The following is a 72089-nucleotide window of genomic DNA, read 5'->3' as shown; positions in this document are numbered from 1 at the left end:
CAAATGAAAATGATGTCATCTATGTAGCGAAACCAGTTTGTGATGTGGCTCAAGAATGGATTATGGTGTGAAAGTACATACTTTTCTTCAAAATCAGCCATAAAGATGACTACAAGGCTTGGGGCAAAGGCAGCCCCCATAGCCGTACCATGTATCTGTATGAAGAAATCCTCATCAAATGAAAAATAGTTTATGGTAAGGGCTAGTTCAACCAATTCAATACTGAAGTTCTCTGGGACTCGCTTGTCTGTCAGGTGGTGAGTTGGATGACTCCTTATGCATTCCAAAGCTGCTTCCTGGGGGATGTTGTAGTAGAGGGCGGTGATGTCCATAGTAACCAGCAGGTTTTTGGCTGTATCAAAGGTTCTCAAATCTGGAGATGGTGGACATAGTATCTTTAAGATAGGTTCTAGTTTCTTGGCTTAATGGCTTAAGGAAGAAGTCTATAAACTTACAAATGGGTAAAAAAGTTGGTCATCTCTCCCACCTCCTCACTGAGCATTACCCCTATCTACAGGCCACCTGGCTCTACCACCCTGTTCCTCTCTGAATGGGCTGATTTCTCCTCCTCTCTCCTCAATACCACCACTAAGCTCCTTTTCATGGGCTATTCTAACATCCACCTTTACTCCTCAATCATGGCTTCCACTCTGTTCCATGACCTCTGCATACACTTCATTTCCACTTTCTCCCCAAATGTCCAGTGTTATGCAGATGACACACAACTCTACTTCAAACCTCCTTCTGATCCTTATCTTACCTCCTCCTGACTGCCTATCTGCATCCAATCCTGGTTTACTTCAAATGATCTGTGCCTCAATTCCAGCAAGACTGACTGGGACTCCTGCTCCCTCTTTCCATCCCTCACTCTGGCCATCTTCTATGGGCCCCACCTTCTTCCTCATCTGGAGCCAGAAACCTTGGAGTCCTATTTGACTCCTCTCTTTCCTTCATCTCTCACAGTCAGGGCCCTGCCAAGAAGTCCCACTTTCAGCTACACCTCCACAAAGGAATGTTTCCTTTCCACACGTTCCCCCAGAAGCTCAATGTCTTTAGAGCGCTGGTTCTCTCTAGACTAGATTCTAACATCTAACTATTGCAATAGCCTTTTCCTTAATCCATCCTCTTCTTCTCTATAACTCCTTCAGCTAATCCAGAATAGGGCTGCAAGACTTATCCTTGGCTTGAGGCCCAGGGACCACATCTCTCCAGCCCTAAAAACTCTCCACCGGTTCCCGGTTGCTGCAAGGATCAAATTCAAATCCCTCTGCATCATCCACAAGGATGTCTGGGGTCAGGGGCCATGCTATCTACAACTCGCTCTGACTAAATATTCTCCGTCCAGATCTTTACGTTCCTCTGGCACCAACGCTGTGTGTGTTAAGCATTTCTCTAAACAGCTAGCTGGTTGCTGATCCCTCTCTGCAGCAGGCTCCCTTCTATGGTATAGCCTCCCCCTTCCTCTCTGTCTTGAGCCAGATCTCATCAAATTCTGGAAGCTCCTCAGGACTCTTCTTTCCAACTCCTCCTCCCCTCCCTGTCTCCTCTGTTAAATCCTACAGTTGCTGAGATTGGTGACCAGGCCCTTATGTGTCCTCCTGGGTCCTGGCCTCCCACACCTTATCACCTACATCCTCCCCTCTAGCATTTTGCCCTGGCACCTACTGTTGTTTGTCACCACAGGTCTGCATTTATTTTATTGGTGGCTGACCACTTCACCTAGGCATTTAGAGCTGCTCACTCCCTAAGTCTTGATACACCTAGCACTTACCCCCCACTCCCTCATCCCTTCTCTCTACTCGCTGCACTTCCATGTTCTGAATGGTCACAAAGCCTAGTAGGTCAGCCTCTATATTTCATTGTTGTATTTGGTCTTCATCCCCATGTCCCCTCCCTGTTGCCTTGTGGGCGGTTGGAAACACAATTTACTTAATGTATAAGCACCTTACAAATTCACAATAAAATAAAAATAAAATAAACCCTGACTGATAGTCATTTAGATGGTGAAGTTGTTTAATTCTGGCGTGGAGTTTTGCAGCAACTACTTTTTCCAAGATTTTGCCAATCAATGGGAGGTCTGTAATGGACCAGTACCTGGCCAGGTCATCTGGATCTATCGTTGTTTTTTTTAAAAGAGGTCATGTGAGGTCTTGAAGGTGTATGGGATTTACCCTTCTGTGAGGGAGGCATTAATGATGCTGTGGAGTGTGTTGAGCGCTGGGCTCATCAAGTATTTAATGATGGAGGCCAGGATGATTGTGTCAGAGTAAGAAGAAGGTTTAAGGGAGACGATCATTTTTAGAAGATCTGGGGGGAAAGAGAAGAGAGAATTCGGTCCAGCAGGGAAGTGTGCATGCTGTTTGCAGATAGTGCAAATGCTGTAGGAAATTGATTTGATGGTCTCTCTGATTATGTCTATTGTTTTCGAAAATAAAAATGTGTTGATTTCATCACTTTTTCCTGAGTTACTGGTACCTAGGGGCTGGGTGAGGGTTGGGTAAAATACTTTAAGGGCCTGATTCACAGAAGCATTTTATAATAGCGCAATCCCTTTGGAAAACGCTCTGTGAATCAGGACCTAATACTTTAATGTATACTTTAATTACTTGGGGACCTAATGGGGATTTCATTTTTAAGTGCTTCCCAGATTCACAGGTTAAGTCAGTATGTCTTTCTCTGCCTTTACAAAAACAAGCTATCAATATTTCCACCCAACTATCTATGTGAAGACGTAGGATGGGGGCTTCTTTGCAGTGACTGAAAGTGTGCAGGTTAGCTGGAAACCATATAGTTTAGATTGTTGTGTCCAGATGTAACAAAGTGCATTTTCTGATATTATCCAACTTTTTTTTTGTATGTGCAAGAAACAATTATATATTTTTAATTTAGCCCAAACAATAAAAAGTACCTCATCAGAATTTTTTTTTGCTAGCATCAGATATTGAATGTATGCACTTTGTCTATTAAAGGCTTGTCGAGTGATGACTTGTAAAACTTACAAAAGTACACAAATAGGAGTGTACGCCAGTGCAAGAAATAACACAGTTTTATTCAGGACCCGGACACAGCTGGGACAGCAAATTCAAATAGTTCACTGAACAGAACTGCATGAAAAGTCGCTGTCAAAGAAACACCCCATAGTCAAAAATGTTATACAATGCAAAGCAAATTGTTATTCAAACTCGTGCGACATGAAAAAATCTCCTCACACAAAGCTGATTGGTCTTTGCACTTTGAACCCTTATAGAAAAACATACATTGCAATCAGTAATTGGGTCCATGAACCTTCTCACGCTGCCCTCAATTGCAGCTTGTGACATCACAATCCACCCCCAATTCCAACAGCACAAAGTTAAGTCATTGAAACATTTGAGGCGACCAGCAGAACTTTAATAAACTGCCTTGGTCACCTCATCCTGATTCTCATGAGAATCGCTCTCCACCATGACACCATCAGAGCCTTGAAGCACGGGCATACTGCTGTACAAATGTTGCATATTGGGGACACTCTAACTCTTTCCCATGTAAATTGTTCTATGGGCGATTTGAAACCACTGTGGTTCTTTTTGGCTCCATTAGAAAATCACATTTAATAAATGTTTTGATTTATCAAATGGTCATGTTATACTTATTCGTTGGTGGAACCTGTAAACTCTAATCTGTGACCTCGAAAAGTAACAACCACTGTGTACTTCTCTCAGCGCTGGCCAGGGATCTCAGACTCTGCACTAAATCACCAGCCAAAGTGGCCTTTGCAGCACATAAAATGTTAACGCATCTTGTCTGAAAAAGCAAGCTTTTAAGGCCTATTTACCATTTTTTTGCGCTGCCGCTAAGTTTGATTATACTTACCTGTGCCCCAATATTTTTTGACTAGTTTTAGAAAGCCTTTAATTTTGCAGACCACAGAAAGAGCCCCCTCCGGTTTTACAGTGCTACTCTCGCAGCTGATAAGTGTGTTCCTTCATATCGCGCTGAACTTGCAACTTGCATTACAAAGGGATGAGCCTTTGGCATGTTCCTTTCAGTAGAAACCCCAATGTGCAATATTGTATGGTCACTGAATACATTTAATATTTTTTCATTTTACTTTGTAACATACAGTTTTGTATTCTGAATTACAATTTGTGAATAATCTTATAAATATAAAATAAGTCTGATTATCTGATCATAAGTCAGAATAAGTGTTACAGTTCTGACTTAAAACTACTTTGGCCAGATTCACATAAAGCGAAGCAATAAAGCCGTTTATTTTATTTGCACCACTTTTAGAAATGCACAGGTCACCTGTGCATTTATTATGGGCTGTATAGCAGCATAACAATGCACTGGGTGGCACCGTGCATCGCAAATACTCACCTGACTAATGTATGCCTGGTTCATAGCACCCAGAAGGACGCTGGCAGCACAGTGGTGGGGTCTTAGGCACTTAAATTGCCATTTACTGTGAAATTTCAAAACGAAAAAGCATTTCTTTCTTGTGTGTCAAATGGTGCTTCACCCAGAGCCTTGCCCTGGGTTACCCGAACCCACCCATAGTGACCTATAGCCAAATAGCTTGGGGCATGGTATTAGCCATGTCCCTGGCCCCGCCAAGCACATGCTCCAGGCCCTCGTGCCCATCAGGCACTTCGCCATGACCACCTCTCCTCTAAAGCCAATGGTCTAAAGGAATGGTCACTGGACACGGCCTGTTGAGATGGCCATTGCCCAGATTGCTGTTTATGCCACCATGGCTTCCTTACTAGCCACAGCAATGGCTTCCTGCCATGTCAATGCGACCCACATTCAGACTGTAGTGGCCACTGGGCATTACCAGTGACTGTAGCCACTGGTCCATTTGTCCAGGGTCCCTCTGAAGCTGCCCTAAGAAGCCACTTGTGTTCCTACGGCCATGCCCTGAGTCCCCACTAGCCACCGAAAAATGCATTTAAATAGCCGATTTTGCACTTGCTGAACACATTTACAGTGCTTGAGGAATGCAACACTCAGACCTGCAGCATTGTATGGTTCAAGTGGATTGTTTCAGCAGTAATGTCCCTAGCCTGTGCCTTGGCCCCGAGCTTATTACTGTCTCAATATACCCCTGCTCCAGTAAGACACAATACAAGATATGTATTGGAAAAACCATCAAGTCTGCCAGCTGAGGGGAACGAATTGGTGTTGGCAGGCAATTGGTGTGGGCACTGGGCATCTGTGAGAGCAGACTACGTTATAAAGCTTACCCACGCTCACTTCTGCGTTAAGAGGCACATCTTGTGTTGGCACTGCTTCTTAATTGTGCACACACAATATGTGCCCTTACATCTCTGTTGTTTACTCTTTCGTCAGATATATTTTGTAATTTGTCCTTTCTAATGAAAAAAAAAACATCATACATTAACATCAACACCCAAAATAAGACCAGAGATGATGTCCACAAAGTCCGAGACCATCTTGTTATTTTTTGTGAAACTTGAAGCGTAGGGTTCTTATCAATGTGCTGCCTGCACTTTGCCACAGACTTCCACCCCTCTGTATTTCATCAAGGAGGAAGTTGCAACAGTGTTTTATCTGCGCTGCGAACGTAAATTGACAACAGATTTGTAAGGCGCAACTGTGAAACGAAATCCGATCAACATGTTAGCTCAATACAACTACCCCAGCGTTTCAATGAAAATTAAATGGAGCCTATTTCACCCTGTGCCCTCTCTCCCTCTTGACAAATAGGTTGGATGAGCTTAAGCGGCCGCTGGTTTCATTGCTGTCTGCTTACTGTTCTTAAAGAGAAATGCCTTGCTGGGATAAATGATTGCTGTCTCCTTCAAAAAGGCAGTAAACAGAAGAAAAATACGCCGAGTTAGATTTTAACTGCTGATGGGGAAGGAGTATTATATGGAAATATTGTTAACTACCTCTGAGATTGGCAACACACGCAGAGATTGCACGGTGGTCTGGAAGTGAGATAAGTGACTATTTAGATTGCAGGCACAGCTGAAAGTAAGGTTTCAAGGAGTTTGTGGTGACAAGAATGCTGATTCCAAAACAAAGATGTGTAGAGCAAATCTGCTTAACACGGTGGAACAGAGCCCTGGTTGGTAATAGTTGCCTGTGGAGTGGATATTTGTATGTCTGCAGGGATCACCTACACAGCATAACTCATCTCGCTTCATGAGAATTACTAGGCTTTCAGCAAATTAAATCGGGAAATAAATCAATGTCTTTTCTTTCTTTCCATGGTCACCCATCTATGCAAATTGTAGTACAAGCACATTTTCTGTCACAATGGCCCACATTACTAGTCTGCCGGTCCGGAAATAAGGGTGCCGGTAGCAACGTACCTGCCAAGCGTATCTGCCCCGGTAGGCAGGGATTCTGGTACCACTGACAGCAGTGCCGGTGCTTCCATTACACCTATTCCGGTGCCAATGCTTCCATGCACCCATTCTCGTGGAGTCCTATCGGAATCCATGGGAATGGGGCACAACATTTTCCAGCACCTGATATCCCGGGCCGCCGAAAGTTGTAATGTTCGGTGGCTCCAGGAAGTCAGGTGCCGGTAAAATGTTACAAGTTTGGCGGCAACCCACTGGAAGCACCGGCAGGATTACTGCCAGACTCGTAATGATTTGGCAATGAGTGTCGTGCAATGAGAACCTTTTTTGTTTAATTTAATATTGAAAGCAATACAATCAAATAAAATGCATCTTGAGAATGTCAATCGTCATATAAGATTCTCGTTTCAAGTAAATGCAATACAATGAATATGAACTCGTGCTTTTCAGTTATATCGCAATTTGGTAATACAGGAGTGCAAAATGTAATGATGGTCCTCTGACATTGTTATTACCTAGAGACACATTAAGGCTTGATGTCTGTGTGACAGGGTCAGTTTGCTGACCCTGTCACAAGAGGTTAGGACACTCTCTCAGACTTGGGAGACCTACCAGGGTGGAAGCCAGAGCCAGTCTTTCCCCACAGGGGCACCACAGCAGAGGAGAGAGTTCCATTACCTGCCTCCTCCTCAAGTGCCCCTCTTTACATATGCCGTGCCAACCTGCACCACTCCGGGCCTCCTAAAGAAAGCACTGGCCATATTGTCTCTCATTTGTCTCTCTTAGTTCCAGAATCACCAAAAAAGTTACAATAATTCAGGAAGACCACCCACAGTGCCACAGCCCATCGGTGCCCAACGCTATTTTTACGGAGGTTGAGCAACAGAGTCAAAGTGGATAGAGAGTACCAGCGAGGGAGGAACCATAGAGTTTATATGGCTTCTCTAGAGGCTGTGCAATATTTCCCAGCTCCCGCACGCACAGCTTATGAGTAGAAAGAGAACCAGTGAAGGAGCAACAGGAGTGCCTACGCAGGATTCACAGATGTCGCACAATGCTCCCCAGCCTCAGCATGCCGAGCCACCAAACAACTGTAACCGACGTTGACCACCAGAGACTCATAAGGGAGCAGGAAGCACTCTGCATGATTGCAGTTATCATAGGGGTGACCGCACTGCAGCGGCTAACAATAACCTTGGCACATTGCAGCACAGGCCATAATTCTTGCAGCATAGCGGTCCTGTGCTGGGAAAAGGGGCAGACTTAACCTGCTCTTTGTATTTTCCCATGATTGCAAAACCTCCTGGGCATGAAAAGTCACAAGGAAGTTGATATAGAAAAGTAAATCAACTTTAGGTTATCCACACTAGCATGATAGAGAATAGAAAGAAGGGGTCAATACTCCCTATATACAAATGTAAGGACCTGGGTAGTCTGGGTTAGGGTGGAAAATGCACATTTTTCGATGAGAGCATGAGGGACAGCCCTAGCACCCTACCGAAGAAATCAATAAAACAACTTTAACCGTCTCTGAGAGATGTAGTATTCTTTGAGCCACCTGTAACACCTCGGAGGTACTGAGGGTTCCAACCCCACCTCGGCAACAAACCATGAGTCAAGTCACGCTCAGAGCCAGTCTAGATTGCGCGCTTGTGCAAAATACACAATCATGCTGCTGCAAGGGCAAGCTGCACACTACACTAGGAGAAAGATTTGAATATGTGCTTTAATGCATTATACAGCATACTTTCTGAGAAAAGGTGGCTAAAAAGCCAGAATGTATGCTATTGTTTTGTAGGGTAACACCAATCCAAATATACAATACGTGCAAGTCACCTACAGTGCACAGGAACATTAATGCTTTCATTAATTTAATGCTTTGCTATTAAATATGCCATGACACGCTGAAAACATGCCCAACTGGTTGCACAATGTAGACCAGACTAGATACGCAATAAATATATTACAGTAAAACATGCCATGCCACATTAAGACATACCTAGACTAGCAGCACCCAAATGCCAGAATAGCCAGCTAATTACACTTACAGGACTACTTTATCATGGATTTTTTTTTAAAAAGAAGTCAAGCTAAAGTAGGAAATGACTAGAGTGGCTGCACCAAAATGCCTGTCAAGCCTTTAATAACACATATCATGCCTACTTAGCCTGGCCATGGAAGACCATTACTATTTAGTGCACAAACCCAGCCCCAACCCCCTACACATCCCCTCCCCTTCCCACCCCCTGCCCCAACCTCTAATATAAGCCCCTCTGCTCAGAACTACCTCCACATACCCCATCCCGGTGCTTACGTATGACACACCTTGCATCATAAGTAAGCACTGGGACGAGGAAGAGTGGTTCTAGGAGTAATGAAGATTGCACTTAACTAAGCCAGGCATTACCTCCATGTCACTCTAGCTCATTGCAGTACTTGTGTATGAGGCAACGTGCCTCATGCACAAGTACTGGGACGAGGAAAAGTAGGGATATGAGTAATGAAGAATACTAATAAGTAATCAACCTTGAAAAATAATCAAGAGAGGCGAATTTGCAATAAATATGCTGCAAATTATAAAAGGTGCCCACCTTTTGAACACAATAAATCATTTTGAAATATTCCAAGGAAAATAAACTCCAAATAGGAGACGTGTGCTTTAATGACACTTTAATGTGGTCTTGTGGGTACGCGTCTGCATTGCAAGCATGGCAATCTGGGGTGAAATCTTAATAGCTGAAACTTAAGCAAGCAAACGTTTTTTTTTTAATGCTGGCCTCAAAAACACCTAATGGGTGCTGTGCCCGGCCTCTGAAAAAGGTGGGCGGACGCTATCCACACACATGTATCCTCCATTTGTGTTCTGAAAATCAGCAAAGGGACAGAACCAAATAAAAGAACCCCTCCAGTCTATCAACAATATTTTGTTTTATAAAGATAACTTTAAAAGTACACATACCATAGTAAAGTGCTCACAGAAATATTTTTATTTATTTTTATTTTATTTATTTGAATTCATATAGCGCGCGGCGGCCCTGGGGCATTGTGGCGCTGTTACAGAATACTTGTTTGGTACAGGCATGTAGTGGCCCTGTAGTCATGGTTAAGTTGCTCAACTCATAGGAAGTGCACTTTTTTGGTGGCTTATAAGGTGTCCCCCCCTCGGATGAATCCACACAAAACTGAAAAACATTATATGGCCCATCAGATTGATTCTGCAAAGTTTGGTGTTGTTTCGTGCAGGGGGTGCAAAGTTATAGGCGGTCCCAAAATATTTTTTTTTTCCATAGACGCAATGGTAAAACAGTTTTGCTCATGCCTACAGCCCAAACCGCTGGACGGATTTTCACCAAAAATGCAACAGAAGCAGCGGCTTTGTCCCGAAAGCGTGCTTTTGTAAATTTGGCGTTAATCCATCCAGTATTTTATTTTAAAACGGGCAAAAAATAGGTCAAAATTATTGTGATATCTGGGTTTCGTCCACAGACCCATTTCCCTGTTAACTCCGAGGACAGAGTTCCAATTGGTCCAGGGTGTAACATGCTGTCCGCAGACACCAGATCTGCTCGCTGATTGAACGTTGAAGAGTGTGAGGTGCATCATATTTTCCGAAACGGCCACCATTTTGAATTTGCGGACAGCCCTGTGTCTGAGGACAGCGCGGCAAGGGAAAAGGCCTGGTAAACAAATTTAGGGTTATTTGGTGGTGGAAAGAGGGCCTTGGGAGGGTGGGGGAGGAAAAAAGATAAAATGGGGCTCTTTGTATAGGTGGAAAAAGAGCATACGGGTGGTGTGGTAGTCTGCAGACACTGCAGTAGTCCGCAGATAGCGTCCTCGACAGACAGCTTGAGAAACACATATGGGGTTATTTGGTGACTGAGAGAGGGCTTGGTCAGGGTAGGGGAGTGGTATATAAATGATATGGGTATGTTTTGATATGTTAAAAATAGGGTTGACAGTCCATTTTGATGTCTGCAGACGTTATTTTAATTGGGAGGGGGAGTTCAGGGCGAGTTGTGTTATTCCAATATGTATTCTCTGTTCTTACTTATATATGGGTTAATTATGATGTGGTGGTTGTGGCAAGGGGCCAGATTTGTGGGTGCTTGGCCATAGGTCACTGACCATAACTATTATAACATGTGTATAGTAAATAAATCTGGCCACTGGCTAGAATCATTATATATAATAATATACGTATAGTAAGCGAATCTAGGCACTGGCTACAACCATTATAATATATGAATAGTAATTCTAGGTAGTGTAGGGCAGTATACAGTATTTGTAACATGGTACCATAATACAATTGAAGTGCAAGTACTTATGATTGCTGTACAATTTCAGTATAGGTTGAGTCTGTTGTACGTAGTAATGAAGGAGACATCTTTGCTTCTTTCTCTGTGAAACAAAAACACAGTTTAATATGTTAGGCATGATAGTTTAAAATGTTCCATTGCATACAACCTTCACTCATTCATGTACTTTTTAGACACAACATTAACATTTTCTCTAATCCAGCTATGTTGGAGATAGATTTTTCTAAGTTATTTAGTCGTGCTGTTGACACATAGGGTGTGTCATCCCATGCACTTCCAGTGTGTAAGTGGTGTTAATATGCAGTATGAGTTGCTTTTCTTTTTTTTTAACATTGTCTCTTTGAATTGACTACAGTTTGCTAGGGTTAGCATTAAAGACATGCATTCGATATTTTGTTGAGTTAATTGTTCCATGACATCAGGAGCAGATAGATGTCTTATGCCCATATATCCCATGGATTAGTCTACTATTTAAGATGGATTTTGCATCTTTAGAAGGCAGACCCGTTCTAATGCTTTTTAAAATCTGTGATGTCTGCACACTGATGCATGTTTTGAGTTAGTTCACTGTACTGAAAATGTTGGCAGAGATTTACATTTCCTATGCAAAACATTAGGACACAAACAATGCCGCAACACACTATTTGTGTCCTAATGTTTTGAAAATAGGTTCACCTTTTCCTGGTGTTCACTGTAGGAGGTCTCTGAAACAATAACGTGTTTTCCTCCAAACAGTTCTTCATAGTCTGTTTTTAGGACTTCTTGTATTCTGAGGTGAATTAAAACCAACATGAGGTTGGAAACCGTATGCACCTCATCTATGAGTAGGACTTTCATTTGTTTCAGAATTCTGCATACTTCAGTAGCAGCTTCTGCTGGTAATTTGTAGTATTCTATTTTATTTTGGTGTTCTACTGGAAGGAGCAGTAGTAAGTGCAAAGTTACACCTCATATGTTGTAAGCAGCTGAACCTGTGCTTTGTAGAAATTTGCTGATGATTTTAATGCTTTTCCAGAACCAGCTTCACGACTTACATAGAGGAGCAGAGGTTTATTATTTATACAGCTACACGTTTTAGTTTCATGTTTAAAACTATGTTCAATTTCTTCAGTGACTTGTAGATAAATGGTGAGTTGCTCATCATTAAGCTGTGATTTCAGCACTGACAAGTCGTCTTCTGATTGTTTATATTGAAACATAGTATTTTCTACTTCAATCATAGCTGTTTCTGCTGCATTTAGAATGAGTGGTTCTCCAAGTGGTACTTGGCTTCCTGCAAGGGAAGGTTGACTGCCTTCAGGAGTGTCTTTATCTAGTTGGACTTCAATGTCTCCCTCTTATTGGCATTCATTGTCCAACATTTCTTTGTATTGTTTGAAATTGATTGACATTTGTTATACTGCTTTAATTTATCTAATAATTCTTCTTCTTTTCTCCATGGTTTAAAATGCTGTAGTAGGGAAATGTAATAAAGTACCGTATGTTGTAGAGTTTTAAATGGTAATTTTATGTGATTAATTAGGCTGAGTTTGGTAAGTTTGACGAGGCTTCATTCACAAGTTGAGACTACATATTTTCCAGTTGTCTCATCTGGTTTGACATTATTTTCGTAGGAGTTGTTTTGGGCTATGCGGTACAGGCACATGTTTTCCAAAGTAGTACTTCTGTTTGGATAGTATGTGTCGAGTAAATTATTTTTTTTAATGTTGTGGCTGTTGGGATCATTTGTGGCTATTGTTTCTATCTCTTGGTAGGATTTGAGTACTCTTTTTCTGGATGAAGCTGGACCAAGTTTTAGCCAGACAGGGAGCCTCATTACAAATCAGGCGGTCCGGAAATAACAGCGGCGGTAAACCCGCCGCCACCGTTGTTTCCTGACCGCCTGATCCCGACTCCTGCAGGCGGGAGGTGATGTTCCCGCCAGTTCTGACCTGGCGGGTTTAACACCGCTCGCCTGCAGGCGGACGAGGAAACACCGGCAGCATCACAAGATACTGCCGGTGTTTCCATGATCCCCATTCCCATTGAGTCCGATAGGACTCAATGGGAATGGGGATTAACACCATTCCGCCTCCGTGATTCCCGGGAAACCGGGGTTGTAATGCCCTGGTAATTCCAGGAATCACAGAGGCAGAATGGTAATACGAGTCCGGCTGTAACCAGGCAGTTTTACCACCTCGGTTACCGCCGGACTCGTAATGAGGCCCAATGTGTTCATATTAGCCATATAAGGCTGTACCTGTAAACGGTCTGCAGCTTTGTAGCACCCACATTCTCAATGGGAGAGCATTTTTATATTGAAGCTGTGATAGTGTTTTATCACTTGATATGTCATCCTCTGTTTTATCAGCTTTGGTAAGATATGATATAACGTGCTTAATACCCAGAGGTTTCTAAGCGTGGACCCGGGGATCGAACCTGCATTGCTCTGTGTCATCTTGCTTCCAAGGCAAGCACGTTGCCCCTGAGCTATCCTCCCGAGACTGTGACATATCTTGCAACAGCAGTGGATTTGTCTGCAATGTATTGTATGTATATATTTGTATTCCACAATAGGGCACTAATAGCATTATAATCATTGATTTAGCTGGATGCTTTGTCCCTTTTAATGTTGTACAGGTTTTTAATGTGATTGGCCTTTTACACTGTGCCTAACAGAGGACATGAAGCTATTTGCTTGTCCTTTTGTGCAAACTGCTCAAGGGAAGTTAATGCGACAATTGGTTTAGCATTTCCCTTTGTTTTATATTTCTGTCGGCAGTATTTGCTACACTTATGTTTTTGGAAGCGTAAGATTTGTGTACGTATATCACTATGTGTGGTTTCTGACGGGATATTGCAGGTTATGTATTTTTCTATAACCTGTAAAATGGTGGCATCACTGTCATGGCCAAATTTCGGAGCATCTTTTATCCACAAAAGCATGCGGATGTGTGGTGCTCCTCTAGATTGATATTCTTTTCTCCAAAAGTAGTGTTCTACCTCTCCGAGCGGGGGGGCACTTTTTTTGCAGATGATGTGCAGCATGGCAATAAAGCGATGGTGAAAGTAACTTGACACATTGACAGGGTGAACAGAACAGAGTTCTCCTGGAGTTTTTATATCTATTCATTCTTTATTTTGGTTTACTATGCGTAAGAAGTCGTGCAAGTCATCCCAAGCATATTCTGCACAACTTAATGTAACAAACCACGGGGGCGGGACTAGGTTCCTTAGCATACAACATACATCATACATCAGCGTGACATCGGAACCAGTATTCTTTTGTACCACACATGTATGCCAAGAGATTTGTGATACTTGACTGCAAAACGTCATCTCTGTCTTTTATATTTTGAAGCATAGAGTTGCTAGTTAACTTTCAAACAGGAGGTTTAAAATGTATCCTCTGATTTGTCTGAATCTGGCGTGTCAGAATAAATTTGAAAAGAGCGATATTCTGATGCACAAATTTGTATGGGCCTTTCATCATATCTTCCTCCTTTTCCTGTAGGAAAGAGTAGAGGAAAAGAATGTGCTTCAACCCTTTCCCCCATATACTCATTGGAGATCCTTTGGTTTAACACATTTGATTTGTTTCTTATACATCGTCTATGGTGTATTTGGAGTGCAATGGGTAAATTGCATACTGGTCCAGAATGGTGGCTGCAGTAATATGATATAAGTTGTTGGAGAGCCTTCGGAAGTGGGAATATTTCTAAGTTGTTGGTGACATCACGTGATGGCATTTGGTTATTGTCAAGTGTTGTATTGCAGTATGTACAAACTATTGAGGGGTCAGTTATTTTGTATTTATTTTCTGTTGTTAAATATAAAGCTAATTGGAACCATTTGGATTCCTCAGTGTCCTCTATCTTGTATGCCACATCTACTATTTCTGTGCTCTTTTTATAAAAGTTCTGCGACAACCAACACATACTTGGTCTGGTATTTCTGCAGATGTACTTTGAAAAATGTCTTTTTCTTTTTTGTATGTGTGTGTTAGATGGTTGGTGTTCATAAGTTTTTCACTCATGTTTCCTAAAGTTACCAATTTTCAAAGTGATCTTCAGTTCCAAAATATGTACTATGGATGTGCTGTATTTGTTGAAGGAGTTCTTTGGCTATTCCATGTAGTAGTATGTTATTTAACTGTTGCAGTTGTAAAGCAGGACTTTTAGCATAGTAAAGTCTCTGCATAAGATTCTGTATAGTGGAATGGTGTGTTGCTAACATTTTGATGTGGTGGAATGTGCTTTTGCAAACAGTTCCTGAAATGCAGGCTAATAGATATTCTAGCAGTCCAGTGTAGATGAGCACTGGACAGGAGTTCAGTGCGCATAAAGTTTGTATTCTACTTTTGTCTTTTAGTTGTATGTACTGATTGAGGAATTGTCGTAAAGATTTGAATGATTGTTGGCATACATTACACATTGAGCTGCATGTCCATTTGTACACTGGATGGATTGTTTGGGCAAAAGGAAGATTTGTTTCAAATTGTGTTGGGGAGGTCTTTTCTATAAGGGTTTCTTGTGCCATAATGGTATCTCCTAAAATTTCATACACGCCCATTACTGTGAATGACAATTGTTTTGTTTTTTCTGTTTATAAGCCTCTTCATTGAAATTTGGTTCTTGTGTGAATCCGTTCACCTGCACAGAAATTTGAAAAGGTATCTATATTGACCTTGCACATGTTTAGAAGTACTTCTTTGTAATTTAGTGATTCATTTAGTTAGTGGTTTCATGTTTAAAATTAATATTAACAACTTTCTTTTTAGCAGAAATGCACTGTCAATTAGAGCTTGGAGGATTATTCTTTTGTGGTAATTGTAAAGGTTAGCGTGTGACTTTTCAGGTGTTTTAATACGATTGTGAACTACTCTACAGTAGAATTTTCTTTTTGTACAATTTATTTTTTGAATGTTTTACTGTGGCTATGTTACCATTGTTAAATATAGTGCTAGGTTTATTCGTAGGTGTGCTTTTGCTATTGAGTGATGTTATTAGCAGTTTTGTTTGAATATTTTCTATAAATTGTTTTAGAAGTGGATGACTATATGGCTTGCTTTTATTCTTATCTGCTTTTTCTTTGTTTTCTATGGAGTTGATTTTAGTAGGTATTCTGATCTGTCTGCTGGAAAAAAAGAAAGTGTGGGTTTGATAGTTGTTAAATATGTATTGTGAATGGGTTTGTGAATGTGATAGTAGAGGTGAATACAGGGCTGTATGATTGTGTAGTAGGATGATAGTTGTGGGTGGGAAGGTTGTAAGAGTAACTGTGTGTGTAGAGGTGTGAAGGACTTGGGTAGTGAGTAAGAGCATAGTGGGGTAAATGACTACCTAGGGACAATATGATGTTTTGATGAGAGTAGTGGGTGTTATAATGATGTTCTTTAGATGAGAATAGAAAGAGTGTACATAGTGAAATGTAATGAGTAAGAGTGAAATAAATGTTGATGCTTTAAAGATGAATACTGTAGGCTAAAATGTAGCAAAAGTACACTGGTGCCATAATAAATAGATTAATAGTATAGTAATGTACTTACTTTGTAGGATGTGAAGAGTAGTCTTCTTCTCGTTGATGTCTTAGGTAATATGCTTTTTTCCTGTAATTATAAAAGAAAGTTAGTCAATATATATGGTATCAATATGGTATTGGGGAAGTACTTTTAGTAAGAGAGGTTGTTATTTATGAATGTAGGAGGAGTTGTTGGGAAATAGAGTTAATAAAGTTGTGTTTTGGATAGTCTAGTGAAGTATGTTCACTATGTTGTTAGAACAATTGAAGTATAAGTAGTGCTGTTTGGGAGATTATATGGAAAGGGGAACAACAGGTGTAAGGAAAAGGTGTATGTGTAGGTTACTTTAATGCTGCTGAGTTTAATGAAAGAAGTGCTGTGTTTGTGGTGTAATGTATTTGTAATGTGTTCCAGTATAATTAACGAATAGGGAAATTGTGGCCTAGTGGTAATGTAATGGTGGATTGTTGTCGCAGCAGCGTTTGGTGGCTGATAGCAGAGGTTGGAAAAGAAGAGTACTTTATATGTAAGGTGAAGTGTTGTATATACTTTGGCATTATGTACATAAGCAGGTTTATAATGGGGGCAGTGTAAGGGTTGTAATGAGTGAGGTTGGAAAGTGTGACATTAATATGGAATGAAACATGGAAAATGACGTCAGTGTAAAAAGGTTTGTTTTTAGGAGCATTGTTTTGAAAGATAAAAAATGCATATGAGCATTTATAGCAGCACTGTGTGTAACTGTTTTGTAAAATAAAACAAAAGTGGAGATTAAAGATTTGTAGAACATGTTTAAGGGGCACTTGGTGTGTGGAGGTTTAAAATGTTGGCAGTGGATGCATTCTTGAAAACATGGTCTGGTGCTTATCAAGTCTTGTTTTCTGCTTTGCATCTTGGGAGTTGTAGTTGCAGTTTCTTCATTACAAAAGGTGGACTACAATGCCCAGAATGTAGAGAAAGAAATAAGACTGGGTAAGCACCTGTAGATTGGAGTGGGTCATGTCAGCAAGTGTGTATGTACTGTCAAGATATCAAGTTGCTGTTTCCCAATGCTGTAAGTATGCTCTGACGGTATATTATTCCAATCTTTTTACACATTGGACGTTTTCTTCTGCTGAAATGTTGTGCTGCGAATATGTGAGTATGGCATTAACGTGGGGCTGCTAATTTGAAGGTAATCAAATTTATCAACCTGTGACAACATACTGGGCATTTGTTCTCACACGGATGATGCACATTTAAATGATGGAACCATTTACCATGGCGAGGCCTAATATACACTAATTTGGCTGTTATTGAACTCTTTTCGTTGTATGCTAGGTTTGCTAGTCTTTTTGCTGCCTGTTTGGTGCCTCTATCTTTCTTTCCGGAGTACAAGAGGTAAGGGGGTGGCTGAGAATCTCCAGCCTGTTTCTTGCATGAAAGTGTTGCATTTTGCAGCCTGTTCAGTAGTAAACATCTGCTTGTCGTGTGGTTGCTCTCACATTGGTCTCGTCCACGGCTGTGCACAGAAGTTCCAGAGCCTAGACTGTCTTCATGGAGATGTCAGCGAGCGGGATTTATGGAACCACACAGTGATGTAGGAACGGTGGGTTTGATGTCTGGCAGGTGAGTGGGTTTCACTTTACCCGTGAACTGCAGTGAATTCCTGCCTTCTAGCACCCCCTCTCCTTTTGTTTGGTTGCGATCTTATTGACACCTCTGGGAAACGCAATGCAGAGGTGCGTTGTGCTACAGCCATAGTTTAAAAAAAAAGAACATTGCACAGCTCTTTGTGCCAACATATTCCAGACTTCACGAATTAGTTACCTGTACCCACTTGCTGGCAGGCGCCATAGACCGTAATATCGAGCCTTCTGCTGCGAGCACAAACCTTAGTGAGTCGCATTTAAATGTGTCCACTTATAGGGAAAGCAAGCTCATTTACTCACTCTCCTTATTGGCCATACGCCCTCTGCCTTTCATAATGTATACAGACTGTAAAAACTACATCTCTAAGCCCCACTATCAGACCCCCAGCTACAGCCCCATTATGTGTGCAGACGTCTGCCAACAACGAATAGACATATGGTTGTCAGGTTTCAGCCTTCTCATTGCAGGGCCCAATTTCATTTTGCAACTATGATCTCATGCCCAAAGGCGTCTCGCAAAGCAGCACGAGATACCATCATTGTGTTGGTCCGGGGGGAAGGTGGTGGAGGCTCAGCAGGCAATGCATAATGCACTAGAAGTACAGGGCTGGAATTCCCAACATGCCTTCCCCCAATGTGTAGCTACATTGTGCGAACATACTTTTGCTTTACTTAAAATGGACGTTGAATACACAAGGTTGATCCCCTCACAATTTACACTTTCCGCACATCTATCACTAGTGGATTGGTCCCATTTTGTAGCAGCAAATACGTGCATTGTACTCGCTGTACTTCTAGTTCTTGAGATTTTGAGAAATGGCACAAGCAGAACAAAGGGGACACAATCTGCATGTTTGCATGAAATGATGAAATATACATGCAATCGACAAGAACTATTGACATGGTTTGAATAACTGTGCTGCTCACAGGCCAGGCTGCCAGGCTGCCAGGAAATTCGAAAGTTAAGGTGCGAGTTCTGCAGGCCTTGTTAAAAATGGGTGGGGGCCTGCTGAGGTTGAGAAATGAGTACCGACACAGGTTGGGTGATACTGTATGTATATGTGTATAATAACACATCATCATCGTTTAGCCTTGGTCGTCTGCTTGTATTCACAGTAATTTGGTAATAAGGGCCTATACATACTGATTTTAACGATACATACGGTGATCCATTCTTGTATGAAATGTATTTCACTTTACAGTGATATCGTTACCATATTTTTCGTAGTGTACTTAGAAACAATGCTGTGTGATGCCACTTCCTGTTTTGTCAAGGGGTGACATTTTTAGGCAACTAAAATTGTAATGAGGGTTTAGTACTTGCATGTAATGAGAATCATTGGAAGGGTAGGGGAAGAGGAGACAGCTCATACTCACAGCAGGTAATAAGTGTGTGGTTTCAGACATGAAGGAGAGAATTAACTGCTTGTAACATGAAAGCTTCACCAGAAGAGTTTCATTAGAATGCTATAAAAGTTAGACGCCCCCACACAGGTATGTTTGCCCCTTTAGATATGTTCCAAGAAATCACTGTACAGCTTCTGCAGGGAGCTGAATCACTGAATGCCCACTGAATATCCAGGAATCATTCTTTGTTGGCAAGTGGCTGGCCTGGATGAACCAGTGTTGAATGGCAGTGCGGTGATAACACTTATTTTTTCCCCAGTGGAAGTGACAGCCAGACGGGCTGCAGCAAACGCAGCTTGTGAGGCGAGTGATGCAAAGCACACACTGTAAGCGCCAGAACGTAAGTAATATATAAAGCATTGTTTTTCCATGTTATTAGACTGCTTACTGGCGATATGGGGGCAGTTTCTGCGGGCTTGAGGCACCTGTAATTTGAAAGGGTTCAAAGGCCTGCAGGACATCTTTCCAGTTTTGTCCCTCTCCACAGCAGCAGCTGTGTGGTGGGGGAATGTGCCAAGCAAGCTGGTGCATGCATTTGTAGGGTGGGGCACTGTGCTTTTGGATGTTATTCCCTGATCCACCTTCACCGAGGTGTGCCCTTGAGCATGTGACGTGTTTGTGCATGTGCTTCACCCATGTCTTTAAGCCGCTGACCTTTGTCCTGTCCCTGCCTCTGCAGTGAATGAGGTTTCCCCTGATCACAGTCCAAAGCTTCAGGAGTAACTTCCAGCATCTCCTCGTCGGCCTTGATAAGTCCCCTCTGGACCAGGAGTCCAAGTACAACCAGGTAAGAGAGCAACCTTGCGGGCATGACATCGAGTGTGGGGTGGAAGGTGCAAGAGAATGCAGTGTGAGAAAGTGGCAGCAGAGGTCTGCAGTGGGTGGGTGGTATGCGACAGATATGCTGGTGTGTGCATTCGGAGGATTGGGAGTGGGGGCACTGTGCTTTTGGATGTCATTCCCCAATCCACCTTCACCCAAGTGTGTCTTTCAACAAGTGACTTGTGTTTGTGCATTTTAACCCTACTTTTTTTTGTGCTGGTTGTGTCATGGAGACAGTGACCCTGGTGTAGGAGGCACGTGTGAGGTTATGCTGGTATTTGTGCCCACTCACAAGACTTTGACCTCAGCAGTAATGATACTTTGAATGGTAGCACCCACCTATGTTTTCACTTGAGGAGTGGGTGCGCTTAAGATTTGTTTGGGTTCTTTATTTTAACAGTCACGTGACAATGGCCTATGTGGAGTGGTTAATTTCCAAGAACGGGGCCTTGTCTGGGTCGGTTGTGAATCCAGCATTGAGGGTTTGTTTAATCATGTTTTTTGGATGCGCTGAGTCACCAGCGGGTGCAGTGCTGTGGGCACGCTTTGTGGAGGTTGTAAGAATTACTTCACCTTCAACCTTGCTGGTTTGAAACCTGAGGTTGAGGGTTTTGGTTCCTCATGTTTTTAAACTTTAGTGTCACAAACCGTATTAGTCGGTGCCGTATCTTGCTTGCCTGTGGTGCAGCGAGCAGTCGACTCATGTTTGGGTACATTATTCCTTTTAGGAAGGCAAATTAAAAACATAAAGTGAAGGATTGCTTCTTTAATGGCCTGCACAACCTCTCCCAGCATTGGACGCTGTCAACCACTCAACTTTTCTGTTACTACATGTTTGGGGTTTACAGACTTTCCTCACAGGGTTTCCGTCCTTCCCGTTGGGCAGTCACCAACTCTTCCAGATAAGGAACATCGGTACACTGCGCAACGCAGTCACATGTGTAGTTCCTCAAAGCTCTTTAGTGTTTGTTTAAAACACTGTGGTCCTGTACTAATCATCTGATTAAATTTTATTTGAATTATGAAAGTTAAACATTCAGAAATAATTAATGTTGTGCTGGATCAAAGCACCTTCCTGGTAAATCTTTAACCCTCGATCACTGTCTACCGATTTTATCCCTAACACTGTGCATCATGCGTGTGCATACACCATAGAGGCATCTCCAGGTTAGGTTCTGCCAAGTTTAATCAGGTACTGTAAGGTATAAAATTACCATGTGAGTGGTGGCCTTTAGCTGTGTGTAGTGTAAGGTAATTGGAGATTTGAATGTGGGTCAATTGGTTGGGGAGATGTGAGGGTTTGGGAATAGTGAGGACTCCTTGTTGGTGTATGGTGTATATGTAATTGGTTGAACTGTTAGCCTGCTAAGACATGGAGACTGGAGAACTGAAATCAGTTGAAGTGGGTGGGTGGAGGGATTGTGCCTCTTTTGAAAGACCTACTTCTTTTCTCTGGCTGTGGATGTCAAGTCACACTACCAGATCCATTTGCAGGCAAAAGTTGAAGATCATTGAAATCAACTCCCAGGTAAATCGCTGACTAGTTGGGTATACCGACGTTGGGGGCACAATGTGGTGACCTTTGATGCAGCATGTTATACTTACTGGGAATCCGGGTTTATAACCTGCACTCTTCTTGCTCTATGAATGTGATTAATTTTCTCTGGTTTGTCTGCTCCTTGTAAAATGATCATTTATATGAGTGCTTGCCATTAGAATAGCACCATGCAGTTTGAATCTATCCATCCAGCCCATCGGAGCACCTTATGGGCAATGAGTTCTCCCACCTTGCGCTCCCCTGGGCAGCTGGTTGAGGGAAAAATCTCAGCATCTGTCTTTTTTTTTGCAGGTGTCCTCGGCATTGCCTTCTCTACACTCAACACAGTAGACCAAGGATTGCCACTAGATTGGGCTCATGTAGTTTGTGTTTATCCAACCTGCCCATCGGAGCACCTGATGGGCAGAGAGTTCTCCCACCTTGCGCTCCCCTGGCCAATTGGTTGATGGCAAAATCTCTGCATCCGTCTTTCTTTTGCTGGTGAACTTGGGCATCGTCTTGTCTACACTCAACACAGTAGACCAGGGATTGCCACTAGATTAGGACTATGCAGTTTGCGTTCTTCCAGTTTGCCCATTGGAGCACCTGATGGGGCAGTAAGCTTGCCTCTGGCCAGCTGGTTGATAGCAAATTATTTGCAGCTGTTTTTCCCTTGCAGTTGGAACCTGGCATCGTCTCCTCTACATCCACCACCACAGACCAGGGTTCCCCACTAGACTAGGCCTCAGCAGTATTTTAATTAATGCATTTCTAAATATGTCAGTAAACTACTGGTTACTTGCAGTAATCTTAGTTTGATTTTCAGCATCTATGTTTCGATTTTTAATTTCTTAAAATAGTTTGGTGTTGGGGTTTGAGGGAGGTTGGAGGGCGTGGGTGAGGTGGGATGGCATGGGTGTGGGGAGTTGTGGGAGGGAATGGGTGCGTGGGATTGATGGGTGTGTGAGGGCTAATTAATCTGTTTCTCACTTGTTTTACCATACACAGTTACCTAAAGTGTGCATACTCCTCTAGAAACGCGAACAATATATGCAGTCACCCACTGGTCTTCCAATGTGCTATGGTTATGGTTCGCAAAAGGATTTTGCCCTACTTTCACCCCCATTTGGAGATTGTGATGGAAAGGTGGGGTGGTCCGCTGTAGAGAGTGTGTGATGTTATTTCATATACGCTGGGGTTATAGGGTATGGTGTGCACAACATGTTCGTAGTCACCAAGCACTCAATAGAGCACTTTGAATTTGTGTGCAACACTTTGTGCACCTTAGAAGGTTGTTTATATGTGACGTAAAAATGATGCCTCTTTTCAAGGCTGGATGCATCACCTTGTCTGTGCTGACCCTCCTTTACATTGGTAATGTTACGGGTCAGTAGAAGGAAAGAGACTGAGATCTTCCATTATCAAGTATTTTATTGACCAAATTAAAAGGTGTAAACACTTAACTCCCAAATCTATGGGCCTCATTACAACTCAGGCGTTAAGGGTTAACGCCATTGTTAACCCTTACCGCCTGATTCTGATTTTAACGCCTGCTTTTAGCAGGCGTTAAAATCCATGGCGCTAACCTGCCATGGTGCTAATTACGCCGCCGTAATTTACGGCGGCGTAAATAGCGCCTTCCCCACTCCCATTATGCCCTATGGGGCAAAAATGGGAATGGGGAAGGGAAAATGGGAAATGGTGATTTACCGCCCCACTCACCTTGGAATGGGGCAGTAAATCCGCCATCCACCATGGTGGTAAAGTTGGTGCACTTAGCACCAAGGTTGTAATGAGGCCCTATGGGTTTTCCATGCCTTGAACAAAACGATCTAAGGTGCTTCGCCAGTTGTCTGTCATTCCATAAGGAAGATCTGTCCTCCATCCAAAACAAATCTATTCCCTCCCTACCACTATCACTGAGCTTGCATTCAGGGCTGAAAGCTTTCATTGTGTCGTCAGTTTGGTTTTGGGCTTCTCTGATTCTCTTTCTCTCAATCCGTGTCCACTCAATAATGCGAGCGGGTTTAAGGTCTCTGCATCATTGCTGAACTTAACGGTCTTCATTGGAGATCCCCTCCCCCAGCTTCTCCTGCTTCCAGCTTCACTTGTGTGACATTCACACGCCAGCTTTCTTCAAGGTTTTAATGCTGAACAACCGGTCTCTCTCGGCTCTCGCTGCACAGCTGACTCCAAAACACCCAGGCCTCTCTCTCTCTCCAATGGGACTCCTTCTTCTGTTTTTATGACTGTTTGGTGGGTCTTCCCCAGCACAGACTCATAGTCCTTTGTCTCTGTTTCCTGAGTGTTTTCAATTACTCTGGCACTCTACTTCTTTTCGGTATTACAATAATACGTCTCCTTATGGTGAAACAATGGTTTTATACCACAGTAACAAACAGCAGCTTGTTCTTCTTGTATTCTTTGGATTGCAGCTGTTAATGGTGGGTTATATGGGGGAATCTCTCCCGGTGAGGTCCCGCTTGCCTCTACCCCTGGAGAAAAGCTATTGTAAGGGGTGTGGCAAAGACCGCACAATTTCAGGTAATGGCGTATAGATGCCTTCTAGTTTCAATCTCCAGTTTTTTCGAATAGACCAAATTCCTTGTGTTTTCCTACATGTTTTAATTAGGAGGTGAATGTTAAATGGTTAGTCATGAATTTTTATGGCTCTCCCATTTTCATGAAATAGCCACTGGCAAATACAAGAGGTTTAGGTGAATGTATAAAGAACAAAGCATTCTCCCTGCCGGAAGGCCGCTTTACCGCCCCACCTTCTTACTCCCATTATCCCAATTCCTAAGGTCATTGTTTCCTCCCCTACTCAACCTCTAACCCACTCAGATTATTCCTTTAGCTGCAGCACAAAATACAAAGCCACTCCAGCCTCCATTCTGGGCCGCCGTGGGCATGGAAGAGGTACTGGGCATGGAGCACAACCTTCATCTCCACGGCCACCATCTCAAGTCAGTATTTTGTTTGAATGAACGGGTGGGTGCGAGGCGTCCCATTTATTCCCACAAATAGCACCTTGGGTTTCCTGATTGGAAATCTGAGATGTTACTAGCAATAACACCAGATCCTGCAGGCCGAATCCTGTGGTAATGTCGCCTTGGACAATCGTTGAGGCCCTCACTGCGTTTTGGTCTATAACTTGGGCTCAGGGCCATTGCAAAGCAATCCTGCCTGCCGGATCTGGTGTTTTTGCCATTTTAGAGTGACATCTCTGTAATGTATCTCTGGTCTGTTGTTTTTAAACCAAAAAAAACACTTTCGGGTAAGTGATTATGAGGTAAAATACGTAACATAGCTGTGCCCTTAATAGAAAAGTATGTACCATGGCCATGAGCTGACACCACACGTCTGTATCGATTCTACAGTTTCAAAACCATTGCCGAAAACCCATTAAGAATGATTGTTCTAAGGTGAAAGGTGAACAATAATGACCACTTGACTAGGTCAAATTATGTCACCGCTCTGACTATCCAGAACATTGATGAGCAAGCAAATACCATAATGAGCAAGTTCACGGATAAGTTCTGCTTTGCCGCTCGTGAAGACTACTCGTCTGCTTTTTTGCTACTGTGTTTCCTTGTGGACTCAGAGGACTTTGTTATATCTAACCAGCACTGCATGCTCAAGCGGATTGCTTTCACTGTGACACCATCATTTTGATTGACACTTTCAACCAATGCTCGCCCAGTGGCCGTGGCTTGTCCCTTGTGAGTTTTGTACTCGGATAACTTGCTCTTTCAAATAACCTTTACTAGGCGGCTATTTTGATTTATGGCTTTTGTGCCTTATTCTTTAAAAACAAATATGCCAGATAACGCCATAAAACTTAAAGACACATGTACGATTCCTAAGATATTTCAATCACAATTACCATCTTTTATCCTGTCACATAGGCTTCCTGATAGCCAGGTCGTGGTATCCCACAACGTGTTGTTGCCCCAAAAAATGATGCCTGACTTGCATCTGTTGAATACGCAATCAGAGGTGACTGGTGTCAGTGAAGATATCGCGTTCAATTACGCACCTCAAACGGTGCCTCGAATTCCGGCCCCTATACTGGTGAGTGCACGGCCAGATCATCCCATTTCTGAGAAAACTATTCTTGCCTCCTTGAAATCGAGAAATGTAAAGAGGAAATTTAGCACAAACTCTGTAACTAGCTTGTCACCAATTAGGCCGATTGCACTAGATAGCTCAAGCATATCAATACATGCTAGTCAGTGTGAATCTCCGACTTCTTTGAAATCCAATCACAGAGCTGTTCTAATTGCGGATATTTCGCACAAGTCCCACTCCACTCCTGCAAATTCAGCCATTGCTTCCTTTGCTCTCCCTACACAGAGATCGGTCAAACCATCTGCTTGTGTAGTACCCTCCTCAATGCCAAAAATGTTAGAACTGGCTTTGCATGCGATCAACACCTCAGTTCTTGGCCTACATAACATTTTTGACATATTAAATGACAAAATGAATAAACAGGGAGTTCAACTGGATGAGATCACACGATGGATTCAGCGCCACAATCCCACTTTTGGGATGGTTCCCTCTCCTCGAGAAGGGGCGTTGCCCGCCATGGAAGCCTCCATCATAACCTGTGGTAGTTTTACTGATTTAGCACACTCTCAAACAGCAGCTCCAGTCCTTTCGGCTGTGGTTGAACATTGTGATCATGCGGGGTTGGTCACCTCCCTTCCGCAATTTACTAATGTAATTTGTGCCATTGAAGATGTTTCAACTCCCGCACTGCCCACTACTAGCCCTGTAAATGACATTGTTGATCTCTCGCCCGTTGATGAGGATGAGTCCCCATCTACCGCGCCCCAGCCTGAACATATTCTAGGCTCGCGTGGCAAGAGACCAGTGAAACAAATAACAAAAAAAACATATGCAATCCTGAAAAAAACAAAGAATCAGCTGCCTCGAAGAGGTCATAAAAACACCTTCAATGCTTTTTTTAAAGCGATTGGAGGTTTGCTTCCAAAGGGGGTGTCTGATAGTACTCTGAGCACAACTATTACTAATCCTTCTCCTACAGGGTGCACTGCGCCCATAAAATCTATCCCTTGTTTACCAGTTGCCGCTAAAGAGGTTGCCCCCATAAGGTTTCTTCCAGCTCAGTTGCCTTTATCCTTATATGCTCCCTTGGATGCGTTGGTTGAATCTCTAATGTCTTTGGAGCAAGGAACAGCTCGAACATTTGGTAAGGATTCGATTAAAAAAGTGTTTTGTTTGGTTCTGCTGATCAACTAACCGCCTCATCCACTGTAGTGCAGAATCAGGGGGTGACAAATCAATTAAAACAAGCAGTTGATAAATATCTGCAGGAAAAGTTTTCTGATGCACCCATCTGTAATGGACTCCCTGTTCCTCCCTTGCCAGGGAATCTTAACTCTAAAGGCCTCATTACACGGATGGCGGTAATGGTTAACGGTCACCGTTAATGGTAACGGTGACCGTTAACCATTACCGCCTTACTACGAGGTCCCTTAGCGGGTTGGTGCTTTAACGCCGGCTTTTTGCAGGTGTTAAAAACCAACCCGCTATGGGACCTTTGTGCTAATTACAGCACCGCAAAATTGTGGTGCCGTAATTAGCACCTTCCCCATTCCCATTATGCCCCATGGGGCAAAAATGGGAATGGGGAAGGGCAGTGGTGGAAGGGGGAATTACCGCCCGCCAACCTTGGAATGGGGTGGTAATTCCCCCTTCCACCAAGGCGGTGCCGGTATTTTACCGGCATGGACCAAGGTGATAATAGCACCTTGGTCCATGTGCTAATACCACCATCCGTGTAATGAGGCCCTAAATCTACTGAGGTCCGTAGTTTTACCAGTAACGATCAGTATATTTTTGAGTTTCAAAGGCCAATTGTTAAAGAAGCGCATTCCCAACACATGAACTTGGAGCCACATAGAATGACCAGTCTTTCCACTCCTCAACTTAGTCGAACTCCACACTATTCATCACAGGTTACAAAATAATCTTCCCTTTTTCCTTTTATTTTAAAGTGTCGAGAAGGGCCCTATCCTACGTATGTCCTCAATAGAAGGAGTGTTTTGAACATCTTCAGAGATGTTGTGGAGTTACAAGATGTAAGTTCGAATGACATAGAACAAATTGAATTTATTTCTGCAACTTCCACTTCTATCATTCGGTTATGGATTCCATCAGGCATTGTTGCTAATACCATATGGCAAGCTAAAATGTCCCTTTTTGAGATGGGGTTCCTATTGGCTCAGGATCCGAATTTTATACCTAATCAATCAAAGGAACCCGTCGCAAAATCGAACATTTATGAAAGTTTTCAGTCTGTTAGATCTAACAATGACAAAACACAAGGAGCTTCATTTGGTACACAGAATTAACTATTAACGACTAAAAATGGAAACATCCTAAGAATTGCCAGTTGGAATACAAGGGGGCACAGTCACTTGCAGGCCTCTTTTAAGAATATGCCAGTTGTTTATCATATTCTGACCTTATAGGAAACTTGGCTCTTGGTTCCTCCTGTGTGGGATGGATATGATATTACTCTTTTTCCTGCATTACACACTAGAGGTAGACCCTCCTCAGGACTACTCGTTGCTGTTAATCAAAATGCAGGCTTTCGTGTTACACCATGGGCTACTTTTAGGAGTCATTTGCAATTAGTCAAGGTTGATACTAAGACATTGGGCCTCATTACGACCCTGGCGGTAATCCGCCGTCATTACCGCCATGGCGTAATGAACGTTAACGCCGTGGGACGATGGCGTAAAGTGCGCCATATTAGGACCCATCGCGCACGAGCATTACGCCATGGCGGTAATGTAAACAGCGCCATGGCGGTAATGCCCCCAAAACGGCACCTACCGGCATCGTATGCGGCGCAAGGTGCACCACCGCCACCGCCGTACATAGCGGTGACCGTAGTTAGCGGTCACCGCAATTAGCGGTGACCGTAGATAAGCGGAACCGGAAGTAGCGTCACCGCGGCGGAACGGGAAAGAGCACGGCGGCCATCTTTAAAAACACAATCCATTGCCATCCTCCGAAACCACTGGACATCCGAGCCTGAGACCCCGCCAATACCGGCTTCAACCTTCTACCTGCAGGAAGATGCCTAAAGTTTTGAAAAAAGCCTGTGACCGCCAGCGGCAAGACCGCTTCTCCAGAGAGGAGCTTACCATTCTAGCGGAGACCCTCCAGGAGAACGCTGCAGTGGTATTCTCCAACCAACTGACAAGACCGGCCATATCCAAGAAGAAGGCCATATGGGCACTGGTAGCTCAGCGGGTCAGTGCCGTGGGAACAACACCCCGCAATGTCAAACAGTGCCGCAAGCGGTGGGACGATCTCCGGCTCAGAGTCAGGAGCATACTATCAGCCAACATGAACCTGGCAATGGCAACTGGGGGAGGATCGGAGTCCCCTATAAAATTGCAGCCATGGGAGGAAATCTGTGCCTCCACAATCGGAATGCAGAGCATTGAAGGAGTAGGAGGAATGGAGAGAGGAGCCCCGACATCGGGCGATGCAGGTAGGTGGCTCAAATCAAGGCATGCAAATCTCACCTAAGTCCATTCATGTGAAGTACAATGTTGGCCCATAGTGTGAATGCAACACATCAGCAGGAGACTGCCCACAGATACATCCGATCTGCACCCTGTACACATGCAGCACGCACACCCTAACTGCAGGCACCCACATACCTCCATGCTACTTCCACACAAAAGGGAGACAACTTTTTTCCCCTGCATGAAATGTGCCACATGTACTAACTGATGAGATGCCAGTCGCCACAATGCCCGGCCAATGTCCGCAGACCCATCAATAACACTCTCCCTCCTCTGTCCCACCACAGGCTCAAATTCCGACCTTGAGGAAGAGGACACCACAGCCTCCACACCCACCAAGAGGGCCAGGCCAACTGTGCCAACGCCACAACCCTCCACCTCTGTCGTCCCGAGGAAAACACCACAGCAGGCAAAATCCATGCAAGGGAAACAGGACAGGGCACAGACAGCCACCCCAGCAGGCAGTACAGCAGCAGCAGCAGACATCACACCAATCATGCCCACAGAAGCCACAGCCTCTGCTGCAAGCAGCACAATTGGGGAGACTGCTGCCATTGCTGCCTCCTCCGATAGCGAAGCAGGGATCTTTGAGGAGAGTGATGTCAGAAGCCCCACAGGCCACCCTCATTCCCCCTACCTGTCCCTAAGCAGCCCGCATGCGGATGCCACACAGGGTCAGCCAGAGGATGACGATTGGCCAGCCACTCCATCCCCGCTGCAGGGGCAGATCAGCCCAATGGGAATACCACTGCCATTAGCCATGGGCCAGAATTCCAACCATTCTCTGGAGGCGATTGCCACCCGGCAGCAGCAACTTTCCTCGCTGCTCGAAGAACATGTTGCTGAATGTGGGGGGTCAAGTGCAGCAATGGAGAAATGTGCTGAGACTGTGAAGGCAGCTATAGAGTCGTCCACAAAGGACATCTGCGCGGAACTAGCTGCTGTGCGGCACGCCATCACTGACCTTGTGCAGACAATACGGGCCATGCGTCCAAATGAGCAGGCAGGATCCTCCTCGGTTGCCAGCTCGACACCGAGCAGCCCCATCCGCCGATCGGGGAGGAACCTCCGCAGCACAGGCAGGGGTGCCCCGGGGGCCAGTGGAGGGGGCTGCCAATAGTGGCCGGACAGTGTAGGAATCCTACTACTGACACTGCTGCACAGACCAACTCACACCTTTGTTGGGATTCCAGGGGGGGGGGGAGGGTGGAGGGGGGAGTGGGTGTGTTGGGGTGTGCAGGGGGGTGGCGGGGTGGTGTGTTGGGGAGTTAAGGGGGGAGTTTGGGGGGGTGTGTGTGCAGGGGGGAGGTGGGAGGTGGGAGGGGGTGTGTTGGGGTGTGCAGGGGGGAGGTGGGAGGTGGGAGGGGGTGTGACACGACAGTTCATAGTTCAAATACACTTTTTTCGTTTCAAAAAAGGAAATGTGTGGACATTTTCATTGCGTATGTGTGCTTTATTGGTGTCCAGTCCTCAGTGTGCATGCCCCAGAGTCACACAGTGCCCCAAGTGCAGTCTCCATGCGATGAACACCAGCCGTGTGTGCTAGAAGCAGTGGTTGATGATACTTTGGCGCATGGCACGCCCCTCCTGTGCATCGCCTCCTCCATGTGGTGGCGCCCCTTCTGCACCCTCCTCATCCTCATCCTCATCGTCAGGTGGTTGCAGTTCTGCGTCAGGGGGCAGGGGCACATTCCGTCTGACGCACATATTGTGCAGCATGACACATGCCATGACGATCTTTGCCACCTTCTCATGGCCATACAGGAGTGCCCCACCAGACCTGCTGAGGCTTCGAAACCGTGCCTTCAGGAGGCCGAATGTCTGCTCTATGACCACACGAGTACGTGTATGTGCACGGTTGTAGTCCTCCTCGTGCTGGTTCTGCGGGTTCCGGACTGGCGTGAGGAGCCACCTCTTCAGGGGGTAGGCTGCATCACCTGTATGTAGGCGAGAATGTATGTGTCAGTCATGTTGTCTGATCAGGAACATGATGTCCCACCATGGCTGGCATGGAACTGTTACCTTGGCTCACTTCTACATGCACTAATTGATTCACACTATGCAACCAGTATATGCTCATTGCTGCCATGGCCTGTTTTGCATGCCATCACCCTATGTATGCAGAGGGGTTTTGTGCATTGTGAGTGGCCTTCCTCTGTATCCGTTCTCTGTGTTACTCACAGCCAGGTGGAGTATGCATCATCCCCCCCCCCTTTCAGCCAGGTGGAGTATGCATCATCCCCCCCCCCCTTTCAGCCAGGTGGAGTATGCACTGGTACGTCATTCCCATGCCCACTTCCATGACATCGCACTCACCGAGTAGCCAGGATCTTGGGCCTGCATGTCGCTCCATGTAGCGTGGTATTGTGGAGTTCCTCAGGACCATGGAATCATGGGTTGATCCGGGGAATCGGGCACAACAATGTGTGATGATCTTGTTGGAGTCACAGACCATTTGCACGTTGACAGAGTGGAACTGTTTCCGGTTGCGGTACGGTACCTCCATGGCACGTGGAACCACCAATTCCACATGGGTGCAGTCGATGGCACCAATGCAACCGGGTATGCTGGCTAGTGCATGGAAACCCACTTTGGTGTTTGCAATCTCCTGGGCAGTCCGTGGTAATGAGATGTGGTCGTCTGTGTGCTTGAGGAGGGCATCGAGCACTTGGATGAGTGTTCGTGAGAATAATGGTTGTGAAATGCCATGCAGGTGCCCCACTGTGTGCTGGTAGGTGCCTGTGGCCAGGAAGTGGAGTACAGCCACTACCTTCAGTAGGGGGGGGATGGCGGTTGGACTTTCTATCATGCTGACGATGTCGTTGTGTGTCATGTCTACGATGGCGGTGATGGTGTCCCTGTCCAAACGGTACAGGGTGTGGATCTGCTCAGCAGTGAGGTTGTTTGGATTGGCTCTGATGCGTGGGATTGGGGGCTGCCTGCGTGGTGGCACTGGCTGTGCTGGTGGGGCTTGCTGGGCCTGCCTTGCCCTCCTTCTCCTCCTGCGTCTCCTCTGTGCTGCCTGTTGTTGTTGTTGTTGCTGTTGCTGTTGTAGTAGCACATGCATTGCTATCAGGTCCTCCAGCCCCAACATTGCTAGTCGTATTGGCATCATTGTGGAGTGTGACTGGGTGTGGGTAGGGGTGGGGTGTGCTCTTTTTATACTCCCCTGAGTCTGTATTGCCTTCACCTGTGCTGTTTCTGTGCACCTGTGGCAGCTGCATTCACTTGAATTGGCCCTTTACGGTTGGTTCGCGATGGCGTTATTTGCACCATGGCGGTAAGGTACTTAGCGGCCTCATTGATGGCGTTAGGTGCATGTCCGCTTGGGTCGGCATTTGCGTGCCTTTCCGCCATGGCGCTAAGTACGGTGTGGGCGGTCGCGTGCGCGCACCCTTAGCGCAGTTTGCGGCAGCGTTAACTACGATGCCGCTATTGGCATCGTAGTTAACGGTCACGGGTCATGATCGGACCTGGCGGAAAACGATGGCGGTAAGCATTTACCGCCATCGTTTTTCGCTTAGCGCCAGGGTCGTAATGAGGCCCATTATCTCTTGCTGTCTTGAATGTGTATAGAAATCCTGTCGCCTGTTTAGATAAGGATTTCAATATTTGTCTTACATCGATGTTGGATGTTGTAAATATTGCGGCATCCACCAGTTATACCATCATTCTGGGGGATTTAAATTTGGATTGTTCGACCTCTAGTCCATATTCGAAGGAGGGTCTCTGTTGGTTACACCTTATGAAGGAACAAATTTTGTTATGGTCAATGGAGCCATTAGGGGTGATATTCCTGCCCAAACAACTTGGTATCGTAATAATAGTACAAGTACCATTGATTATATTTTTGTTGACCAGAACTTATTTAGAATGACCTAGGAGCTCCTAATCATTGTGTACCCTGGCAGTGACCATAAATTGTTATCTCTTTCCATCTCTTGGCAATTACCAAAAACAAAAGCTCCCTTATCAATCCAGGGGGTTGGGATTAATACTGCTAGAACAAGATTGAAATGGACAGATGCTAGAGTCTGTGAGTTTGAGAAGTTGATAAAGTCTGACTTACCTAATTTGGGCGTTCAATACACTGACATTCTCGCTCCCTTTGCTCTTACGATCACTATTCCAAGAGATAAAGCATTGTCATACCTATGACCAATTGGTCAAAGATCGAAAGACAGAGTTTAGACTAATCAAACGACACATTCAAGCATCGGATACCAATGATCGCTGGCAATTATTAAAAAATGCAAAAACTTGCTATAAGAACTGGTTAAAGGGTCACCAATCGTTGATGTTCCAGAAAGACAGTGAAGCAATGACCAAAGCATTATCAAATTAGAATTCTGCACAAATGTGCTATCTGCTTGGAAATTATCCATATAATAGGGACGCAGATGCCTAATTAAATTCAGTTAATGAACAGCAGTGGGTTGAGTACTATCAAGAACTTTATGCTGACCCTAAATTTGACCACGAATCATTTCTTATTACTCGGACAACTCAATGGCAGTTGGAGTTTTCCATCAAGGACATAGAAGAAATTATCAAAAAGGCAAGCACTTCAAGGGCCGCTGGTCCGGATGGTATTTCCAATGCCATGCTTAAAGCGAATTGGGTGGAATGGGCTTGCATCCTATATTGTATATTCCAAGCAGTTGTCCATTCCCGCTCTATCCCATCATTATCCCATCATCCTGGAAATCGTCAATTATCATCCCGATTTTCAAAAAGGGCGACAGATGCAAGCCACATAATTATCGCCCGATTGCACTTTTAGATTCCCCTAGAAAGATTTTTTCTAAACTCATCTTAAATTAATTCAATAAATGGACCCTATTGAATTCTTTTAGAGATCCTTTTCAGACTGGGTTTATTGCAGGTATGGGCACACAGATTAACCTGCTGACATTGAATTCCATCAAAACTTTGTGCCAACACTCGAATCAAGCTCTATTTCTGGTGTTCATTGACTTACATTCTCCATTTGACTCTATTTCTCGAGTTCTGTTATTTGACAAGTTGAAACAAGATCACTGTCCACAAACACTTTTTGAAATCATCCTTGCCTTCCACTCTGAGACCTCCATTTATATTCGTCTCTCGGTGGATGGGGTCTTGTCAGTAGCCATACCGACTGCTCGTGGGTTAAAGCAAGGTTGCCTACTGGCTTCCTCGACATTTAACTATTGCTCTCATGACACGGCCCTAATTTTTCAAAATGTGAGCTCTGATTCTCCAAAAATAAATAATCAACAAGTCAAAAGTCTAATGTGTGCAGATGATATGGTTTTAATGTCTAAAACCCAAATTGGCCTATAAAAACTCTTATTAGCATTTAACTCTTATATTGTGCACAATGACCTGAAGATTAACACCAATAAAACCCAAATACTGGTGTACTCTCCTAAAAGGAAAGCTAAGTCTTTTTTGTGGAACATTAGCCAAACTAATCTTATGGTTGTTCCTCAATATATATATTTAGGGATGGCCTTTTAATTGACGAAGCAATCAAAGCCACATTTGGAAAGAGTTGATAAGAAAGTTGAAACAGACATCTCACAAACCAGATTAATTATGGCCAAATATGGGAAATGTTCAGTTAAACCAGCCCTTACCTACTGGAACCAAAAGGCTATCCCGGGTTTGCTATATGGTCTGGAAACATTACCAATTAACATCAGATTCAGATTCAACAAATGGGAAAGTAAATTTTGGAAAAACATCTTACGATTACCAGCCTCTATACTGTAAGGATATTTGGCGTGTTACAGCACAGAGTACAGCACTACTGCACAGGTAGCAAACAGCACAGAGTACAGCACTAATGCACAGGTAGCAAACAGCACAGAGTACAGCACTACTGCACAAGTAGCACATTTTTTTTTGCAGCACCACCACAAGGGTGCGGTGCATTGCTATATGGGTTACCAGATTAACAAGGAAAGACAGACTATTCAGTCAAAAACGATTTTAACATATAAGATGCAAATCTATTTTTACAGTTAAAAGCACACGTGCTCATTTAAAAATGCACACTATTTTCACCTGAAATGCCTATGGTGCGAGAGACACATTTGAAAATTAACAGCTAACCTATTAACCATTAACCTGACTAATAAAACCTTATTTAACATAACCCACTAATAAAATGTGTTCTCCACTGCAGAATTAGGCATACTCTGAAAGCCCTTTAAATGTGTGTGCAGATTTTTTTTTTCTTCTCTTCTCTGCCTGTTTCTCCGTGTTTTTGTGCACAGTAACTGCAGGAAGAAGGAAGTCAGATTTGCAACAATTGCAAATGTATAAACGAAGCTATTGTTGAGAGTAGGAGGATGAGAGATGATGGATTTCATTGGGACACGTCATACAGAGGGCTGAGATGAAAGTTTTAGTGGGCAGTATCGGGGAAAAAGACAGGCAGACATTTTTCTGCACTACTGGGGAGAAGACCTGGCTGTGGGACTCCTGACTGAATGCAGATTCCTGCGTCCTGCTACAGTCCAGATTTGGCAGAGCTGGGAGGAAGACCTTTTCCTGGTTGGAGGCATTCCTATCTGCAAAAGCTAGGAATTCCAGGCAATGACCCCGGTTTGAAAAGGAAAGGCGATCCTTTTACTGGGGTTAATCTTCAAGGGAACCACATTCCGAAGGAGAACAGCTGAAGAAAACTTTGAACAGATAAGGTAATTACATAAGCGTGGGAGCCGTGTGTGCACGAAAATATGCAGTCAGTGTAGGAAAGGGGATTCCTGTGCGTGTCTTAATCAAATACCAATGTTGCAATTTGAGTTCTGTTCTCCGCCACTCTCTTTGCAGTGTGTCATAGACAATGCTTTTACTGTACCATTTTATTTATTTCTGTAAAGAATGAGATCGTGTTTAAATGCAACTTTTATAATACAGAAAAATATTTGAAAACAGACGGGTGGTGTATTTACTATTTACCATTACAATGCCGATGATGTGGGGAGATTTTTAAACAGTGCAATGGTCATTTTAAGACAGATGTGTGCATGTCAGAATCAGTATGAATAATTGTGAGTGACTGTAGCATAGCTTGTTGGAGGTACATGAGCCAACGGGAAGAGAGACTCTCTGAACATAGCTCCCTACCGTATATAAGGTAGTGGAAATTACCACAAGACTAGCATATATAGCTCTCTGTCGTAAATAAGTCAGTGAGTTCGCCCATGGTGGCACACCAACACTATCACTGGAAAATGTGGTATTCCTAAAATGTAGGTCTGAGGTCTCTCTATTGATCACACGAAAAATCTAAGCAAAGATAAGGGATTCTGGACATTGGGGCCACAAATAAAACAAGGGAATTATGCTCACCAAAATACCACCAACCGCGCCTACCAACCACGTATACCAAATATGCAGGTCTGGGTGCTGAAATAATGCATGTCCATTGTATTATTGTTGCACATGGCCAAATCTGAATACAAAGAGTGATTATTGCTAAGTTATATTTCGGCGGTAATAAAATACCGTCAGGCCCCAAATCTCCAGAAAATACCCTACATATTTATGGTGCGTTGCAGGCCGGGAAAGTGATCATAGAGTACCTACTGGGCGTGGCAAGCGTGTCTCACACTGCCATTTGCACATTAAAGGGAACCCATTTTATAATAGCAGTGTGCCACTAAAAACGAATTTCAGAATGTCACAAAGGGAAACCACATTCTCAGATCTAGTGCAATATTTAGAGGCACAGTTATTTGCACATGGGAATTGGTCTTCGAATAGCACGTTAGAATGGAGTAACCGCATTCAGGGTGAGGTTCAGAAAGAAAAACTAGACAATATTTTTGCAGAAGGCAGCATAATTCAGGTCTGCCTTACAAGATTATTGAATGCAGCCGATAAAAGTGCAGAGAAAGACTGTTTAATACGGCTATGCGGCAAAATATGGTTTATTTTAAACAAATCCCTGCGAATGCAAGAGAATGATACTCAGCTAATTAACAGGTTAAAGACTGAATTAGAGGGGGCAAGTAAAAATCAGGAAATGTTGAGAGCAGAATTGGATGTATGCCAAAAAGACATGCAATTAAAATGCAGAGACTTTGATACTCAGTTATCCAAAAGCAAGAAACAATTTGAAGATAGTGAGCAAGAATTGGCACACTTAAAAGCCTTAGTGGATCACATTAGGCAGGATAAAGATGAGGTTGTTTCAGAAATGCAGATTTTACAAAAAGAACACTGCGAAAAAGAAGGTGATCTCCAGAGTGCAGAACAAGAAATGATTAAAATGATCCAAGAAAGAGACAAGAGAAATAAAGAGTTCAATGAATGCCAAATGCAAATGTGCGATATGCAGGAGGTGATTAATAAAATGAATGATGAAAATAATTATTTGCAAAATGAAGCAACCAGACTCCTTAAAAAGTGTAAGGACTTAGAACAGCAAATGTGCATGCCCAGGTCCCAGGAGAGGCGGCAGGGTACCACATTCAATGGAGTGGAGGTGAATTCTAGCTATGCCCAAAGAGCTAGTGCTACAGTGGCTGGGCCGGTGACTGAACTTGGTTGCAGCGCCCTTGGGGGATTTGATACTCCCATTGGAGGCAGCCACCAATCTCATACACCTGAAAACAGGATTGAATCACAAAATAGTGCAATTCCATGCATTGCAACAAGTAGCCCCATAAAAATAATGAAATCCATTAAAGCCCTGATCAAACCATTTAAAAAGGGAGGTGAATGCTGCATTGAGGATCACTTAGAAGCGGTACATGACATTTTTAAAGCACTCCAGATACCTAGGGAACAGTACAGACAATATTTTCATTTAACTTTAGATGCCCCGACGGCCAGCATCATAAGGGGATTAAATGAACAGCAGAATATGACATGGCTGGAGTTTGAAAAAGAAATTAGGCGTCATTTTTCTCCTTTTCAGTCATTGCAGGAGGCAAAGAAAGTCGCGTACACAATTACTGCTGGACCTAATACATCCCCTCGCCAATTTTTACAAGACTTAAAAAGAGCATTCTCTCGCTTTGATGTATCTTTTGACTCAGATTCCAATGAGTTTAAAACCGCATACTTCTATGGGCTACAGAAAGACATCATATCCCAATTGGTCCGTGAATTTGACCGTGACAAGTCCCTTGAATGGATTGTACATCAAAGCACAAAGCTATATGAGGTACTCTATTGTCAGGGTAGAGAAAGTGATAAAATGAAAGATACCAGGCCTAAATCTAAAGAACCCTCAGCCACAGTAATGGAAATCAGGTCAGCCAAAATGTCCCTTGAGTCTGCTCAATGCCAAGGTAAAAATAATGTGACACCTGAACAAAGGGGTAATCAACAAAGATCGCCATTTCCTGTACCAATGTTCCAAACACATGATCCTAGTAATAGAGAGAGCTACATCAGCCCTAGATATTTAGGGGATAGACCCTGGGTAGGATATCGGCCTGATATGGCAGGTATGAACAATAACCAGAGACAAAATCAAGATCAAAGAAATGATGGTCCCTACCAGTCATTGGGGACACAGAGTAGGTTTGATCCCAACACCATGATATATGGTAATCAGGATAGGCCCCGATATGTGGATCGATTTACTGATAATGGAAATCAACATAGGGGCCAGTACCCACAATCTGAGAGACAGGACATGAGGCAAAACGTGAACTACAGTCCACGCCAGTACAATGATTCCCCACCAGGGGACTATAATCAAAGGATGGGTGCAACCCGCTCCCCTCCACAAATGAATCAAGAGTTCAGAAACCATCCCAACCGACATCAATCACCTGAGAGGTATCAGAATAGATCCAATCAGGGGGAAAACAACCAATATCGACCTAGGCCACAGAAAGAGGATCCTAGAGAGATGGAAAGGTTCCAGTGCCTTGAGGCCCAAGTGAAAATGTTAGCTGAGCAAATAGGAAAGCTCTATACAGCGCAAAAACAACCTTCCAAAGAGGGGGCTGATGGCCATAGCAATGACCGGGGGGCTTCCGAAAAGTGACTAAGTACTCATGATAATCGCAGTGCCAAAATGACAGATTGCTCTGATATAATTTTGCATAACAACTCTGAGATGCCTAATGGACTAAAAATGAAAGTACCAGTAAATGAAATTGTGATAGAAAGTGCAAATACTTCTAAAAAAGAGGTACGGTTTAACTTAGAGCTAAATAAAACAGTAAAGATTTGCACAAATGAAAAAGAAACATTAGGAATTCCAAAAGAACAAAGGGACAGATTTAAGAAAAATGACTCATGCATGGGGAATACCAGTGAACAGGGAGTAAGTGGGGATGCCATAGCTCCTTCCCTGGGCAAGCAAAACAATGACCAAACACAGACAGAAAAAGGAAATACTCACAAGGAGGGTACAAGTCAATCACCTGAAGAATTCTTTGAGCCACATATTTTTGAAGAGGCTGAAAGGGCTGGTATTACACTAAATGATCACAAATGCACAGAATTAAAAAATGACAAATTGCTGAATGATGTTGTTACACATGTTCAGTTGGAAGGTTGTAATGTGGTCTCTGATGTTACCCAGATGGATGGGCGAACAGTGGCCACACTCCAAAAAACCTCTGAACATGGAGAAATTAATAAAATATCTTGCACAGAAATGGGTAAAAAGGAGGGAAAAATGTCTTTTCATTTACCAATGTGCTTAGCCAAAAGTCAAAAAGACCTGAGAAAGGTGAGCCCTGAAATCAGTAAGAATTCACATTTCTTATGTGTATTAGAGGAAGTTGAGGACAGATATTATGCACCCATCACTGTAGAAGAAAAATGCCACACCTTCGCTATGATTGACACTGGCGCACAGGCCACAATTATGTCCAAGGAGCTGGTAAAGAGTATCAATGAAGGGAGGCCTCCACAGAGTCAGATCACAGTGAAGGCAAATCAAGGCCCAGTGCATAACTTTAATGGGGAGGAGGTGCCCATCATAGGTGTAACTGAGGTTGACATAAAAATAGGAAAGCACAGAATGAAACAAGAGGTATTGATCACATCTATTTGTGAAATTCCATTTCTGATGGGGACAGATTGCCTGAAAAGATTGTCTCCTCTCATAGATGGGGTGAATGGAGTGCTGTGGTCCTTAACCAAAAAACCATTGAGGCCTAAGAAACTAAAATCACAAAACAGCAATATAAATGAATGTCACACTGTTGCCAAAACAAATGATGCTGTGGAGGTATATCTCCAGAATGGCTGCATACCTAGTGTCACTGTTATATTAATGTGTCAAGACAAAATGCAGAGCGACAATGAAAAACTACCTGTACAAATATACTTGGACCCAAGGAAAGATTGGCAGACTGCCATAGATGAGCACACATTACGTTTCTATTTAAAAGAGAAAACATGCAAACAGAATATTGCTCCTAAAACAGATTCAGAAAAACATATTACCACTCTGGCAGAAATACACATGGAAGATGAGCAACCATGGGTTCATGTTGGTATAAATGATTATCTTAAAACAATAAAAGCCACTTTAGCACTTGAACATGAAAGGAGTTTCATTAATGAGAAATTGTTGCAAAAAATTATGGAGAGGGAAGAAATCCCGAAATTTAGGATTAAAAACCAATATGTTTCTGGGTTGGACAGTCCAGACTTTGAAAACCGAATTGCAGGCAGATGCATGCTTAAAATTAGCATTGGGCAGAAAACAATTTACCATAATGTATGGATAGTGAGTGGAGCACAAAATGAATTTTACATGGGCAATGACATCATGCACAGAATGTGTATGGTGTTAGATTTCCTTAATCAAAAAATATGGTCACGCCTAGGTGGTCCGGCACCTGAATTTGAAGACAAAAGAAGGGCTTATCATTGTGCACAACTGGTTCCTTATGCAGTCGAATTACAAATGAGGAAAAATACTATTATTCCTGCATTTACAAAACAGTTTGCAATAACACTGAAATGCAAAAATGGGCAGCAGATGAAAGGCTCTGATGCATTTGTATGCCTGAATGAATCCATAAAACAGCAAGGCCTGGATTATGAATACATTCCATTGGTAGACATTGGTGAGGGATCTGTAAAAATCATGGTAAATAATAAAGGTTGTCAGGATATTCATTTAGAGGAAAACTCCCCATTAGGAATGGCCATACAAAAATCACATTATACGGCAGATTTAAATAACATGGTGATTGGGAATATTCCTGAAAAATATGTAGATGCCAAGGGCGAGTTGCCAGAACACCTGGACTCTCAGCCCAAAGGAATATTTAAAATTCATTCTGTGTATCCTTATGATTCAAATGAGACAGTGTGCTGCCATCAAGAGGATTGCATAATATTTAATTTAAATGAAAATGAAACAGGAAATCAGCCCATTGAAGTGGAAGCTGATATGCCAAAATATTTAAAAGTGGCAGCTCTACAAAAAGACACAGCCACACAGTTAGAGGAAAGCGCTGAGATTCCTTTACCAGAAGAGTTTCCAGAATTTTCCAGAATGGTAGAAGAGCAGATCTCCTTAGAGGATGCATGTGACAGCGATAAGGATAGAGACGACCTGAGGGAAATATTTATGGAGTTTAAGGATGTATTTGCAAAAGATGCTTATGATTGTGGTTTAACTGATTTACATGTGGCCACACTACCAGAAGGTTGTAGCAGAAATCCAGTGTTTGTACGCCAGTATAGACTACCGCTGGCATGTTTAGAATCATTGGCAGAGATTATTAAAAATTTTGAATCACGGGGAATAATCAGGCCCATTCATAGCACATCCAATACGCCTATTTTAGGTGTGTTAAAGCCAAATGGTCAATGGCGGCTGTGTGCAGACTTAAGAGAGTTAAATAAAAGAGTACCAGTATCTAGATGGCCACTACCATTCATTGATCAGGGCCTAGCTCAGATACATGGTTCAAATGTATTTACCACATTAGATCTCACATCTGGATATTGGTGTGTGCCATTGGCAGAGGAGATACAACACTTATTTTCCTTTACATTTGACAGGACTCAATATGCCTGGCGTAGAGCTCCGTTCGGGTACATCAATAGTGGGAGTGAATTTGGCATATTTTTGAGAAAGGCCATGCCGGATGCAGCGGAAAGAGGAACAATAGTTTATGTGGATGATGTCCTGATAAAAAATGAAAGCCTGAAAAGCCATTTTGATGAAATAAGACATGTACTTGGCCAATTGCAGAAAGCAGGCGCCAAAGTATCTTTGCAAAAAGCACAATGGTGCAAGAAAAAAGTGAACTTTCTAGGGCATGAAGTGACTGAATGTGGGCTAAATCCACAAAGGAAGAAAATAGAGGCCATACAAAGATTAAAAGATCCTAAAGATGTGAAAGGAGTAAAAAGTTTATTAGGGATGACAGGCTATAACAGAAAGTTCATTGAGAATTATGCAGAAATCACTCAACCATTGAATAAACTGCTTAAACTAAATACTCCCTGGAGATGGGAAAGAGAGCAGTCTGATGCAGTGGCTAGATTGAAGGAATGTCTTGTAAAGGCACCATGTTTAGCATACCCCATAAAGGACAGGGATTTCTTTATAGAAATAGGTTTTTCTGAACATTGTATGTCAGCAGTATTATCACAAAAACACGATTTGAATCACAAAACCATTGCATATGCAAGTAAGGCATTTTCCCAAGTTGAAATGAAATTTAATGAATGTGAAAAGGCCCTATTAACCACTGTGTGGGCGCTACAACATTTCCGCCCCATTGTTCAGGGAGAAAAGGTGATTATTGAAACAAATCATCAACCTTTGCAATTTTTAGAGAGTAAAAGGATTAGATCAGGCAATCTAGCGCAATCCAGAATCACTTCATGGACGCTGGCATTACAAGGTTTTCCCGTAGAAGTGAGATATGGACAAAATAAAAAGAGCCCAATTGCTCAAGGGTTAGCTGACTTACATGACTGTGCAGCTGAACAAATACCAAATGAAATGGAAGTGGAAACTAGTTTGCAGGAATTTGAACAATCATCACACAAAGCTTTTGATGAAAAAACATGCAAGGATTTGCCAACTGTATATGTGGATGGTTGTGCTTTTCACATTGAAAATGACAGTAATAAACAGTTAGTGGCAGGAATAGGAAAAGTCTGGTTGAAATGTGAAGGCGTTCCCAGTATAGGGATGAGGATTGGAGATAGGAGCAGTCAGGTGGCGGAATTGGCAGCCATCTATAAAGCAATTGCTACTGCAGTTGATAAAAAGTTCAGTGAAATTGTCCTGGTGACTGATTCTGACTATGCACGGAATAGCTTTGTGGAGTATTTGCCTGGTTGGAAAGCAAGAGGCATGGTTACATACAACAAAAAGCCACTTAAACATGGAAAAATGATACAAGCCATAGACAAATTGGTGTCAGAAAATAATTTAACAATATACTGGAGAAAAATTTGTGGGCATTTAAAAACACCAGGAGAGGATAAGGAGGGAAATGATAAGGCAGACCATCTGGCTAAGATTGGGGCTGTGATGGGAGAATTGCTACATATTGATTATTTAATGGGTGAAATACAAATTGATGCAATGACACGTTCTAAAGCACCAAAGGAGGTAGATCAACCGGTGGTGCAGTGGAGTCATGACACGCCAGACCAAGATTTGATTGAGGCACAAAAGAATGATCAAATTTTGGGAATCTATTATAATCATTTGATAGATCCTGAACAAAATCCTTTAACAGAAAATGATTGTATGGGAAAAGAAGAGTTGAGGGTGTTATTAAAGAACAAAACACGAATCAGATTACAGGATGGACTCATGATTAGAGAGTCCATAACAGGACAAATACAGTGGGTAGTACCCCTTTCATTCAGAGGACTGATGCTACACCATGCACATGATGCCATAACTGCAGGCCATAGAGGTTCACAAAAAACATTAGAAATATTAAAAGATTATGCTTACTGGCCACATATGTCCCAAGATGTGGAATTATATACTAGAGGATGTCTAGTATGCGCCCAATTTAAACCTGCTTCACCAATGCATAGAGCACCATTGATGAAAAGAGGCCTAACTCTCCCATGGTCAGATTTGCAAATAGACTATGTAGGTCCTTTAAAAAGGTCGAGCAGGGGACACCGTTATATTTTGAGTGTGGTATGTTTGATGTCAAAGTGGATTGAATGCATTCATGCACCAGATTGTAGTGCGCAAACAGCAGCCACATTGCTGGTGAACCATGTGTTCTCAAGGTTTGGGTTGCCACAAAGAATTGAGTCAGACAGAGGAAGTCATTTCACAAGTACTCTGAGTAAAGTATGGCAAATACTAGGTGTGAAAAGGAAACTACATATCGCATATCGGGCGGCGTCTTCAGGTACAGTTGAAAGAAGCAATAGGTCTGTTGTGGATATTTTAAAGAAATTTGTGGCAGAAGCAGGTTCCAGCTGGGATTTACGTTTACCGTTGGTTCTGATGGCAATCAGGTCGACTCCTGCCAAAGCAACAGGTGTTAGCCCCCATGAGGTCTTAACAGGTAGGAAAATGGTGTTACCACAACACCTACTATACAGAACACATGAGCAAACTCTAGTGAGTGCATCCACAGTTCATGAATATATTGATGAACTGAGGAGGCATTTGCAACATGCATTTGCTTTTGTGCAGAGAAATCTGGAAAGAGCTGCTGACAGTGCAAAGTCATATTATGATAAAAAGACATCAGCAAAGGAATACAGTGTAGGGGATCAGGTGTACAAGTTTCATTTTGGAAAAAGTAAACAGAAAAATTCTAAATTTCTAGCAGCCTGGCAGGGGCCATTTCGGATTATAGATAAGGTCTCTCCTGTAGTGTATAAAATTTTGAAAAATGAAGGTGAAACTGCAATAGAGCAGTTTGTCCATGTAAATCAAATCAAACCATGCCATCCCAGACATGAGATCAGGCGGCTTGAGCATGTAGAAACAGATAAAATCCCTTGAACACAAAAAGAGAAAATAAATGGGTACAATCAGGAGGCAGTGACAAAGAAGTTAAAAAAAAGTTGATTGTTATGATGGTACATAAACACTGTAATATATGTAAAAATATATAATATAAATAAATAAATAAATAAATAAATAAATAAATAAATAAATAAATAAATAAATAAATGCACATATAATGGAAGCTCATGGTTGGTGTGCAGGGAGAAAGTGTGTTAAATATTGAATATCTGCTTGTTTTCTTTTAACTTGTGTTTAATTTCAGAAAATTAAAAAAAAAAAATGAAATATTTTTACCAAGCATGTTTTATTTTTGGCAAAAGGATGAAGTTAGTATTATGCTATGTACTTAATTTGTTTATTTTCTATTTTGATTTAGACAATTAACATTATTTGATCGGAGGTTCCGAGATCAGAGCCCACGGGAGAGACGATGGAGTCCTGGAGTCCCCTGGATGAAGACCAAAAGATGCCTGCCTCCAGGTGGAGGTGAAGACAAAATAACCAGAATGCCAAAAGAGATGACTACTGTGGATTCAAGATTGCCAAGATGAAAGAGTACTCGAATGAACCGAATAACATCGCTGGTCGGGACATACCAAAAGAGACAAAACAAAAGTTCCGGCATATGAAGTTCCACGTATTTATTATTTTAATTATTTATTTTAATTTGTTATATTAATTATTTGTTTTAGTTAGTTGTTTTATTTCGTTGTTTTTAATTGACTTGGAAAATTTAGACTTAAAGTAATGCCACTTCCACTGAGAAGGCAAATGTGGAACATTTTATGAACTGATGGACTCAGATGAAATGTTGATTGCAAATTTTCATTGATGCACATGAATATTCATTTTGTTGGATTGCTATATTGTAAAGAAAAAAAAAAAAGAACAAGTTGTTTTTAGGAATTGGCTTGGACTATATCCAAGTTCTAAAAACAAAAGGAGGGTATATGTAAGGATATTTGGCGTGTTACAGCACAGAGTACAGCACTACTGCACAGGTAGCAAACAGCACAGAGTACAGCACTAATGCACAGGTAGCAAACAGCACAGAGTACAGCACTACTGCACAAGTAGCACATTTTTTTTTGCAGCACCACCACAAGGGTGCGGTGCATTGCTATATGGGTTACCAGATTAACAAGGAAAGACAGACTATTCAGTCAAAAACGATTTTAACATATCAGATGCAAATCTATTTTTACAGTTAAAAGCACACGTGCTCATTTAAAAATGCACACTATTTTCACCTGAAATGCCTATGGTGCGAGAGACACATTTGAAAATTAACAGCTAACCTATTAACCATTAACCTGACTAATAAAACCTTATTTAACATAACCCACTAATAAAATGTGTTCTCCACTGCAGAATTAGGCATACTCTGAAAGCCATTTAAATGTGTGTGCAGATTTTTTTTTTCTTCTCTTCTCTGCCTGTTTCTCCGTGTTTTTGTGCACAGTAACTGCAGGAAGAAGGAAGTCAGATTTGCAACAATTGCAAATGTATAAACGAAGCTATTGTTGAGAGTAGGAGGATGAGAGATGATGGATTTCATTGGGACACGTTATACAGAGGGCTGAGATGAAAGTTTTAGTGGGCAGTATCGGGGAAAAAGACAGGCAGACATTTTTCTGCACTACTGGGGAGAAGACCTGGCTGTGGGACTCCTGACTGAATGCAGATTCCTGCGTCCTGCTACAGTCCAGATTTGGCAGAGCTGGGAGGAAGACCTTTTCCTGGTTGGAGGCATTCCTATCTGCAAAAGCTAAGAATTCCAGGCGATGACCCCGGTTTGAAAAGGAAAGGCGATCCTTTTACTGGGGTTAATCTTCAAGGGAACCACATTCCGAAGGAGAACAGCTGAAGAAAACTTTGAACAGATAAGGTAATTACATAAGCGTGGGAGCCGTGTGTGCACGAAAATATGCAGTCAGTGTAGGAAAGGGGATTCCTGTGCGTGTCTTAATCAAATACCAATGTTGCAATTTGAGTTCTGTTCTCCGCCACTCTCTTTGCAGTGTGTCATAGACAATGCTTTTACTGTACCATTTTATTTATTTCTGTAAAGAATGAGATCGTGTTTAAATGCAACTTTTATAATACAGAAAAATATTTGAAAACAGACGGGTGGTGTATTTACTATTTACCATTACAATGCCGATGATGTGGGGAGATTTTTAAACAGTGCAATGGTCATTTTAAGACAGATGTGTGCATGTCAGAATCAGTATGAATAATTGTGAGTGACTGTAGCATAGCTTGTTGGAGGTACATGAGCCAACGGGAAGAGAGACTCTCTGAACATAGCTCCCTACCGTATATAAGGTAGTGGAAATTACCACAAGACTACCATATATAGCTCTCTGTCGTAAATAAGTCAGTGAGTTCGCCCATGGTGGCACACCAACACTATCACTGGAAAATGTGGTATTCCTAAAATGTAGGTCTGAGGTCTCTCTATTGATCACACGAAAAATCTAAGCAAAGATAAGGGATTCTGGACATTGGGGCCACAAATAAAACAAGGGAATTATGCTCACCAAAATACCACCAACCGCGCCTACCAACCACGTATACCAAATATGCAGGTCTGGGTGCTGAAATAATGCATGTCCATTGTATTATTGTTGCACATGGCCAAATCTGAATACAAAGAGTGATTATTGCTAAGTTATATTTCGGCGGTAATAAAATACCGTCAGGCCCCAAATCTCCACAAAATACCCTACAATACCCGTCGTTTGGATTCGCTATGAGTTGGGTTTAATATCATTGGAAGCCTTGTACACTTGGCGCCTTTGTGCCTTGTTCAGGAAATGTCTAACATCCGCTAAACATAATACTCTCTTAAAAGAGCTTACTGTACATATGTTTAACACTACACAAACTTTTTTGTGTCATGGATTAATACTGTCTATTCTGCTCTTGGCGCTGCAAATATTTTCGTTGACACTCTTATTAATAATCCTGACAAAGCAAAAAAACAGATTTACGCTAATGATTGGATTAAAACATGCGGGTCATGTTTAATTTATGTAGATGGAGATGTCAACCGATTTCCCCCGAAAAAAATGTGAACGCTCCCATTGTATCTTATCAGAGCTCCTGCAGTAAAAATTTGTTCTGCAATATTGCGACTACGATTTAATATCTGGCCGACCAAAGCAATATTGAGGAAATGTAAGTTAATCTTAGAGTCAGAAAACTTCTGTCGCTTTTGTAACTTAATTACCATTCCTGAGACATTACAGCACCTAATTACCCAATGCCCGGCGTTAACATTGTTAAGATCTAAGCAATTTGGAAGACATTGCCGGTACTTGGGTTATTTGGATTCTGATCAATGCTGGTCGATAATCTTGAATTCCTCCTACTAACCGATTCAAATAGCAACTGTTAATTTCCTCGAAAGTTTGAATTTGGATAATGAGCCTGTGGTGATTAAATAATGATTCCATTGTACAATAAAACCTAGACATCAGGACTAGTGAGCTAAGGACGGCAGCTAGCAATTATATTTGAATCAGGTTTTATGGGTTGTTTGATTTGTTAATTTGTAGTAAGTTTTAACTTGTTAAGAAGTATTTTTTATTTGTCTATTATGGTAAGATGTATGTTTTTATTAAGCATTGCTTGAAAAAATGTTGCCACACATTGATAACAACATCACTCTGTGCAATGATAGGAGTGCCACAAGGTCTGCAATGTAATGCTCTGCCTCTCTGATTAGATTGTAGCTGCTAACCACATAACATTGAACTGTGGAATAATAAGAGTGTCTATTTCCTATTTCAATGTGTGATAATATTTGCTTGTTTTAATTGTTATGTTTTTGTAATGTTTGATACATGAATTTTGAAAGGTTGATTTATTTCAACCAATTCAATAAAAAAAAAAATACCATAACCTTTACAGTGATACCACACTTCTCCAAATCAATGGTTGCTGAGAATTTTCAAAAAACAGTTTGCAAATGCTAACTTTAAGATCAAAGGTCAAATGTCCTATCCCATACACCCTACTAAAACAAAAACAATAATGTAGGTGAATGATTTAGAGGTGGAAGGTCAAACCCCAATGCATCTCAACTGACCTGTAGCTTTTATACGAAAGAATGTACAATGGGTTTAAGGTGACACCACATTTGTGTATATCAAACCCACAGTTAAAAAGCAATTGAGAAGGATTTTTCTAAAGGTCAACTAACATTTCCACTTGATTTATGTATCTTCACATTTGCCTAAAACTGTTCAAGATTTGTCATAATATAACAAAAAATCATATTTAAAATCCCTTTTCTGAGGTCAAAGGTCAAAGAAAAGGCCACTTTGACTATCTGCCCCATTGATGAGTAGTATATCCCATAACCATTACAGTGATACTCCACACATCTAAATCAAGTGAATGGTTGCTGAGAAATTACAAAAACCCCTTTTAAATGATCATTCTAAGGCTAAAGGTCAAAGGTCATACCCCATACACCCTACTTAAAGCCTAGAAGACAAAGCACCCAACTTGACTGCTCCAATAACACCTCTCCTATATAAATGCACTAAATGGTAATGGAGCAACAACAGAAAACACCTTTGGATGGGAGATTCTAAGGTCAAATGACAAAACCCCAGACCTTATCTGATACATACATTGAAAAACACAAATAAGGTATTTCGAGGAGACACCTCACTTGTCAAAATCGGTGCTACAGTTGTACAACAATTAACAGAAATGCTCTTTGAGGTCAAATGTCATAACCTCTCAATCTATTAGACTAATGGATTACGGAGAGCATGTCATTAACTTAATTTAACTTAACAAAAGACACGCCAATCAGGACAAACAGATCTAGGGTTACAAAGATATGGTGCCAAAAACATTTCATGTAGTGCATTTTAATGTCAACGGTCAGATACAAGGACCATGTCATGTTCCCCATTGGCTCACATACAGAGATAGCACATCTGAAAATTGTCTGATGACTAAACATTCGTAGCAGAAGAAAACATGTAATAGCCTTTATTGAATTCCTGTTCTGAAATAGAGATTCTTGCATGAAAAACAGCAGAGGAAAAAAACAATGTCAGCCATTTTGAAATGTATGTAAGACTAACCAGAACCACTGAGAATATTTATTTTTGCTTTGCATCATATTGCCACTAAGTAAAACCTGCTTTCTCTAATGATGCTTCTAAATTATTGTTATTTTCCTTTTACTTTTTTTTATAATATTTGTGTTTGGAAAAAAGTTTACATATGACACTCATAGGAAGCACTTACTATTTGCCCCCAAAATAAATAAATAAATTAAAACATGGACATTCTGATTTTTGTCTGAGCAGCAAACATAATATGCTTGAAATTTGGCCATCTACCTACTGAAAAAAAATCTTTTCTGAAAGTTCTGCCTTTGTGGTCAGTGAGATATAGGGCCTCATTACAAGGTAGGCAGTAACCATGGTGCTATCAGCACCATGGTTGCCGCCGGTATTTTAACGTGTCCGCCTTGGTGGATGGCGGAATTACCGCCCTACTCCAAGGTGAGCGGGGGCGGTAATTCTCCATTCACCAAGGCCCTTCCCCATTCCCATTTTTGCCCCCATAGGGCATAATGGGAATGGGGAAGACGCTAATTACGGTACCGCAAATTGCGGTACCGTAATTAGCACCAAGGTCCCTTTGCGGGTTCGTTTTTTAACGCCTGCTAAAAGCAGGCGTTAAAGTACCAACCCGCAAAGGGACCTCGTAATAAGGCGGTAAGGGTTAACGGTCACCGGTAGCATTACCGGTGATCGTTAACCCTTACCACCTTCCGTGTAATGAGGCCCATACTCTTTACAGTGATATGTGTCCACCATTTTGAATTATGTCATGTGACCTCAGGGAGTGACACAAAGGTGTACTTGTTGGCTCATTTTATAGAGAAACATGTACTGAAACAAAAAATTTATGGTTATCCTACACCATTATGGATTTCTAGTACGCTACAGCAGTTTGAGAGGAAACAGCTAGAAATCAGAGAAAACAACATGGCATTGAGTGTTTTCCAATGGGCACTAATAGGGTTAAATTCTCCCGTTCTAAAGCAGGACAGTTTGCATAGTACAGTCTCTGGATGATATTGCGTATAGTGGAATGGTGTGTGCTAACATTTTGAATTGGTGGAAGGTGCTTCTGCAATCAGCCCCGGAAATGCAGGCTAATGAATGTCCTCACAGTCTGGTGTATTTGAGCACTGGACAGAATTCCATGGTTTGCAACATTTTCATTTTCATTTCGTCTTTCACTTTTACATAGTGATTGAGGAAATGCTGTAAAGATTTGAAGGATTGTTTTTGTACGTTACAAAATGAGGTGCAGGGCCATTTGTAGACGGGGCGGATTGGTTCGGTGGAATGGAGAGTTGATTGTAAGTTTGTTGGGGATATTCTTTCAATGTGCATTTATTCTGCCATAATTGTGTTTCCTACCATTTCATACCCTCAGCCACTGCTATGTATGGAAATTGGGTTTCTCTGCTCATGTTTGTATACGGTCTGTCAATCGGTCTGTCAATCCGCCCATCACCAGATTAGGGTACTTAAGAAGGTCCTCCCTATGATCCCAGAGGCTATGCGTCCTCCTGTGGTAGCTGCATTAGTCCTCTCACGGCTGGACTATTGCAATTCCTTATACCTCGCTCAGCCGACGGGCCTTCTCCAACGCCTCCAACGTATACAGAACCTGGCAGCTAGACTGGCCACAGGTTCCCCCTATGGAGCCCATATCTCGCCAGTGCTTCGCCAACTCCACTGGCTCCCAGTGGCCCAGCGAGTTAAGTTCAAGTCACTGTGTATTGTCCATCGAGCTATCCAGGGCCTAGGTGCTGAGTTTCTTCAAACCAAATTTGTTCGGTATATCCCAGAACGCAACCTTCGTTCCCTGAACACCAATCTTTTGGTGGTCCCTAAGTATAACCGGGAAAGACTCGGTGGCAGAGCCTTTTCCATTGCTGCGGCAAGGCTGTGGAACACCCTCCCACTGCCACTCAAGTCTATCTCCAACCATTTGGCTTTTAGGAAAGCCCTCAAAACTACTCTATTCTAACTCTCTGACTATTACTGTTCCTCTTGTTTGATAGCTTGCTCACCAGCGCCATGATGCCCCCGGGCGACCGTGCGCTCTACAAGTTCAGGTAATAATAATAATAATAATAATAATAATAATAATATGCCTTTTCATTGAAATATGGCTATGTGCTGGTTGTGTAAATCCACTCACATGCACAGAAGTCTGCAAAGGTATCTATGTTGGTATTGCACATGTTGTGAAGTACTTCTTATAGTTTACTAATTAATTGAGTTAGTGGTTTCATTCTGTTTAAAATTAATCTAAACAATTTCTTTTTGAGGAGCATTGCACTGTCTGCGAGCTTCCAGGATCAGTTTTTTACAGTAATTTGTAAGGGTTGAGCATGATTTCTGTTTTTATAAGGTTCTGAAGGACTCTATTGTGGAAAATACATTTTTGGGAAATACTTACCTGTGACTACGTTAACATTGGTAGGTGCAGTGCTAGCCCTACTGGTAGTTGTAATCTTCTTAATAGATTTCTTTGTAGTTTTATATTTTGGAAGAGGGGCCATGCTTTTTTTCCTACTAGCTGATTCAGTTTTGCTCACTAACTGTACTAGCTGTTTTGTTTGAGCATTTCGTACAAACTCTGCTAGAGGCATATGACTATGTTGCATGCTTTTAGTTTGGTCTGCTCTATTTTTGCATTGTTTTCTACAGAGTTGCTTTTTGGTAGGCATTATCTTTTGTCTGTTGGAGAAAAAAGGACAGTGTGGGTTTGAAAGGTGTGCAATGTATTTGCCTACACTGTGTATGAGAGTATGAATATCAGGGTAGGCATACGTAGAGGGGTGTGTGATTGTGCGATGGGCTATTATTTCTGATTGGTAAGGTTGTACTGATATATGTGTGTGTTGATGTGTGAAAGGTTTCCTTCAGTGTGTATGGCCGTGTACTGTGCATGAATAAGTAAGGACATTACAATGTTTTCACAAAACTAGTGGGTGTTATGAGACTGGTGTTCACATGAGAATACAAAGAGTGGACCTGCTGAGGTGTAATGAGTAAGAGTGAAGAAAATGCTGTTTGATTGCAGAGACTTTGGTAGGATACAACACAGCAACGCTGCACTGTCTGAGTAACAGGAAGAATATTACTAACGTACTCCACTTACTTTGTTGAATTTGAAGAGTAGGTCTCTTCTGGGTTTTATCTTCCAGTTCAGACATCTGTGTGTTTCAGGACGCTGTTCTTCACTGCAACTGTGAAAGAAGGCAGTTAGTAGGTATGTGTGTTAATGGCACAATAATTACACTAGTAGAACATATTACACATTGTAGGAGGATTTGTTGGGAGGCAGAGTTAGTAACCTTGCATGTGAATACAAATATGGTTGTAACACTGCTGTCGGTCCAGATAGGTTGGTACTACATTCCTAACACTTGTTTGGCAGCAGGCTTCGCAGTCTGACTAGGACATTACAGGCCATGTTGGCCGGAAAGTCACGTGTTGGCAAATGTTAGTATGTGTGTACAATTGAACAGCACGGCATAGGAATGGAGACTTGGGATCATCAGCATAGTTGGTATAGGGACAGTGGTGCAGTGATATGTCCTAAGGGGCTGCAATTTTTCAAGTGTGTGAGTCGTTGTTGCACTACTTGCATTTGATATGTAGTAGTGCAAGTCCTAGTAGGGTGAGAAAAAGGTAGACGCCCAGAAAGATGTACAGATTAGAAAGAAGAGTGTGAGTGTAAGGAATGTTATTAACTTTCCCACACATAAATGCTTGCTACATGAGGGCCATTGCAGTATGTTGCAGAAATCCTTTCTTGTTGCTTTCATTTATTTATCACAATTTACAGATAGCACTGCACACATGCATTTGTTTGCTTTCCTTCAAATGGTGCTGAAATGAGTAGTTGTAAACACAGTGCATTTTGTTAATTGTGCAATCTATGTACTTGCCATGCTTTAGTAACATATGTGCAGTTTTCGTTTTCTGTGTGCATTCTGGGCATTTTACAGCAGGTATGTTAGTGGGAGAAGTGGTTGTAAAAAAACAGAAGGAAAGAAGAAAATAACAGTTCATTAGAATGGATGACATGGACAAGCATGCATTTTTCAGATAGGATCTGGCAATTGCAGCTGCTGTGCAAATGTTCCCAATGTGCTTTTTATTTTTTTTTACAAAAGAATCACAGAGAGCTGCTAAGAAACGCTCACCTGGTCTCTGCGGGGACGTTGGGTCATGGTTGGAGCCCTCCCTGGATTCGGCTCCCTGGGATCGGTTCACAGCCCCAGCTGCTGCCAAGTATACTGTTCTGGATGCTGGTACTGCCCCTGCGGAAATAGGAGAGGCAATGAGAAGGGTGTGGAGGTATTGTGAATCCCCTCGGACCTTTTGTGCCAAATGAGGTAAGTAAGCATTTACCAAATAGGCTCACCTGATATATAGTTAGGGCAAGCTCTCCGTCCTGCTTTTTATCAGCAGGGGCGCTTCAAGAAGACCCAGTTGCGTCACTGGTCCGTAGATGTGGTGCCCTGGCCGGCTGTGACCGAACTACTTTGAAGGTAGGAGTCTTTATGATGATTATTGTTCATATAAGTATTAATGTCTTTCATATGATTTAAGTTTGTACACTTAATAATGTCTCTTTCTCCCTTACAGGTGATGGCAGCCTAGCGGAGCATGGCGCCGGTGGAGGTCTTCAAAGTGTTCCCAAGAAGATACCTAGTTAGGATTCCAAGGTAAGCGCTAGATGCGATGGAGCGCAACCTTAGCCAATGTCTCTATTAGGTTTCTAACCTTATTCGTTCTTTCCTCCTGCAGGTGCAGTCTGGCGGCACTTGGAGAAGAGTTGCGGTGCGCAGACCTGGCGGCGGTTCAAGGATGCCTGCGACCGCAATGAAGCTCACCGTGTAGTACTTCAGAGTTGGTGTCCGAGCTGAAGGTCAGGTAAGGCGTGCAGTCGGTGGTTGTATTCCACGAGCCAGGTAAGTACGCCCTGGATGATCGCGGATCGAGTCACTGCGAGCAGGTAAGAGACGCTTCAACGAAGATTCAGCTGGTTCTGATGGAGAAAATGAGTATGTAGCACCTCTGCGATGGTTTGTCTGGCTCTGCAGGTAAGATGGTTCTCCATGATGGTTTTGCTGGACAACAAGTAACATGCTTCCCTGCGATGGTTTCGCACAATAATTACACTAGTAGAACATATTACACATTGTAGGAGGATTCGTTGGGAGGCAGAGTTAGTAACCTTGCATGTGAATACAAATATGGTTGTAACACTGCTGTCGGTCCAGATAGGTTGGTACTACATTCCCAACACTTGTTTGGCATCAGGCTTCCCAGTCTGACTAGGACATTACAGGCCATGTTGGCCTGGAAAGTCACGTGTTGGCAAATGTTAGTATGTGTGTACAATTGAACAGCATGGCATAGGAATGGAGACTTGGGATCATCAGCATAGTTGGTATAGGGACAGTGGTGCAGTGATAAGTATGTCCTAAGGGGCTGTAATTTTTCAAGTGTGTGAGTCTTTGTTGCACTACTTGCATTTGATATGTAGTAGTGCAAGTCCTAGTAGGGTGAGAAAAGGGTAGACGCCCAGAAAGATGTACAGATTAGAAAGAAGAGTGTGAGTGTAAGGAATGTTATTAACTTTCCCACACATAAATGCTTGCTACATGAGGGCCATTGCAGTATGTTGCAGAAATCCTTTCTTGTTGCTTTCATTTATTTATCACAATTTCCAGATAGCACTGCTCACATGCATTTGTTTGCTTTCCTTCAAATGGTGCTGAAATGAGTAGTTGTAAACACAGTGCATTTTGTTAATTGTGCAATCTATGTACTTGCCTTGCTTTAGTAACATATGTGCAGTTTTCGTTTTCTGTGTGCATTCTGGGCATTTTACAGCAGGTATGTTAGTGGGAGAAGTGGTCGTAAAAAAACAGAAGGAAAGAAGAAAATAACAGTTCATTAGAATGGATGACATGGACAAGCATGCATGTTTCAGATAGGATCTGGCAATTGCAGCTGCTGTGCAAATGTTCCCAATGTGCATTTTTTTTTTACAAAAGAATCACAGAGAGCTGCTAAGAAACGCTCATCTCGTCTCTGCGGGGACGTTGGGTCATGGTTGGAGCCCTCCCTGGATTCGGCTCCCTGGGATCGGTTCACAGCCCCAGCTGCTGCCAAGTATACAGTTCTGGATGCTGGTACTGCCCCTGCGGAAATAGGAGAGGCAATGAGAAGGGTGTGGAGGTATTGTTACTCCCCTCGGACCTTTTGTGCCAAATGAGGTAAGTAAGCATTTACCAAATAGGCTCACCTGATATATAGTTAGGGCAAGCTCTCCATCCTGCTTCTCATCAGCAGGGGCGCTTCAAGAAGACCCAGTTGCGTCACTGGTCCGTAGATGTGGTGGCCCAGGCCGGCTGGGACCGAACCACTTTGAAGGTAGGAGTCTTTATGATGATTATTGTTCATATAATTATTAATGCCTTTCATATGATTTAAGTTTGTACACTTAATAATGTCTCTTTCTCCCTTATAGGTGATGGCAGCCTAGCGGAGCCATGGCGCCGGTGGAGGTCTTCAAAGTGTTCCCAAGAAGATACCTAGTTGGGATCCCAAGGTAAGCGCTAGATGCGATGGAGCGCAACCTTAGTGAATGTCTCTATTAGGTTTCTAACCTTATTCGTTCTTTCCTCCTGCAGGTGCAGTCTGGCGGCACTTGGAGAAGAGTTGCGGTGCGCAGACCTGGCGGCAGTTCAAGGATGCCTGCGACCGCAATGAAGCTGGCCGTGTAGTACTTCAGAGTTGGTGTCCGAGCTAAAGGTCAGGTAAGGCGTGCAGTCGGTGGTTGTATTCCACAAGCCAGGTAAGTAGGCCCTGGATGATCGCGGATCGAGTCACTGCGAGCAGGTAAGAGACGCTTCAACAAAGATTCAGCTGGTTCTGATGGAGAAAATGAGTATGTAGCACCTCCACGATGGTTTGTATGGCTCTGCAGGTAAGATGCTTCTCCATGATGGTTTCGCTGGACAACAGGTAACATGCTTCCCTGCGATGGTTTCGCTGGACGACTGGTAAGATGTTCCTCCGAGATGGTTTGCTGGAAAACAGGTAAGAGGCTTCTCTGAGATGGTTGCACTGGAAAACAGGTAAGATGCTTCTCAGGCGGCGGTGAGCATTACGCTGCTTAGGCAGAACAACGCGAAGCCTATGCCTCCGGGCGGGGCAGGCTTAAATAGCTTGGCCCCGGCCATGCCCCCTTGCTCTGCTAGATGGTTCTACCCTGCCACTCCCAAATGATGGAGCACGTGCAGCTTCATTGATTCCTATGGCCACACCCGGCCCAGATGCACGCGGTTGACTGATGTGAGATGGAATGACACAAGTACTAGGGAAAAAGTGTGCAGAGCACACTTTCTTATGAGCCTGGCACCAAAGGCGCCAGGACTGGGTCCAACTGGACCCTTTAGGGGATGTGAACTGGGGTTTCTGACCAGTAACCATGACAAACTGTTATGCAAGCGGGCTTTGAAAGAAAACTTTGAAAGCACACAGCATTGTAAGTAACTGCCACTTGATGACAGGAAATGGGGCAAATGACAGTATGCTTATTGAGTAGGTTATGCAGGGTAAGTGGCAGGCACCCTGTTCACATGCATTTGTAAACGATATGCAAATGTACTCTACACAATATATGGATACCTGTAGTTTGTGTTGATGACTGCAGATGTGGATGAATCTGGAGTTTTACAGTACTTTTTGCATTTACAGAAGACCTGTACTCTGAGTGTTAAACAGTACATCTAAAGTGCTGTACTGTGATGACAGTGTTAGATGTAGAGTTCTTGAACGTGATTGTTGGATGATTGTGTGCCTGCTTAACAGTAGCCAATGATGGAGTGCTGCAAAGAGTGAAGTGGAAAGGGAAGAATGGCTACGCCAGTGCTACGGGGTCCATGGACAGCGTGGTAGTCAGTGGACAGGGCGTGCCACATCCGGGGCTTCTCAGCATACCTGGAATAGAAATGGGACTGTGGGGATTAGCCAATCAGGTGTTCAGGTTCTCCTTCATAGGAAGAGAGGGTAATACTGTTTTGCATTCCTGTGCGCAGTGAAGATGTCAGAGATGCAGAAAGTCAGGGTATTGATTGTTGGAGAATTATTTGTAAATAATCTGGAGAGGTATGCAGAGGGAAGAGGCATTTCTGGCAATCTTGGTTTTGAAGGAGTGGAGGCTGTGCAGTCCAGGAGTGCTTGGTCTTTGCAGAGTTATGGCCACTTTCAGGATTCCTGATTTTCTAGTGGGGCATTGTGGACCACTGCATTTGGGTTACATCAGTGCTCCAAGTTTGCTTGGTGAACTGAAGGACTTGATGTGAAGGCCCTGATGCTGCTTTTTGCCAGTTCAAAGGGTTTTTTCTCACAGATACCACCTAGAGCAGTATGGAACAATTCCAATGTACTTTGTCCTCAGCACGATGCCAGAAGGTGTCTTGTAAACAGAGCATGTCTGGATTTTTGCACAGTGTTGGGATGTTCACTTCCACAATGAGAACATTAACTCTCTTAGTGTGAACTTTTTCGCTGCAGATGGCATTTCTTTGTCCACCATTGGAAGTGCCATTTTCTTTTACAATCTAATGAATGCTTTGAAGTGATTCATGTAAGACTGTACAGAAGAAAAGAAGAGAAAAGGACAAAAAAAGGTTTTTCTTTACTAGCACCTTAAAAAAGGCTCTTTTCAGAGCCATCACTGTTTGTTTGGTTATTCATTTATAATGCACACCAGACCCGGGGGTATAATCACTGAAGAGCAAATCTCCTACCCTGAGTTAAATTTCTCTACCCCCTTGAATTGGCCAATTTATCTGCAGATACCATGGTAGTTTGCTGATCCCACGTGCCACATCCGGGGCTTTTCAGGATGGCAGACATGGAAATGGGACTGTGGAGGCCAGGGGATTGGCCAATAAGGTTCCCTGGGTGTGGTGTACAAGGACAGAGGGTATGTTTGCTGAGAGGAGTGCTGATCGCTATGGCTCTCTCTTTTAGGAGGCATAGTGTCTGGATTTTGGGGGACTCATGGATACATTGGTTGCAGGTGTATGCAGAGCACTGTTGAGTGGCTGCACATCTTGGATTTAATAATGTGGATGTGCAATGGTATGGAGTGCATGGCATGCAGTGGGTGGACTTGGTTCCTTTTGTGCCACTTTGGTGACGCGCCATCATCCAACCTTATTGTTTATTGTGCACCGAACAGTTTAGGCCATGTTACTGGAATCTCACTGAAGTTTGTGAGGAAGGAGGAAGTTGGGAAAGTCATAGACATGTTTTCAAATTCATGAGTACATTTTTTCTCGCATTTCCCAGAGACAGATGTGGCTGCGCTCTTCTTCATTTGGTCCGTAAATTGAGAAAGCGAGGCAAAACTTCAACAAGGCTTTTTGTGCATTTTTGAGCAATGTTGGCATGTCCTCCTTCCACAATGAAAACATTACATTTCGTAGCACCAACATTTTTCGCAGAGATGGAGTCCATCTTACTGATGCAGGCAATTAGCTTTTTTTGCAAAATATCAAAAACGCTTTTCAGCCCTTTTTGCAAATATAGCAAGCATTTTTGCAGTAGGTGTTGGGCACTTCAAACCTTCCAAAAGCAAATGACACAAAAAGGCTCTTTTCAGAGCCACCACTTTTTCCCGGAAATGAGAGCAATGTTTTTGATGGTGCCACCCCCTACATTGTTCTAATAGTCCGGAGACTACCGCGCTGTCTGTGGATTTCGTTGGACTGCGCAGGGTCCTACACCATTTTTCCGGTTTTTCTATTTTTGAACTGTGAAAGGTGGCTTTTGGTTTTGTTGTTTTATATTTTTTGGGGTGTTTATTAACATGACACAAAAGAAAGGGAAGGAGCACCAACCACAGGGATGAAGGGGCAGGTGGAGAGAGGAAGTTGTTGGGGGGGCTCATGGAGGTAGGGGGCAGTGTCCCTCGAGCTCCCGGACCATAGCCTTGAATGCACTCCAGAGTTCCTCCCAACTGCAGAGTACCGTGTCGTAGTACATAAACAGTACAGTGACCCTTGAAAGGTAAGGGTCTGTTGCAGTGCGTATGGCTTGCGAGGCCAGTCCAGGGATCCTCTGCACCACAGGAGCAGATGCAGAGGATGCTGTCGAGGAACTCAACCTGCTACCCTGTTCAAAGGGGACAACCCTCCGAACTGCTGCCTTGTGGTTCGACCTCAGGTGTCGCTGCATGGAGGCGGTCCCATAGCTGTACAGCCCAGGCTTGCCATGACTGAGTACTCAGTGCAGTGAACCTTGGCCGAAAATGCATTCGGTACCCCCAACGGTGGTAACGAGCCTCCACACCCAAGACTCACATTGGCAGCTGTTAGTGGGGACTTCCACTACCTCATCATCTTCCTCTTCTTGATCCTCCTTTACATTACCACACCTGTTCTACTCACCAGGCCCTCCAGAATATGGTGGTGGTGGTGGTGGTGGTTGTGCTGAAGAGGCAGGAGCAGCAGCAGCCATGTATGCTATAATCTCCAACAGTAGCAAACCAGCAACAGCAATTCCAATCACAGTCAAGTGCTCTGTCTTGGGTATCCAAAAACAGAATGACGAGCAGCACTCGGGTGTTGCCTTTTATAGAGGGGCTGGGAAGCACTCTCCGAACGGTTGCATGCTCCACTGACACTTTAAACCCCAGGATGGGCTCAAAATGTTGCAAAAAGTCTTTAGATCACCGGGGGCATGGTGTAGGACCTCTGCAAGGGTGAAGTTGCACTGTAAAACACCTTGGATTGCTCAAAAAAACATTGTTTAGGTATCTGGGGGGCCCAGACAGTGTTTGAGAATAAGGACTGATGCTCAGCATGGGTGCGGTCACATAGTGAGGTTGCGAACGATCACAGATGGGCCGGCTATCTGTAGGACACGTATTGCGTGGGATGCGTATGCGCATGCACCTAGGTGGCCATAGGACAGAGGCGGGATCCCCAAACTAATTAAAAGTGCAACACGTGCAGAGGACCTTGCGGACAAGTGCAGTGTTCAGAGGGCACAGGGGATCAAATGTGCATGCACCCAGCTGTCCGTAGGACAGGGGCAGGATCCCCAAACTAATTAAAGGTACGGCCCAACTTTACAGACCTTGGCTCTGCAGGTAAGATGGTTCTCCATGATGGTTTCGCTGGACAACAAGTAACATGCTTCCCTGCGATGGTTTCGCACAATAATTACACTAGTAGAACATATTACACATTGTAGGAGGATTCGTTGGGAGGCAGAGTTAGTAACCTTGCATGTGAATACAAATATGGTTGTAAAACTGCTGTCAGTCCAGATAGGTTGGTACTACATTCCTAACACTTGTTTGGCATCAGGCTTCCCAGTCTGACTAGGACATTACAGGCCATGTTGGCCTGGAAAGTCACCTGTTGGCAAATGTTAGTATGTGTGTACAATTGAACAGCATGGCATAGGAATGGAGACTTGGGATCATCAGCATAGTTGGTATAGGGACAGTGGTGCAGTGATAAGTATGTCCTAAGGGGCTGCAATTTTCAAGTGTGTGAGTCGTTGTTGCACTACTTGCATTTGATATGTAGTAGTGCAAGTCCTAGTAGGGTGAGAAAAAGGTAGACGCCCAGAAAGATGTACAGATTAGAAAGAAGAGTGTGAGTGTAAGGAATGTTATTAACTTTCCCACACATAAATGCTTGCTACATGAGGGCCATTGCAGTATGTTGCAGAAATCCTTTCTTGTTGCTTTCATTTATTTATCACAATTTCCAGATAGCACTGCACACATGCATTTGTTTGCTTTCCTTCAAATGGTGCTGAAATGAGTAGTTGTAAACACAGTGCATTTTGTTAATTGTGCAATCTATGTACTTGCCATGCTTTAGTAACATATGTGCAGTTTTCGTTTTCTGTGTGCATTCTGGGCATTTTACAGCAGGTAGGTTAGTGGGAGAAGTGGTCGTAAAAAAACAGAAGGAAAGAAGAAAATAACAGTTCATTAGAATGGATGACATGGACAAGCATGCATGTTTCAGATAGGATCTGGCAATTGCAGCTGCTGTGCAAATGTTCCCAATGTGCATTTTTTTTTTTACAAAAGAATCACAGAGAGCTGCTAAGAAACGCTCATCTCGTCTCTGCGGGGACGTTGGGTCATGGTTGGAGCCCTCCCTGGATTCGGCTCCCTGGGATCGGTTCACAGCCCCAGCTGCTGCCAAGTATACAGTTCTGGATGCTGGTACTGCCCCTGCGGAAATAGGAGAGGCAATGAGAAGGGTGTGGAGGTATTGTTACTCCCCTCGGACCTTTTGTGCCAAATGAGGTAAGTAAGCATTTACCAAATAGGCTCACCTGATATATAGTTAGGGCAAGCTCTCCGTCCTGCTTCTCATCAGCAGGGGCGCTTCAAGAATACCCAGTTGCGTCACTGGTCCGTAGGTGTGGTGGCCCAGGCCGGCTGGGACCGAACCACTTTGAAGGTAGGAGTCTTTATGATGATTATTGTTCATATAATTATTAATGCCTTTCATATGATTTAAGTTTGTACACTTAATAATGTCTCTTTCTCCCTTATAGGTGATGGCAGCCTAGCGGAGCCATGGCGCCGGTGGAGGTCTTCAAAGTGTTCCCAAGAAGATACCTAGTTGGGATCCCAAGGTAAGCGCTAGATGCGATGGAGCGCAACCTTAGTGAATGTCTCTATTAGGTTTCTAACCTTATTCGTTCTTTCCTCCTGCAGGTGCAGTCTGGCGGCACTTGGAGAAGAGTTGCGGTGCACAGACCTGGCGGCAGTTCAAGGATGCCTGCGACCGCAATGAAGCTGGCCGTGTAGTACTTCAGAGTTGGTGTCCGAGCTAAAGGTCAGGTAAGGCGTGCAGTCGGTGGTTGTATTCCACGAGCCAGGTAAGTAGGCCCTGGATGATCGCGGATCGAGTCACTGCGAGCAGGTAAGAGACGCTTCAACAAAGATTCAGCTGGTTCTGATGGAGAAAATGAGTATGTAGCACCTCCACGATGGTTTGTCTGGCTCTGCAGGTAAGATGCTTCTCCATGATGGTTTCGCTGGACAACAGGTAACATGCTTCCCTGCGATGGTTTCGCTGGACGACTGGTAAGATGTTCCTCCGAGATGGTTTGCTGGAAAACAGGTAAGAGGCTTCTCTGAGATGGTTGCACTGGAAAACAGGTAAGATGCTTCTCAGGCGGCGGTGAGCATTACGCTGCTTAGGCAGAACAACGCGAAGCCTATGCCTCCGGGCGGGGCAGGCTTAAATAGCTTGGCCCCGGCCATGCCCCCTTGCTCTGCTAGATGGTTCTACCCTGCCACTCCCAAATGATGGAGCACGTGCAGCTTCATTGATTCCTATGGCCACACCCGGCCCAGATGCACGTGGTTGACTGATGTGAGATGGAATGACACGAGCCCTAGGGAAAAAGTGTGCAGAGCACACTTTCTTATGAGCCTGGCACCAAAGGCGCCAGGACTGGGTCCAACTGGACCCTTTAGGGGATGTGAACTGGGGTTTCTGACCAGTAACCATGACAAACCGTTATGCAAGCGGGCTTTGAAAGAAAACTTTGAAAGCACACAGCATTGTAAGTAACTGCCACTTGATGACAGGAAATGGGGCAAATGACAATATGCTTATTGAGTAGGTTATGCAGGGTAAGTGGCAGGCACCCTGTTCACATGCATTTGTAAACGATATGCAAATGTACTCTACACAATATATGGATACCTGTAGTTTGTGTTGATGACTGCAGATGTGGATGAATCTGGAGTTTTACAGTACTTTTTGCATTTACAGAAGACCTGTACTCTGAGTGTTAAACAGTACATCTAAAGTGCTGTACTGTGATGACAGTGTTAGATGTAGAGTTCTTGAACGTGATTGTTGGATGATTGTGTGCCTGCTTAACAGTAGCCAATGATGGAGTGCTGCAAAGAGTGAAGTGGAAAGGGAAGAATGGCTACGCCAGTGCTACGGGGTCCATGGACAGCGTGGTAGTCAGTGGACAGGGCGTGCCACATCCGGGGCTTCGCAGCATACCTGGAATAGAAATGGGACTGTGGGGATTAGCCAATCAGGTGTTCAGGTTGTCCTTCATAGGAAGAGAGGGTAATACTGTTTTGCATTCCTGTGCGCAGTGAAGATGTCAGAGATGCAGAAAGTCAGGGTATTGATTGTTGGAGAATTATTTGTAAATAATCTGGAGAGGTATGCAGAGGGAAGAGGCATTTCTGGCAATCTTGGTTTTGAAGGAGTGGAGGCTGTGCAGTCCAGGAGTGCTTGGTCTTTGCAGAGTTATGGCCACTTTCAGGATTCCTGATTTTCTAGTGGGGCATTGTGGACCACTGCATTTGGGTTACATCACTGCTCCAAGTTTGCTTGGTGAACTGAAGGACTTGATGTGAAGGCCCTGATGCTGCTTTTTGCCAGTTCAAAGGGTTTTTTCTCACAGATACCACCTAGAGCAGTATGGAACAATTCCAATGTACTTTGTCCTCAGCACGATGCCAGAAGGTGTCTTGTAAACAGAGCATGTCTGGATTTTTGCACAGTGTTGGGATGTTCACTGTCCACAATGAGAACATTAACTCTCTTAGTGTGAACTTTTTCGCTGCAGATGGCATTTCTTTGTCCACCATTGGAAGTGCCATTTTCTTTTACAATCTAATGAATGCTTTGAAGTGATTCATGTAAGACTGTACAGAAGAAAAGAAGAGAAAAGGACAAAAAAAGGTTTTTCTTTACTAGCACCTTAAAAAAGGCTCTTTTCAGAGCCATCACTGTTTGTTTGGTTATTCATTTATAATGCACACCAGACCCGGGGGTATAATCACTGAAGAGCAAATCTCCTACCCTGAGTTAAATTTCTCTACCCCCTTGAATTGGCCAATTTATCTGCAGATACCATGGTAGTTTGCTGATCCCACGTGCCACATCCGGGGCTTTTCAGGATGGCAGACATGGAAATGGGACTGTGGAGGCCAGGGGATTGGCCAATAAGGTTCCCTGGGTGTGGTGTACAAGGACAGAGGGTATGTTTGCTGAGAGGAGTGCTGATGGCTATGGCTCTCTCTTTTAGGAGGCATAGTGTCTGGATTTTGGGGGACTCATGGATACATTGGTTGCAGGTGTATGCAGAGCACTGTTGAGTGGCTGCACATCTTGGATTTAATAATGTGGATGTGCAATGGTATGGAGTGCATGGCATGCAGTGGGTGGACTTGGTTCCTTTTGTGCCACTTTGGTGACGCGCCATCATCCAACCTTATTGTTTATTGTGCAGCGAACAGTTTAGGCCATGTTACTGGAATCTCACTGAAGTTTGTGAGGAAGGAGGCAGTTGGGAAAGTCATAGACATGTTTTCAAATTCATGAGTACATTTTTTCTCGCATTTCCCAGAGACAGATGTGGCTGCGCTCTTCTTCATTTGGACCGTAAATTGAGAAAGCGAGGCAAAACTTCAACAAGGCTTTTTGTGCATTTTTGAGCAATGTTGGCATGTCCTCCTTCCACAATGAAAACATTACATTTCGTAGCACCAACATTTTTCGCAGCGATGGAGTCCATCTTACTGATGCAGGCAATTAGCTTTTTTTGCAAAATATCAAAAACGCTTTTCAGCCCTTTTTGCAAATATAGCAAGCATTTTTGCAGTAGGTGTTGGGCACTTCAAACCTTCCAAAAGCAAATGACACAAAAAGGCTCTTTTCAGAGCCACCACTTTTTCCCGGAAAAGAGAGCAATGTTTTTGATGGTGCCACCCCCTACATTGTTCTAATAGTCCGGAGACTACCGCGCTGTCTGTGGATTTCGTTGGACTGCGCAGGGTCCTACACCATTTTTCCGGTTTTTCTATTTTTGAACTGTGAAAGGTGGCTTTTGGTTTTGTTGTTTTATATTTTTTGGGGTGTTTATTAACATGACACAAAAGAAAGGGAAGGAGCACCAACCACAGGGATGAAGGGGCAGGTGGAGAGAGGAAGTTGTTGGGGGGGCTCATGGAGGTAGGGGGCAGTGTCCCTCGAGCTCCCGGACCATAGCCTTGAATGCACTCCAGAGTTCCTCCCAACTGCAGAGTACCGTGTCGTAGTACATAAACAGTACAGTGACCCTTGAAAGGTAAGGGTCTGTTGCAGTGCGTATGGCTTGCGAGGCCAGTCCAGGGATCCTCTGCACCACAGGAGCAGATGCAGAGGATGCTGTCGAGGAACTCAACCTGCTACCCTGTTCAAAGGGGACAACCCTCCGAACTGCTGCCTTGTGGTTCGACCTCAGGTGTCGCTGCATGGAGGTGGTCCCATAGCTGTACAGCCCAGGCTTGCCATGACTGAGTACTCAGTGCAGTGAACCTTGGCCGCAAATGCATTGGGTACCCCCAACGGTGGTAACGAGCCTCCACACCCAAGACTCACATTGGCAGCTGTTAGTGGGGACTTCCACTACCTCATCATCTTCCTCTTCTTGATCCCCCTTTACATTACCACACCTGTTCTACTCACCAGGCCCTCCAGAAGATGGTGGTGGTGGTGGTGGTGGTTGTGCTGAAGAGGCAGGAGCAGCAGCAGCCATGTATGCTATAATCTCCAACAGTAGCAAACCAGCAACAGCAATTCCAATCACAGTCAAGTGCTCTGTCTTGGGTATCCAAAAACAGAATGACGAGCAGCACTCGGGTGTTGCCTTTTATAGAGGGGCTGGGAAGCAGTCTCCGAACGGTTGCATGCTCCACTGACACTTTAAACCCCAGGATGGGCTCAAAATGTTGCAAAAAGTCTTTAGATCACCGGGGGCATGGTGTAGGACCTCTGCAAGGGTGAAGTTGCACTGTAAAACACCTTGGATTGCTCAAAAAAAAATTGTTTAGGTATCTGGGGGGCCCAGACAGTGTTTGAGAATAAGGACTGATGCTCAGCATGGGTGCGGTCACATAGTGAGGTTGCGAACGATCACAGATGGGCCGGCTATCTGTATGACACGTATTGCGTGGGATGCGTGTGCGCATGCACCTAGGTGTCCATAGGACAGAGGCGGGATCCCCAAAGTAATTAAAAGTGCAACACGTGCAGAGGACCTTGCGGACAGGTGCAGTGTTCAGAGGGCACAGGGGATCAAATGCGCATGCACCCAGGTGTCCGTAGGACAGGGGCAGGATCCCCAAACTAATTAAAGGTACGGCCCAACTTTACAGACCTTGCAGACAGGTGCAGTGTTCGGAGGGCAAAGGGGATTAGATGCGCATGCGCCCAAGTATCCGCAGGACAGGGTGTGGGTCCCCGAATCATATAAAGGTATCCCATGACTTTGCGGACATCTCCAGACAGGCGCAGTGTCCACAGGACACCTCCATCTTGATTGCAGACATCCCAGACAGACGAGGTGTCCAAAGGACACCTCCATTTTGATTACAGACAGCCCAGACAGTCGCACACTCTGCGGACTCCTAACGGGGCTTGTTTAAAAAAAACACACACACACAGCAACAGTAAACAGATAGAAATGTATTAAGACAGATAAAAACATTCAATTACGAAAGGGAAGAGGTAGCGGAATGGGAAACATACACTGAGGATTTGGGGTTTTGCAGAGGCTGGTTATCAGGGGAGGAAGGGATAGAGAGCTCATCATAGCGTCTCTGACTAAAGAGGAATTTGTGGGGATGGTTGGCTCAGACAGGGGATGGGGTACAGGTACAAGTGGGGCAGTGGTACTTTTCCCATTATATGCCTTTCTACAAATACTTTTAAGTCGGCAAAACTGTTGTTCAATTGGTCCATGTTTGCCCCCAAGCTCATTAGTTAATTTCCCACACTGTCTGGGTCTGTATGAGCCCATCCACTTGTAGAGCAGCTGGTGCTTCTGGCCCATTACGTTCTTTTGCCGTATGTACTGTAAAAAACATATTTCAGTTACATGTGAAGCAAAGTGCATTAATTGTCCTACTTCTGAAATTGCACTGTGTACCATTATAGTTGCTATCATCACTTATTTCATCAAGAGGTAAATTCTCCTCAAGCCACTCCATGGTACTTGCCATTTCTGTGTAAAAAACAATATAGTTTTTTACTAGCCATGTGCATAGAACAAACTCCACAGTTAGAGGAAGAAATATAGTGCACCTACCACTTTCTTATATGGTTCTGGAGCTGCTAAATTGAACTTCCCTGTGACAGTTGCTTCTCAGTGTGTATGCAAAGCAGCACTGAGTTAATACTGTTGGATGCACAGGTTATTTTTCTGCTTGGTGCATTCCATTATGTTGAACACCCTATTCAATTGCACTGTGTGTGAAGACCTACTTCGTTTTTCATTATACTACACTTATGTGTTGCTCTTTAAACATCTTCAGTTTCTTTGCTGCATGCTACAACAATGTAAGACAACCCCTGGGCGTTTGGGCAGTGTGGATGCTGCCGACGTGCGCAAACAGTTGCACAGTCAGCGGACTCTATGGCTATCACATTGGATAAGGGGGGGAAATATGTTGTATGGTACATGTACACAAATTAACGGTATTCTGGTAAAAACCTGTGAAATTCAGTGAAAAACCTTTGTTAAAGGGATGTTATTGGTTAAGTTCCGCTGATAAAAACCTATGAATTCACTGAAAAAACTTTGTTAAAGGGACATTATGGTTAAGTTGCGCTAATAAAAACATTACATTCAGTGAAACACTATTGTTAGAGGGACGTTATGGTTACATTGCACTACTAAAAACCAGAGGAAAAGTGTGTTACAAGGATGTTATGGTTACAAGTAAAATCGAATAACCCCAGAAATTCACCAGTTATGGCAAGCTAAGCAACCGTAATTTCCACCATCACCATGCACTGCTAAGACTAACACCCATGACATCAAAGATGACATCACAAAAACTTTGTTGGAGAGAAGTTATGGTTACAAGTAAAACCAAAAAACCCTTGACATTCCCCAGTTATGGTAAGCTAAGCAACCATAACTCACGCCACCACCATGGACTGGGAAGACCAACGTCCAGGACATCAAAGATGACATCACAAATGTATCCTGTTTCTGTGTAGATCAAATTCAAGAAGTGACTATGATATAAGTAGCCCACAAATCGGCTTTTAATGAACAGTTGTGGATTTGTAATCTTAAAACATTCCAAGGAGGCCTAAATTCAATGGAACACTGGGACTTCAGAACATGTTTATCCTGAAATTAATAACTATGAAAACTCCTTAATCCATCTGGAGTTGGACAGCTTACTATACGTCATAATGTATGACTTTCACATATCAGCATGCAATGTTCGGTATAAGTATTGAGTATGACTGCACTAGTATGGAACAGCAGACTTCTGCTTTAGTCCAAAAGTTTAAAGATTATAATTTAAATGTAAAATTCTATTCAACTGATGAGATTTCAGTCTGGGGACAATGCCCTATGGCAATATGAAAGGAAATTGGACATACCCCCTGTTTTCTGGATATACTAATATGGATGTTGCAGGCATCCTTCTTCTATTTTCACCAATTTGCAGATGCAATGAGGCAAATTGTTATGCCTGGGTCAAGTGATTTGGCATGTCGAATTAAAAGAACAGCCTATCAGCACTGTATAACAGTGATCTGCTCAGACGGGCATAACATTGACACAACTGGAGTGCGTGAAGGAGATGCTGGCATTGCTGGAGTAGAATCAGTAACACACAATGACAAGTAATTGCATTGGGTGCTCTATTGTGTCAACATCATCCACTTTGAGTATATTTGTGTCCCAAGGGCTTGCGTCGGAAAACGGTTACGGACCCACATGATTTTTTCAATATAGGTTACGCAATCCAGAAAGATTGAAGTAAGTAGATTTAATGTCAGATAAATAGAATAAAACAAAATAAGATACTTGCTTCTGTATTTATGGAACGCTTGGGCGAATGTAGTGTTTCCGCAGCTTTCGCCTTAAACATATGAACCCAATAGGTCAACTAATTTGTTCCATCTAGTTCCGACAGAAACGTGTTTTTGAAGATTTGTAATGTCTCCATGTGAACTAAACTTGCTGCATGCAGATTTAGTAAAGTTGAAGAAAGTATATATGGGTCCTGTACAATCTAGGAATACACCCATGCCATCAATAAGAAGTTTGTGGTGGATATAGTTAGTGGAACTGTAATATATTAAGATGATTCCTTTCATTATACATAACCACAAGTCGGTTGCCAGTGTACTGGCAAGGGTGAATAGTGTTGTTCTTCTCCACTGTTTAAATCAGTGGCAGTAGATTCCATGCTCCGGCCAACATCCATGAACAAGCAATAGGTGTCAACAACGCTAGGTAATTTCCCTTGCACTGAAGTGGTGTTGTTGCTCACCAAAATGTGGATGTTGTGTTCGGCCCCATGCTGTTGTGTGGTTGTTCTTTGGGCCGCGGCTTGGCTTTGTGGCATTGTAGCTTTTTCAGGGACTATTGGGACTCACCATATGTTCCCGAGCATATTGATAAATTAAAAAGGGTGGTAATTGTTGTCCATCCATGTGTTATAAATGGATATATAGCATGTGGTTAATGTAGGTCAATGATCCACAATTTTATATGAAATATTTTTTAAATGACTGTATGTTCCCTGAAGAAGACATTGTCAAATTGTGACAAATATGTTGAAACCGGTTGGTCCTATCCAAATGCCTTGATACGGGATTGCGAACATTAGTTAATCTGTAAGGGAGGCATGGTATCACAAGTATGCATGGTATCACAAGTATGACACTGACACAAAAGGTACAATTTGTAAAACCTTTATTCAATGTTTGGGGTTTGGAAAAATCCTACTTTGCCCTATACCTAGGATGGGAGTACTCTCTTGATCACTTTGCTTTTTATCGTTCATTCACTTTATCACTTCATAACAGGAACGTTTCACCTTTCACAGAGACTTTCGAGTGGGATATTTCCTTCCTCTGGAACACTCCGCTACTCAGTATCGCTGGTTTGGCAGCTATTGGTAATTTAAAGGTCATCACATGTCTGCCTTCCTTCACGTCTCATCCACACGTGTGCAGCCTTCAAGTGTGCGATATAATGTTTCAACTTCAAACACACACCGGTCTTTCATGTCGCTTGCTAACTCACTGGCTGTGTGCATTTCTTTCTTGTCTTTGCAGTTGTTTAAATTCACAAGTCAAGGTAAATCCCACAGGCTTGGCCTTGCCTCCCCAACTCTGCCGTTCCCCCTCGCAAGAGTCGCTGCCGTCCTTGAAACAATGCAGTTTTCTTGTTTGGGATTTGGTCTTCTCTACATATCTTTAGCAATGTTTTGGAGGCAACAACCTCCTGCAGGGAACTCCTGGGATTCTCTACCCTTTTCTCTCATCACTCGATCCGTCACTCTTCTGCAGTATGTTTGCCTGCACACCGGAAGTTCTGCTCTTACTCATGTTCCACCTTGCTCAGAGTGTTTCTCTATGTTCCTCCTTTTGTCTGTTTGGGGAGAGCTAATTGGTGTCAGAGGTAGGCACTTAAAGTCAAGTGTCTGACTTTGCATGACCCGATTAGCGGGACTTGTGTAGAAAGGGGTGTGGGACGTTGGAGGGTCCTAGAAAATAGGATGGTTCATGGGTACGGAAAAGGGGGAATACCACGTCCCACCATCGTTCATCTCACCCTCACTCCCCGAAGAACTGGATCAAAAGCGATGGACGCGTCTTAGCCACCTGGATGACATGTCCCTGAGGATCAGCGGGTTAGACACACTTTGGTTGCTCAAACAACCCAGGAGAGATATATAACTTTCAAAATGTTTAATTATCTTGTGACATTGTATAATTTCAGATATTTGTGTGTATGATTGTGAAGATTGGATGCAGATATGGATATGCTTGTTTGTACTGAGGTATGTTGCCCAGTATGGATGTGAGCGATAATTGTGGTTTCATTTTCCTGAATTGAATTAATACTTTTGATTTGTTCT

General features: G+C 43.2%; 1 protein-coding gene across 1 annotated transcript; it reads left to right on the top strand.

Annotated features, from left to right (window-relative positions):
- Window positions 1–28383: 28383 nt before the first annotated feature.
- LOC138510777 (uncharacterized) lies at window positions 28384–69844 on the top strand. The gene is made up of 10 exons (XM_069626498.1): window positions 28384–29061; window positions 29386–30171; window positions 54283–54420; window positions 54758–54823; window positions 54920–55021; window positions 56176–56313; window positions 56815–56916; window positions 62250–62387; window positions 62889–62990; window positions 69663–69844. The coding sequence occupies exons 1-10, from the start codon at window positions 28641–28643 to the stop codon at window positions 69842–69844; spliced, it is 2175 nt and encodes a 724-aa protein (XP_069482599.1). The 5' UTR covers window positions 28384–28640.
- Window positions 69845–72089: the final 2245 nt, after the last annotated feature.

The sequence above is a fragment of the Ambystoma mexicanum genome, chromosome 6p (assembly GCF_040938575.1).
Source record: "Ambystoma mexicanum isolate Mex_15411 chromosome 6p, UKY_AmexF1_1, whole genome shotgun sequence".
Taxonomy (NCBI): domain Eukaryota; kingdom Metazoa; phylum Chordata; class Amphibia; order Caudata; family Ambystomatidae; genus Ambystoma; species Ambystoma mexicanum.
Note: the sequence above shows the minus strand (reverse complement) of the source record. Positions and strands in the feature narration are given on the sequence as shown.

Excerpts from the sequence above, each read along its gene's own strand:
- LOC138510777 (XM_069626498.1), top strand. The coding sequence starts at position 28,641 with ATGCCTAAAGTTTTGAAAAAAGCCTGTGACCGCCAGCGGCAAGACCGC. Across the intron at positions 56,314-56,814 it reads GTATACAGTTCTGGATGCTG|GTGCAGTCTGGCGGCACTTG; the intron begins GTACTGCCCCTG and ends TTCCTCCTGCAG. Across the intron at positions 56,917-62,249 it reads TGGCCGTGTAGTACTTCAGA|AATCACAGAGAGCTGCTAAG; the intron begins GTTGGTGTCCGA and ends TTTTTACAAAAG.